Raw genomic sequence first — 72,089 nt, 5'->3', positions numbered from 1 at the left:
AGAGTTCACGGAGTTCCGCTATGTGGAACGCCACAATGTAACCAAAAAACTTGGCTGCGCTACGTGGAGTTCCACAAGCAGTGGAGTGCTTTAAGTCACGGCGTTCATGATAATTTTCAATGCTGGGTGTTTGTCCCACGCTGAAAACTCAGCACGAATGGCACCACATGCAGCGCAAGAGGGGGCTGCTTCTTTTCTGCCACTTGAGTAGATTTTATACGCGAGCAGCAACTTCCTCAATGCGAACCGAAGATTTTTCAATGCAGGTGGTAGCGACCATCCGCGACCACCCGGGTTGAGAAATCTTGCTGGGAGGTCATGATTTTCCTTGCTCCTGCTCACCAATTTAACATTGGCAAGTGGGAATAAGGAAAAAACTCCACTCTGCTCTGCTACGCAGAGTGTAGAGTGGGAAAAACTCTACAAACTCCACCAAGGGAGCAGAGTTCACCGCCCACCTCTACTGGAAACATGATGAGGCAATTACTGCCCTGTGTCTTGGAGCTCTATTGTCAACAAAACACTAACTCAAAGATTTTTGCCACTAAGGATGCCTAAAAATAAGTGCAGAGACAACATCTATGCAGGTGCAGAAAATAACAGCATGAAAATGCCCCTAGTGTTTTTTTCAATACAATCAAAAGCAGAAAGTTAAAAGTTTGGTGTTTATGGTATTTGTTGAGATGTTTTGAAATTGAATATTTCTTGTCAAATATGTAGATATAACGGTAACACTTTGGAATCACTGTTTTTTTGCGCATGTATAGTGATACACATTAATGTTTTTGACATAGGTTTGATATTTTAATACACAACAAATGTGAGGTGGCAGTTTAGAAAGTGTTGAACATGATATTCAGGTCCATGAAACAAGAAACAATGCATGCTATTTTGTAAACAATGAAAAGAAATGCACTTTTAATCCATATCAGTTTATTGATTAATTAGGAGTGCACATACCCACATCCGGATTGTGTGGTACTGATGCCAATGTCAGCCTTGTGCCCTTCTGTGAATCTGACTACAAGAACTCAATAGAAGAAACACTATCTAAAAGACTGTGAAGAACGTAGGAGGATAAGGGAAGGGAGAAAAACTGCAATGTCACAGCAAATGTCTTAGGACTGCTTCCAGTACTCTCTGTAGTTTCCAACCACCTAGGCGGGACACAGTATATTATTGTGTGTGGACATCAATTGAAAAAGTAATATTATTGAAGCATGTTGAATTAGTTGGTGACATTTGTAACAGTAGGCTAAGGGTAAGGCATCACCCGCAGCATTAATAAACACTTCAGCAGTGGGCGGAGATGAGGAGATGATAGCAGCTGGACCCCTAGTGCTGGTTTACAGTGGTAGGTAATTGGAAAGATGCAGTGTAGAGGTTAAGCAGGATATCATCAAAGGGAAACCAAAGGGAGTGACCAAAACACAAATGGAGCACATGAAGGGAAGTCCGGGTGCAAACTGGTATGAGAGTGACAAATACCAACAAAATGAACAGTTGCCAGGAAAGGTGTAAGCATTTGTGATGGGTTAAATACTGTCTCTTTGTTGTTTGAACCGTAACTACTCTACCTTCATAGATTGGGAAGTCTTTGTACTCTCCGATTGAAACAGGTACCCTGATGCAATGGTAAAGACACTAACATTGCCAGCACTTCTAACATTGTATTACAGATATCAACAGTCTCAATGTCAATTGTTCTCGTCCTAGAGGCATGATATTTCCACCAAAATGGTGAGACCTCCTTCCAACCCTTGCAACTCACAACTAGACTGTGGGTTTTAGAGTAACAATTCCCAAACTTGGGAAATAATACAGTACAATCAGAGTAGAAAATACCATTACATTTTTTGGGTGTTAGAAGTTGGGTCTCTAGTTGGCAGAGGTATTCACCCTGTCCAAGTGGAGACCACAATTCTAGTAGGGTAAGTCACAACACAACCTAAATTATCATGTGCTCACCCTCGAGCAGCTTGGCAAAGAGCAGACAGGCTCAACTTAGAAGGCAATGTGTAAAGTATTTGTTTAACAGTAACTGTAATGACATTAAGGGGGTCATTCCAACCCTGGCGGTCGGTGATAAAGCGGCGGCCAACCCGCCAACAGGCAGGCGGTCCAAAAAACGGAATTCTGACCCTGGCGGGACCCGCCAACACAGGCCGCCACTTTAACACTCCGACCGCCACGGCGGGACAGACAAACAGCGCGGCGGTCACCGCCAACAGGCAGGCGGCAGACAATGTACCGCCCACAGTATCACAACTCACCAATCCGCCACCTTTTCCGGGGCGGGAGCCCCGCCGATAAAAACACGGCGGAAACAGACTACGAACGGGAAAACGCTCACCTCTATACACTCCACGAGGACGGAGGACAGCATGGAACCCGAATTAAACATCCTACCAGCTCTTGTCTACCTGCTCATCTACCACGAGTACGAACTCCGGCGCAGAAGACAACGGTGAGTACTGCACCTACGACACAGGGGAGGGGGGAGGACGAAAGGTTACGGGCACACACATACGCCCCCCCCCAACTATCAACATACCAATGCAGAGCAACAACTGAGTGACACCCCGCAAACCCCCCTGAAAAATGCAAAGACACAATAAAATTTCAATTTAAATTTATGTATAAATTAGGTTCATTGAAGTCATGGAAAATTATCGTCATGAAATATCAAAGCAAAAATCATGATCAGTGCGAAAGCTATGTACATAGTCAATAAGTCCTGCTCAGTGTGTCAAATATCCACAGTCCGTGGGCCAATGTCTACCAAACACATGGGCAAAGCCCACATAGGAGACCTGAGTCCGTTGGAGAGAACACTGCTGGGGCATCAGATGACAAAACTACAGGCACCTCAGGGGAAAGGGAAGGGGGGGCACCTCAGCCACAGGAGTCCACGACAACAGAACCACGAAGGGGCCACCATGCCCACTGTGCCATCCTGGGGAGTGCAAAGCCACAGTCCATCAGGTGGATTACAGACTCCACTGGTCATGGAGGAGGCAGGGTGCCCAGAGTGCAGCGTGAAAACTAGCTCGACACAGAACCGGCACTGTCAATGGGCCAGCGGAGCGGTGCTTGAGACGGCGGGGCCCAGTGGAGCGGTGCTTGACAGGAAGGGCCCAGCGGAGCGGTGCTTGACAGGAAGGGCCCAGCGGAGCGGTGCTTGACAGGAAGGGCCCAGCGGAGCGGTGCTTGAGACGGCGGGGCCCAGCGGAGCGGTGCTTGACAGGAAGGGCCCAGCGGAGCGGTGCTTGACAGGAAGGGCCCAGCGGAGCGGTGCTTGAGACGGCGGGGCCCAGCGGAGCGGTGCTTGACAGGAAGGGCCCAGCGGAGCGGTGCTTGACAGGAAGGGCCCAGCAGAGCGGTGCTTGAGACGGCGGGGCCCAGGGAGCGGTGCTTGACAGGAAGGGCCCAGCGGAGCGGTGCTTGACAGGAAGGGCCCAGCAGAGCGGTGCTTGAGACGGCGGGGCCCAGCGGAGAGGTGCTTGACAGGAAGGGCCCAGCGGAGCGGTGCTTGAGATGGCGGGGCCCAGCGGAGCGGTGCTTGAGACGGCGGGGCCCAGCGGAGCGGTGCTTGACAGGAAGGGCCCAGCGGAGCGGTGCTTGAGATGAAAGGCCCAGCGGAGCGGTGCTTGACAGGAAGGGCCCAGCGGAGCGGTGCTTGAGACGGCGGGGCCCAGCGGAGCGGTGCTTGAGACGGCGGGGCCCAGCGGAGCTTGACAGGAAGGGCCCAGCGGAGCGGTGCTTGACAGGAAGGGCCCAGCGGAGCGGTGCTGTAGACGGCGGGGCCCAGCGGAGTGGTGCTTGACAGAAAGGGCCCAGCGGAGCGGTGCTTGACAGGAAGGGCCCTGCGGAGCAGTGCTTGAGATGGCGGGGCCCAGCGGAGCGGTGCTTGACAGGAAGGGCCCAGCGGAGCGGTGCTTGACAGGAAGGGCCCAGCGGAGCGGTGCTTGAGACGGCGGGGCCCAGCGGAGCGGTGCTTGACAGGAAGGGCCCAGCGGAGCGGTGCTTGACAGGAAGGGCCCAGCGGAGCTGTGCTTGAGACGGCGGGGCCCAGCGGAGCGGTGCTTGACAGGAAGGGCCCAGCGGAGCGGTGCTTGACAGGAAGGGCCCAGCGGAGCGGTGCTTGAGACGGCGGAGCCCAGCGGAGCGGTGCTTGACAGGAAGGGCCCAGCAGAGCGGTGCTTGAGACGCCGGGGCCCAGCGGAGCGGTGCTTGAGACGGCGGTGCCCAGCGGAGCGGTGCTTGACAGGAAGGGCCCAGCGGAGCGGTGCTTGACAGGAAGGGCCCAGCGGAGCGCTGCTTGAGACGGCGGGGCCCAGCAGAGAGGTGCTTGAGACAGCGGGGCCCTGTTCAGCGGTGCCTGTCTTCACGGCGGGGCCCTGTTCAGCGGTGCCTGTCTTCACGGCGGGGCCCTGTTCAGCGGTGCCTGTCTTCACGGCGGGGCCCTGTTCAGCGGTGCCTGTCTTCACGACGGGCCCTGTTCAGCGGTGCCTTTCTTCTCAGCGGGGCCCTGTTCAGCGGTGCCTTTCTTCTCGGTCGGGGCCCTGTTCAGCGGTGCCTGTCTTCATGGCGGGGCCCTGTTCAGCGTTGCCTGTCTTCACTGCGGGGCCCTGTTCAGCGGTGCCTTTCTTCACGGCGGGGCCCTGTTCAGCGGTGCCTGTCTTCACGGCGGGGCCCTGTTCAGCGGTGCCTTTCTTCTCGGCGGGGCCCTGTTCAGCGGTGCCTTTCTTCTCGGCGGGGCCCTGTTCAGCGGTGCCTGTCTTCACGGCGGGGCCCTGTTCAGCAGTGCCTTTCTTCTCGGCAGGGCCCTGTTCAGCGGTGCCTTTCTTCTCGGCGGGGCCCTGTTCAGCGGTGCCTGTCTTCACGGCGGGGCCCTGTTCAGCGGTGCCTTTCTTGTCTATCAAGGGAGCCAGACCTGGCCAGGACTCCCTGCTTAGTCGCCCTCCGACCGTGCAGTTGCTGGACCCTCCTGTGACGGAGTCCTGGGCCCGTGGGTGTCCTCCGTCACACCCGGGATGGGGCTTGTGTGGCCCTCCTGGTCCGCGCCCCTGCTGGCTGACTTCTCCGCCCTGCTGCCCTTGCCCTCCTTCGATGAGGCTCTCTGGCCCTTGCCTGCCCTTGATGTTGTGGCAGGTGACGGGCCACGACTTTGCTCCTTGGGGGCAGCCGTGTCAGCCTTCTCACGGCGGGCCTTGGTTTTACGGGTTCTCTTTCCGGGGGGGGGGGCTGGCTGTTCCCTTGCTGCTGGCCGATGTATCTGTGCTGGGAAAGGGTGGACTCCAGAACCCGTGCACAATGGTCAGACTTGATGCAGGGCTGGTGGTGGCTGAGGTGCTCTTCGGACTCTTACCAGATGGAGGGGGTGGGTCAGGTGGTGCAAAGAGGTCAAGTTTGGAGAGGAAAAGTTTTTTAGGAGCAATGGGAAGGGTAGGTGCAGTGGGTATGGGAGTGGAGGGAGAGGATGTGGTTGTAGGAGAGTCAGGTGTGCTGTCTATGGGTGCAGGTGCTTGTGACGTAGGCTGTCGTGTGGTGGTTGGCTGTTGTGTGGGTGGCTACCTGCGTTTGTGTGTTTTGGAAGAGGGGGTGACAGACACAGTGGGAGAGGACACAGGGGACGTGTAAATGGCAGTGGGGGTGGTGACTGCACGTGTGCGGACTGTACTGGAGGGTGTGGAGGTGATGGAAGTACTGGCTGATGGTGGTGTGCATGCAGGTGTGAGTGGAGACGTCACAGGGAGGGGGGAGGGAGACGAGGAGGAGGGGGACACAGAGGTGGTAGTGACTGTTGGCATGTCTGCATGTGGATGTTGCTTGGGTGAATGCTTGTGGGATCTGTAGTGCTTATGTCTGGATGAGCTGCCCTTGGGTGTTGAGGTGTGTGCAGGCTGGTCTGATGGTGTGGATGGGATAGGCTGAGGAACAGGAGACTGGGAGACGGTGGAGGCAGTTAGAATAGGGAGGCTGGAAACAGGGACAATGGCTGCCGTCAGTGCTGAGGCCAGAGCATTGAACGATCGTTGATGGGCAGCCTGACCCGAATGAATGCCCTCCAGGTATGCATTGCTCCGATGCACCTCCCTCTCTACCCCCTGGATGGCATTCAAAAGGGTAGTCTGCCCAGCAATTATGGTCTGTAGGAGGTCAATGACCTCCTCACTGAGGGCAGCAGGGGTAACTGGGGCAGGGCCTGAGGTGCCTGGGGCAAAGGAGATGCCCGCCTTCTTGGGCGAGCGGGCACGGAGCAAAGGCTGAGGGGCTGCTGGGAGGGCGGAGCTGGTGCGCTGGGTGGCGGCTGTACCTGTTGAGGCGGGGGCATGGATGTTGCCGCCACCGCTAGGGAGCTCCCTTCCGAGGACGTGTCAGTGTCGCTGGTGTCACCACGGGTCCCCGTTGTGGAGCTCCCCTCGCCCTCCGTATCACTGGTGACCTCGGTGTCTGTATCATGGCCCACCGGGGCCTTGTGAGTTGCAGCTCCCTCGTGCTCCGATGCCAATTCTCCTCCGCCTGATGATGCTAATGCACACATGCACAAGAAGATAAAGAAAAAGGGTGGGGAGAGAAATAAAGACAGGTTGAGTGCATGCATTGTAAACACCGTTGTCGGAGAGGACAGACACAGGAGCCTCCAGCACTACGCCGCGCAATCGGGGTACACTACTCAGTACTTGTGACTAGGCCTACAGGTCTATGGACAACAAATGCACACATGGGTGATGCTGGACCATGGATTGCTGTACTTGGCACCCTACAAAGGTGGGGGGCGGGGGCACAGGGCCATGCCTAAAGGAGGGGACTACACTACAGAAAGCGCCCTGGCCTAATGTCACCCACAGCCCTCCTCCCCCACCAAGGCACCTCCACTGCGCGTAAAGATAGCAGAATGTGCTGGTACTCACCCCCTTGTGTCTGCTGTGATGTCCTCACGCGCCCATCCAAATCGGGGTAGGCCACCGCCAGGATCCGGGACATCAGGGGGGTCAAGGTACGACTGGCACCCCTCCTACGTTGGGAGGCCATCCCCAGCAGTGACTCGGCGGTCTTCCTGGTCCAGCGGCGGATGTCCTCCCACCTCTTTCGGCAGTGGTGCCCCGTCTGTTGTGGATCCCCAGGTCCCGGACTTCCTTGGCGTTGGCACGCCAAATGTCGAATTTCTGATGGGCGCTGACCTATTTGACATGTACAGGGTAGGAAAGAAAATTTCAACATTTTTCTGCATGTTAGATGTGATTGCCCCCCCTCCCCAACCCTGCCATGTGGCACATGCTCTCATCTGTCGTGCCTTGCACTCCTCATTCGCTCCCCACCATCTTACATCCACCATACGCAACCCAGGCATAGCCCATTCAACGTGCACCCAGTGTACTTACCTGTTGGTCTGGAGGACCGTAGAGTAGCGCATACTGGGGCAGGACCCCATCCACAAGTTTCTCCAACTCTTCTGAAGTGAAGGCAGGGGCCCTTTCCCCAGTCGCAGCAGCCATTGTCTCTTCCAGACCGAGGTCACAGCAGCACTTGCAGTATAGGTCCTCTCCTGTGGATGATCAGGTCTCGAGTGATTAAGCAGATAGAAAATGGCGGTCACGCCCGCGGCGGTGCGTACCGCGACCGCCTGCACACATCGTCATTGGCTCCTGAGACCCATAGGGTTCAATGTTAACCAATGCTGCTTTGCGCCGCGGTCTTCGACCGCCTACCGCCACGGTGTGCCACGCCAGCGCAGTGACCTCACATCCCACTGTCACACTTCACAGGTCAGGCAGCCGCCATTTCAAGGGCCCACATGGCATGATTTCTACTGCGTCACACAGGCCTAGGCCTTGCATTGCCGCTCATACAAGCCGTTCCATGCATAGCGATTCGTGTACTGTGCAAGCTGTGTGAACGAACCTGTGGGTTGCTTGACTCTGTGCTCCATGTTGTCCTTCCTAGGCACCGTCCGCTGGGACTTGCGAGGAGAAGGATGAATCCTCCTGTGTACCGACCGCTGGTGGACCTGTCGACAATGGAAGAACGACATATTATACTTCGATACCGACTTGACCGTGCCACTATACATGATCTGTGTGCCCAGCTGGAGCCAGATCTGATGTCCCCCATCCGCCAACCCACAGGGATTCCCCCTCTGGTGCAGGTTCTGTCAGTACTCCATTTTTTGGCAAGTGGGTCTTTTCAGACAACAGTGGCCATGTCATCAGGGATGTCTCAGCCTATGTTTTCTAAGGTTTTGGCCAGAGTGTTGTCTGCCCTGATGAAATACATGCGGAGATACATTGTTTTCCCTGAGGAGGGTGATTTGGCCACTGTGAAGGGTGATTTCTATGCCCTTGGACATATCCCCAACATCATTGGTGCCATTGATGGGACCCATGTGGCTTTAGTACCCCCATAAGACAATGAGCAGGTGTACAGAAATAGAAAAAATTACCATTCGATGAATGTCCAGGTGGTCTGTTTGGCTGACCAGTACATCTCCCATCTAAATGCCAAGTTCCCTGGGTCAGTGCATGATGCGTATGTCATGCGAAATAGCAGCATCCCTTATGTGATGGAACAGCTACAGAGACATCGTGTGTGGCTAATAGGTGACTCTGGTTACCCCAACCTGCCTTGGCTATTGACCCCAGTGAGGAATCCCCGGACCAGGGCAGAGGAACGGTACAATGAGGCACATGGGGGAACTAGGAGGATTATAGAACGGACCTTCGGGGTTCTGAAGGCCAGGTTTAGGTGCCTGCATATGACAGGTGGATCCCTAATGTACTCACCAAAGAAGGTGTGTCATATCATCGTGGCCTGCTGTATGCTTCACAATCTTGCATTGCGACGCCAGGTGCCTTTCCTGCAGGAGGATGGTCCAGATGGTGGTGTTGTAGCAGCTGTGGAGCCTGTGGAGAGTGAAGAGGAGGAAGACAACGGGGACGACACGGACAACAGGGACACAGTTATACAACAGTATTTTCAGTAGCACACCGGTAAGAATCACCCATGCCATTTTACATTTACTTCTGGCTTCCTGCATCTCTACTTTCTGTGTTTCCCCCCCAGTTCCTTTTAACTGATTTTTGACTTTCCCTTCCCTTTTCAGAGCTGTATGACCCACAGCGTGACTTCTGCTTTGTTTGCCCATGGACTAATGCTTATTGACATTGGTATGTTGTCATCACAATGTAACTGAACATTATTGCACCGTTATGTGTAATACATTTGTAAAGAATACAAGCAGACTCCTGAAATTTGAAGTGCAATTGGTGATTTATTTTAAGTGCTGCATATAGGTCCATGATAGTAAAACGGTGATGGGTGGGGGTGGAGTAATGTCCATGGTAGAGTCCAGTTCTCAGTCGCACAGGTGTATTGTCTATATGCCTGTGGAAGGATGGAGCAGGGGCAGTTCAAGGTTGGACAGGGTGACAATGTGGGACAGTGGGATGACATCAGGGGGTATCTTATGCTGGCGGGGGTCTTGGCATCCTACTCTGTCTTCTTGTGTGATCTCAGGTTCCGCTTGCGGGGTGGTTGATCTTCAGCAGGAGGTGGGGTTCTGGTGGCCTGTCGTTGTGTGGGGGCCTCCTGTCCACTAGCGCCGGCGGAGGTGGTAGGCTGTTCGTCGTCCGGGCTAGTGACAGGGGCACGTTGGGGTGCCACATGGTCCCGCAATGTGGTGACTATCTGGTTGAGGGCCAGGACGATGGTCCCCATTGCGGTACCGATGTTCCTGAGTTCGTCTCTGAACCCCATGTACCATTCCTCCTGCTGTGCCTGGATCTCCTGGAACCTGGCCAGTACCGTCGCCATCGTCTCCTGGGAGTGGTGGTATGCTCCCATGATGGTGGTGAGGGCCTCTTGGAGAGTGGGTTCCCTGGGCCGGTCAACCCCCTCTCGCACAGCAGCCCTCCCAGTTCCCCTGTTTCCCCGGGCCTCTGTCCCATGGACGGTGTGCCCACTACCACTGCCCCCAGGTCCCTGTTGTTGTTGGGGTGGTGGGTCAGCCTGGGTGCCCTGTAGTGGCGGACACACCGCTGATTGACGCGTCCTGGAGACAGAGGCATGGGCCCGCTGGGTGGGAGCTGTGCTGGTATTCCCAGAGGGGGTTGGGTCTGCTGTGGCCTGTGTCTGTGTGTGGGGAACCGACTGTCCAGAGGTCCCCGATGGTCCGGGCTGGTCATCAGGTTCTAGGTCGACAGAGCTGCTGTCATCACTGGGGGCCTGTTCTGGGGGCGGGATGGACAAATCTGGACCCTCCTGGCCGGTGTGTTGGCGTTCGGGCCCTGCAGGGGTAAAAGAGTATGGTTATTGCTTCTGTGTGTGCCATGGCGTGCGAATTGTGGGTGCCCTTGTCCCCCAGTGCTGGCATTCCCTTGTGGGAGGAGTTGTGAGGGTGGTTTGTGGGGGGGGATGGGTATGTGCAGTGGTCATGCTTAGGTGATGGGTGTCCATAGTTTGTGTTGGCATTCAGGGATTGGTGTTGTGTTGGGTGGGTTGTGCTGGTGAGACATTGGCAGGGAGGATGTGTGCTGGGGGGTTGGGGGTGAGGGTGGGTGTGTGGGTTGGCATGCTGGTGGTTGGGGGGGGTGAAGTAGTTGGGATTAGACTTACCAGAGTCCATTCCTCCGCCTACTCCAGCGAGGCCCTCAGGATGCAGGATGTTCAAGACCTCTTGCTCCCATGCTGTGAATTCAGGTGGAGTGGGTGGGGGTCCGCCGCCAGTCTTCTGCACAGCGATATTGTGTCTTGACACCATCGACCACACCTTCCCCCGTAGGTCGTTCCAGCGCTTTCGGATGTCTTCCCGGTTTCTGGGATGCTGTCCCACAGCGTTGACCCTGTCGACGATCCTTTGCCAAAGCTCCGCCTTCCTGGCTATTGTGGTGTGCTGCACCTGTGTGCCGAATAGCTGGGGCTCTACCCTAATTATTTCCTCCACCATGACCCTGAGTTCTTGGTCCGAGAACCTGGGGTGTCTTTGGGGTGCCATGGGGTGGTGTGGGGTGGTGTTTGTGGTGATGAGTGTGGTGTGTGTGTGGTGGTGTGTGGTGTTTTGTGTGTGGATGTAGTGTGGGTGATGATGTTGTGTTCCTCTGTGTGTGTGTTGGGGTTTTCGATAGCTGTGCTCTCTCTCTCTCTCTCTCGCCTTCTCTCCGAATTTCTAGTAGTGGGGGTTTGTGGCTGATGTGGGTGTGTGTTTTATAGTTGATTGGATGTGTGGGAGTGGTGTTTGTATGTGTATCAGGTGTGTGTATTTCTAATTGTCCAATGTGGCTGTGTTTTGGAGCTGGGTGTGTATTTTGACCGCGGCGGTGTGTACCGCCAATGGAATACCGCGGTTAAATGACCGCCGCGTGGATTCGTGGGTCGTAATGGCATGGGCGTGTTTGTGTTGGCGTGACGGTGGAGGTTTGGTCATCTCCAGTTTATCGCTGACCGCTGATGAGGCGGCCTTCCGTGGATGTCGGATTTTTGGCGGTTTGGCAGTTGTGGGTCAGAATGACCGTGGCGGTTTACCGCGGCCGCGACGGTAGAATGGCGGTCTTCTGACCGGCGGTAAGAGCCTTTTACCGCCGAGGTCAGAATGACCCCCTAAGTATGTTTGACCACTGACTTTGTGTTTCACCACTGTGCATATTAGTTGTTCAATGTTCACCAGTAGCACATTACATTTTGCTTTCAGTTTAGCTGCCTATTGGCTTTAACGTGGCATTAGACATTACATTCTGTATTCAGTTTAGCTGCCTATTGGCTTTAACGTGGCATTAGACATTTTGTATTCAGTTTAGCTGCCTATTGGCTGTATCGTGGTGTTAGACATTGCAGTTGAGACATTGCAGATGATCTGTGTTTTTCCACATGGTAAGCCAAGCTGTGTTTTTCATATTTTCTTTCACCGAACACTAGCATGATAAAGAAGCACATATTTTGTGTTTTTCTCTGGTGCAGCCTTGGGAAAAGACAGCCTTGAAATCTTGGCCAACTTTCAGGGCTTGTTTTCTTCCAACTCTGACCTAAAGTAGCCAGCATGTTTTGACCATTAGAGGGAATGGTCTTTTAATCTATAAAAGGTGTATCTGGGCAGCAGCAAGGAGAATTTTCCGAGACTTCAGTCAGGAGCAGACGTCAGCTGCCTGACCTGTCCCGGAAGGGTGGAAAATCTCTTTCTTGCAGTTGAACAGGAGTCATCAACTTGCGGGCATGAGAAAGATGATGAGCAGTAATAGGCCCTACGGTGATGAATTCGGACTTTTATTCTTTGCTTTGACAGTTATTCTATAATATAATCACATATATATGCTGTGTACATTGCGATTGAGAATCACTTTGATATATTTTCCTCTCATTGCTGTGACTATTTTTAAACGTGTGCCTCCAACCTACTAATCTCCTCTCTCAGGAACCTCGTGGTGAAGTAATAATAAATGTCTTCTTTAAACTAAGAAGAGCATTCCAGAGATTGTTTTCAGCTCGGTCATTAGTGAAAGCAACACAGTAACACAGTGAAAACACCACAAAATGTACACCACATCAGTTTAGGAAGATACATAGGGGTCATTTTGACCCTGGTGGTATGTGACCGCCAGGTCTAACATGACAGAAGCACTGCCAACAGGCTGGCGGTGCTTCCTGGTGCATTACGACCACGGCGGAAGCGCTGCGGTCGCACCGCAGGGGGCCGGCGGTTTTCTGCCACAATGGCCCCGGCGGTAGTAATCCGCCAGGGCAGCGCTGCTACGACCGCCAGCCTTTTCCTGGCGGTTTGAACTGCCAGGAAAAGGCTGGTGGTATGGGGAGTCGCGGGCCCCCTGACAGGGCCCCATGCGGCTTTTCACTGTCTGCTATGCATTTGGAGCCGGCTCCTGTGTTGCGGCCCACATCCCCGCTGGGCCGGTGGGCGGAAACTTGGTTTCCGCCCGCCGGCCCAGCTGGGATGTCAAAATGGGCACAGCGGCAGTTACAACTGGTTACAACTTGCCGCCCGCCAAAGTTGTAATAACCCCCATAATATTTATCTGAATAAACTAAGACCAAAACAACATAAATCCAATATGCACAAATCATGGTATCATTTTTGAAAAGTTTAGATAAGTCTCAATCCTTAAGAATCAGTAAGTGTATTATTTGAACACATAGTACCTGGGACACTTAAAAAATAACAACGCAGGGGGCCACAGAGGAGGAGATTCTTTGAAAAGTAAAGTGAGGCATCAGTTTTTCTGACATGGCAAAGGCAATGCATTGTTTCTTTCCACCAGCAAAGTGATGCTCCGATTTCTGAGCATTCAGCTTTGGATCCTTACTGCGATGCAGGGTATTTTGATGCCCAGGGACGAGGCATGTAATATCCAATGCATGTTGTGAAGAGGCAACAGGTGCTGTATTGATGCTGTGATTTTTCAGCTGCGAGACTGATGCTGCATCGATTCTGCAGATGTTTCATTCAATTTTGCAGGTGTTTCATCAGTTTTTCCATTGCTTTGGATTTTCTCCAGATTAAGGGCCGTATTTATACTTTTTGGCGCACAACTGCGCAAACGCAGTTGTGCGTCAAAAAATTTAACGCCGGCTAACGCCATTCCAAAGCGCCATGCGGGCGCCTTATTTACGGAATGACGTTTGCCGGCGGAGCTGACTTGTGTGCGTCAAAAAAAATGACCCACACCAGGCAGCGCCGGCGTAGGGGAAAATGGAGCTTGGGCGTCAAAGAATGGGGCAAGTCGGTCTGAGGCAAAAAATCTGCCTCAACCCGAATTGCGCCATTTTTCTTTGCTCCCACCCTCCATTGACATGACTCCTGTCTTACCAAAGACAGGAGTCATGCCCCCTTGCCCAATGGCCATGGCCAGGGGACTTCTGTCCCCTGGGCATGGTCATTGGGCATAGTGGCATGTAGGAGGGCACAAATCAGGCCCCCCTATGCCACAAAAATAAAAAATAAAAAATACTTACCTGAACTTACCTTAAGTTCCCTGGGATGGGTCCATCCATCCTTGGTCGTCCTCCTGGGGTGGGCAAGGCTGGCAGGGGGTGTCCCTGGGGGCAGGGGAGGGCACCTCTGGGCTCCTTCCGAGCCCACAGGTCCCTTAACGCCTGCCCTGACCAGGCGTTAAGAAATGACGCAAAAGCAGCTGGACGTCATTTTTTTTGACCCGCCCACTCCCGGGCGTCATTTTTGCCCGGGAGTATAAATACAGCGCACATGCCTCGGAGTCATTTTTTAGAAGGGAAAGCCTACCTTGCATATCATTAACGCAAGGAAGGTGTCCACGCTAAAAAATGACGCAAACTCCAAGATCTTTGGCGCTAGACGGGTCTAACGCCAAAGTATAAATATGGAGTTCGTTTTGCGTCGGATTTGCGTAAAAAAAAACAACGCAAATCCGGCGCAAACAGAGTATAAATATGCCCCTAAGTCTTTGGTGGTGCTGAGACTTCAGAACAGCCCCGGGAGAACACTTGTGGGGGAGGGCAGAGTCCTTCCAGCAGAGTCAGGGCCAGCAGGGCAAAAAGCAGGAGAGCAGTCCTTCCAGAAAAGCAGTCCAGATGAGTCCTTTGGGCAGCACAGCAGTCCCTCTGACATAGTCCAGTTGGAGGTCCAGAAATGTCTCAGTTTAGGGGGTCACACACCCTGAATATATTCCCAAATGTGCCTCAAAGTGTGGTTTTGAAATGCACTAGTTCCCCTTTCAACCCAGTCATGTATGACAGAAGATCTGTGGGGGTTTATCAGTCCTTTTTGGTTCAGGTTAGGCCACTAGCCTTTGAAGTGTGAGAGCCCTCCCACCCTTCATTCCCAGGAAGACCCATCAGTATGCAGAAGAATGCAAATGCAGTTGAGTGTCCTGTGTTAATGGCTGTCTGGGTAGAATGCACAAATGGAGCTGTCAACCAGCACACATGGATTGGAGACAGGCTGTAAGGCACGGAGGGCAGTAAGTGCAGAGAAATGTATACTTTCTAAAAGAGGCATTTCTAAAACAGTAATGCTAAATTCAACATAACCAGTAAGCAGGATTTCTCACTGTCATTCTAACCTTACCTAGCATTACAATGCCACTCCTCTCAGATCAGAAATTACCACTTAAAGGCATATAAGGGTATTCCCAATGCTGGCCTATGAGAGGAACAGGCTTCACAGAAGTGAAAATTAACTTTGGGTGTTTTTCACTACCAGGACATATAAAACTTACAAGTATGTTGTATTAAGCTTGTGTTGAGAATGGAATGTAGAAGGTTGGGGGTGGAATCAGGGGCTTTGAAACTATGACAGTTGCCGCTCTGTGTCCACCCTGTTGGTTATGCGATACTGACGATTAAAGAATTCATAGTGAAAATACAATTTATGTGAAGTACCTTCTTTCTTCAAAGTACATGCCCTGTCTTTTACTTACATGGCACTCTGCCCTATGAGTTACTTAGGGCCAACCTTAGGGGTGTCTTGTATGAAATAAAAAGATAATTTAAGGCTTGGCAAGTAAGCTTTGTATTGCCAAGTCAAAATGGCAATGAAACAGCACACATAAGCATTGAAATGGCAGGCCTGAGACATGGTTAAGAGGCTACTAATGTGGGTGGCACAATCAGTGCTGAAGGCCCAATAGTAGCATTTAAGTTACAGGCCCTGGGCACATGTAGTGCACTTTACTAGGGACTTAGAATTGAATTAAATATGCCAATTGGGTATAATCCAATGTTACCATGTTTCACTGAGAGAACACATGCACTTTAGGACTGGTTAGCAATGGTAAAGTGCTTAGAGTCCTAAAGCCAACAAAAATGTGGTCAGAAAAAGAGGAGGAAGGTAAAAAGTTTGGGTGTCTCTTCAGAGAGGACCATGTTCCAATACTGGGTTTCATTATCAATAAACAATTGGCCTTAAAAGGGCACAAACAACGCCTTATCCACACATGTATTCACACGGTATTTCAGTGTTTTTTTACAGTCTCTCCCTTACCTGAAAAGTAGATTCTTCCAGCTAGGAAGTGTCGATTCAGCCTGTCTGTATCCAAGGAGATTCTGAATAGAGCAGCTGCTGCCTCCTCCCTTCCCACGGGGGCTGGGCTTCAGTTGAATTGGCCCTTATATACGTTTCTAATGGTTGTTGCATATGGTGTTGTGATAGGTTGTTGGGGGCTGTTTTTTTGATTGGTTTAGGGATTAGGGTACGTTTGTGATTGGTAGTAGGGTTGAGATTCTGATTGGTTTCTGGTCACTAGGGTTGGGTTTGTGATTGGTAGTAGGGTTGAGATTCTGATTGGTTCCTAGTTACTAGGGTTGGGTTTGTGATTGGTAGTAGGGCTGGGATTCTGACTGGTTCCTGGTGACTAGGGTTGGGTTTGTGATTAGTAGAAGGGTTGAGATTCTGATTGGTTCCTGGTTACTAGGTTTGGGTGTGTGATTGTAGTAGGGTTGAAATTATGATTGGTTCCTGGTTAGTAGGGTTGGGTTTGTGATTGGTCATCAGGATTAGGGGTATGAATGGTGATTAGGGTTGGGTCTCCCATTGGTTGTGTGATTTAGGGTTACAAATCTGATTGGTTAGGGTTAGGACCAGGTGTCTATTGGCCAGTGGGGCTATTTAAGACTAGGACTCAAGGCGTCTCAGCCCGGACGTTGAGGCTAAGGGCGGAGAGGACAAGGGCAGCTGCCTGTTTGGGCCTGTTCGGGACTGGTATGGCCTAGGCCCAGAAATGCTGCTCAATTTCCTATTTATCAGAAAAGGACCTTACTCTCTACACATCCATCAACATGCAAACATATTATCTGCAAAGCCATCCAACTCCTGCATCACAAACTGACCACATACAGATTGCAATGTCTCATCATCCATCACAATACCCCATATACAACACCTATACACATATCCACCACAACTACAACAGTAAAAGACATACATTCTCACAGCAAACACTACTCTGTTCACTCCCACTAACACAACCTGTCAACACCCACACAACACAAAACCACATTATACATTACTTTCAGCCATCCAGATACATACTCACTGTTCATACAGACCAACTGCACTATCCTCTATTTGTTCAACACAGACCCCCTTTCATCATTACAATACCTAAACCCAGCCGTCAAACACACCATCTACAAACGCCCATCCCTGTTTTCACCAATTCATACAACCATACAATCCTCACACTCCACTCCACCACACATATTACCTCTTCCAGTCATCACAACTAACACAAACTCCCCTGACACATATCCATCCCCTATTACAAATCTCATACACTCATCTCCAAAACACATTAACACCCCCTGTAATACTCCAATTACACTCACCAGCACTAACACACATACAAATCCCTCACAGAAAACCACTACACCAATATTCCCTCTCAGTATTCCACAAAAACAATACAGACCACACACATCAGCACATCAAATCAACACAAGCGTTCATTATACTTATCGTAACACCCACCCCCACCCTCATAACTACACAAAGAATACAAATCGTGACCAATCTTTAGCCCTAAATTCTCACTCCACACAAACATCTACCACGAGCACCCCAACACAGCAGCATTCATTCACCAGCCTCTCATCCGTTGCACAATTTAATAAAATGTTGGCGGTGTTTTCTCTCTGAGCAAGGTAGCTTCAATAGCTGGGTCCTCAATTCAAACTAGGAGGCAACTACGTTTGAAGAACTGGAAAGCAGATTCCAATCGAAAATCTTTCTTATGAAAATTGACAAAATTGCTTTTTCAGAAGCTAAATTTTGTGGTGTTCCACATAGGGGAATTATTACTGAAGACAGAGAGCGTATAATGCCAATGAAGGATCAAGGAATAGATTCTGGGGAAATAAAAGAGCTTTCTGGGTCATTGTTTGACTGACGGTAAGACAAATCTGCTCTTTTGAGGAAGGTGCCAGTGGTGGTGCTGGAGGGAGAAGGTATCTTCCTCCAAAAAATCACAATCTCAGCAACCAGATGTGGGGTTCCAAACACAGTCAAAGTTCTGCCTATATTTACAAAAGCAAGGACATTACAGTGGGAAATCATATGTCTTCTTGACGAAAAGCCTAGAATGCCTCAATTTCAGACCCATGTGTCTTGGACGTTATAGAAAAGGGTTACAGGATTACCTTTGATTCTTTCCCACCAGAGTGTTTTCTGTACACTCCTCTGCTGGTTAGGCTAATGAAGAGGAATGCTCCCAAAAGGGGTCAAGGAGTATATTCCATACTATTTCTGGTAAAAAAAGGCCTCAAAGGACTTCAGACTAGTCCGGGTGTAAAATATGTCAATTCATATATACCTCATGTCAGATTGAAGATGGTGTCACTTCAGGACCTGCATATTTGAACCAAGCCAATGTTCTGGCATCACTGGATCTAATGTATGTATATCTTCATGTACCAATACATCTGAATTCTCAGTGTTTTCCCAGGTTCTGCGTTGACAATCATCATTATCAGTTCCAGGTATTGCCATGTGGGCTTTCTTCTTCACCAAGAGTTTTCAGTAAGGTGATAGCATCTTTACTTGGAGCCATTCAAGAGAAGGAATTTCATATCTTTCTTTACCTACATTGATGCCCGTTCTCTCTCCTTGGCCCCCCCACACTGTCCACCAGGTCTCCGGGTAGCCTAGCATGCAGTTGCTTTTCATGGAAGTTGTCTCTCTGGCCAAAATGATGCCATAGTCCTCTGTGGGCTCCTCGGAACACACAATAGACCTGATCCTAAAGGAAATCACAGTGGGGGGCATAAATTGAAGGTCAGAGAGGAGAAGATGACAGACCTCATAGCAGAGAAGAAGTCCACCCAGGCGAACATCACCGGCTTCAATGGCAAGATGGAGAGACTGGATCTACACCTGTTCACACTGAAAACAAGAATCGGTTGCATCCCAGACAGGGACCACGGACTCCGGGTCTTGTGTGACAAGTTTGTCGACTCAAACACAGAAGCTAAAGGGTCAACATCCTCTTCTATGTGATTCTGGAAAAGGCAGAGGGGGCTGACATCCGTGGCATCCTTCTAGTCCTGGTCCCCATCCTCCTGGAGCTAATCATCCTGCACCTGCTGGAAATGCAGGTGTCCCACAGTATGCTGTTGAGCCAGCAACTGGGATTAACAGGATTGATGCTCATTATAGCTTGTTTCCTCTGCCACAAACAGTCCCAGCAGATAATTGCAGCAGCATAGACACATGGGCCCTATGACTATAGATGCCACAAGATCCAAATCTTGGCTGACAATTTCAGGGAGATGAATGGGAAGCAGAGGGCTTTCCTGTCCCTTAGGCCCCAACTGAGCAAGTGAGACATACAGTTTGGCCTCTTTGTGCCGATGTGCATGTGGATCATGATGGAAGTCAAATCCAGGGACTTCTATGATCTAAAGGAACTGCAGTTTTTCTTAGACAGTCTGCATAACAGGGCCTTGGACACAGCTCTGGCTGCACCCAACCCCTCCATCCCTGTCCTGGCATGGCCACTGGTGGGGATGAGGACAAAGAGCCTCACTGATCCTGACATCAGGACAGGTCACACCAATTGCAGAGTGGCAGGGAGAAGATGATTAGGGTAGTGACGTAGCTGACTCAGGACAGGGGCCATGACAAGTCTCACTCACCACTAAAGTTCAACCCACCCAACGTCTGACTTACCCAGCATCTGCAATTGTTGTATCCTTGAGTCTTTATATCTTTGAGATTGACAGCTGAGGGTGGCATGTCTGTTTCTTGTCAATTACTTGTTCATGGAATACTTCATGCTTGCTTGATACTGTTTGCATGGTTTCTTCTCCCAGCCTTGCCCCTGCTGCCTGCCAAGTCCATTGTACTGCATGTGGTCCCTTTTAAGTGGTGTGCATGGCTGGCCTAGGAGTCATGACGACCTGGAGAGAGTGAGGCTTTTCCCCCAACTAACCTTCTCCCTTCCTCTTCCCCCGCTCCCAAACTACAGTCCAGCTGATTGGTGCCCCGCAACCCAGGCTTGTGGCCTTTAACCCTCTCAATGTCACCCCCACCCAAAAAGGTCAGTGTTGCATACCAGTGATCATAGGGCTTCTACTTCCCCTCTCCTCTCTTTGATCCCTTCTGAGTCACCATGGTCTGATGCTTTCTGCCTTTTGGCTTGTCTCTCTGTGCTCCCATCTGCCCATGTGGCCCTGGGGCCCGGCCTGCATTGCCCACCCCTCTTTGGCCATCTGCAGTCTTGCCTAATTCTCTACTTCCCTTTTTTTGTATGCCACGTAACTCACTCTGGGAGCGGTTCTCTCTCCACTTCACTGCCTTAGTTGCCGTCATTCATCTGTTCCATTATTCATCCCCTCTTTCACGCAGCACGTTTCAGTGTGAATCTCAGGCTCCCAGCTGGTTGCTCCCCTCCCTTGTCAGTGGGTCTTCCCTGGATTGGCAGATCTATAGGATTGGACCAACATATTAGAGTTTTAGTGTGTTTGCCTTGAACTTTAACAACTGTTGTCAGTTTTACTTGTTTTTTTCCTCACTGTTTCACTTTTCACACTCATCCCCTGTTCTGCCCTTGTCTGTCTCTACCTCACTCACCCTCCCTTCTTTTAACCCCCTCGCTTTATATCTACAGATGGGTGGCTGGGTATGGCTCCATCCCTTTTCCCCTTCCTGGCACCCCTGAGGTCCGCACACATGTGTGAGCAGGTGTACTCATTTTGTCCCGTCCCTGTTTCCCCTTCCCCTCCTTCTTCCCCCTTCTTCTCTCCTCATTGCACTGCTTTGTCTGCTAACGGTGCCTGGGGAGGGCGTGAGTTATAGATACCTTAGGGCACAAGTTATAGTTGCTTGAAAGAACTCTAACTATAACTGCCAAATTTCTATGGTTTTGTACGTGTAAATTCCGAACCTAGTTATGACGTCCCTGTAACCTTTGGTTTTTTTCAGTGAATTTTGAAGGTTATTTTATTTCTATTTCTCAACTATAACATCCCTGTAACCTTTGTTTTTTTCAGTGAATTTCTATGGCATTTTTAACGTAAAGTAGTTTTCATTACTATACATTAATCCACCCACCACCGTGCATGGCCTTTGGCTATGCGCATCAGCTGTTGACTGCAGAGCCTGGACAGTAGCAAGGCTCTGTGGCAAACCCCTATAGCCACCCAACCCTGCATTTAACATGGCCATCTGCTATGCGCAGCGGACATTATCCACTGGGTCTGGCCTGCAGCCAGTCCTGAAGTCAACCCCTATAACAATCTATCCCTGCATGGCCCTCACTCCCCAGGCTGATCTCGGCCCCAGGGGCTCCTTCCCCCATGACCCAGCCTAAATATTTACATTTTTTTCGGGAGGTGGGGTCACATGGCCCCCCCTGCCCAGTCTCCACCCTGGGGACCCTAACCCCTGGGGACTAGCCTAAACATTTAGTTTTTGGGGGGGGAAGAGGGAGACACAGCCTCCTTCCTCAGGCTGATTTCAGCCCCTGGGACCTCATCCCCTGGAACCACCCTAAATATCTATTTTTGTTCTGGGGGGCAACCAGCCCCCATCCCCAGGCCAATCTCAGCCCCAGGGACAACATCCCCCAAGGCCTACACATTTATTTTTTGTGGGGTGAGTGGGGGCCGCATGGCCCCCCTCCCCAGGCTAATTTTGGCCCTGGGGCCCCCACCCCTCAGGGTTTAGCCTAATGTTTTTTTGTTGTTGATAGATGGGCAGAGGTCCCTCTCCTCAGGGCTGATCTCGACCCCGGGGACCCCATTCCCCAGGGCCCACCCATGTGACCTGGGTGCCCTACAGGGCACCCAGTGACAATGTTGGGGACCATGGTGGGAGCCTGAACCCCCACGGTCCCTGCTGGCTCCACACCTGCTATGGGAGCCAGTATTGCTGAGAGCAATCATTTCCTCTGTCTCCTTGCCTGCATTTTTGTGGGCAGGGAGATGGAGGAAACCTCTGCTACGATGAAGGAAGAGCTGTTTGACAGCTCTCCCTTCATCGGACCAGAGTGTTTGATGTGGCTTAGCGGCAGCTGTCAAAGCTGCAGTCAAGCCACAGCAAACATCTATGTCCCAGGGGTGGGCACCCTGGGACATAGCAAGAGCTAGGCCATGACCTGATCCCCAGGCCATCAGTGGCTCCTCCTGGGGGGCTGCGTGGTGTTCCCCTCCAACATGCATAGCCACAGGGAAGTGGAGGTCCCCTGGGCAGTAGGGGGTACAATATGGACCCCCTTTCTATTTTTTACACTTTGCCCTGGGGAGATGGTTGTCCCCATGGCTGCGGGGTGCCAATCCGCCCCCTACTCATCATTAAATGAACGCCCTGGGCAGTGTTCAAGTTTGCCCCAGAGAGGTGATGGTCCCCGGCCTGCGGGGGAAGCCACACAGCCCCCCCACAAAGATCTAAATGATAGTTCCGGGGAGGTGATGGTCCCTAGAACTGCAGGGGGGCAGTACAGCCTCTGCATAAATTTAAATTATAGCCTCGGGAAGGTGGTGTTCCCTGGGGCTGCGGGGCGGTCACGCAGACCCCGCATAGATTTAAATCAAAGCCTCAGGGAAGTGGTGGTCCCTGGGGCTGCGGGGGGTTCCTGTGGCCATACATAAATTTAAATTATAGCCCTGGGAAGGTGGTGGTACCTGGTGCTGAGATGGGCCACGAGGCCGCCCATTTAAAAATAAATGCCCCCCTGACCTGGCCTACTTGGGGGCTTATTAAAAAACAATTGCTGAAGTCCATGATTGTTTTTCTCTTTTAATTTCTCCTGCAAATTTGCGACGATGTAGCAAATTTGTGGGGAACATTAAAAAATAACTTATTTTTTGCTCTGGTGTGGTCCCTCTGGGACCCCAGCACCAGAGCTAGGAGGTCAGTGTGTCTCTAACCTGGCCCCTTGTCTTTTTTCTTTCACACTTTTTCAGTTCGACTCTGCTCAAAACAAGTCCCAAGATGACTGCCAACACTTCCTGATATGAAGTGTTGGTAGCCAACCAGAGCTGTGCATTTGCTGTGCACGAGCTCTTAATCTTGCGCGAAGTCGTTGCGACCTCAGAAATACAAATTTGTTTTCCCTGTAATGTTAAAAAAAAACTACTTAATGGATGTGCACCAAATAAGCAAAAGCACAATCTGCCTACCAAAAGCTAGCTTTCTGCCAAATTTGATGTAATTCCATCCAGGGGTTCGGGCTGTAGCCTTGTTCAAAGGTACTATGGTAAGTAACATGGGAAACACAACTTTTTTACCCCCCTTTTTCTCGACCTCTACTCAGTGGATCATCCTGAAACTTTCCGTGCACAACAAAAATTACCAGGGGACTTTTTAGGAACATTTCATGAAGATTTGTCAAACAGTGTCATAGATATAGGCAAGTCAAAAAACACTTTTTTCTGTGAAAGTATGGTCCTAACTATAACTACCTAGTGGCCACTAGGTAACATATATATATGTATGTATACATATATATATATATATATATATATATATATATATATATATATATATATATGTATGTATATATATATATTCACTGAAAAAAAAAAAGATTACGTGGACGTTATAGTTACATTTTAAGCGTGCAATACCATAGAAATTCACTTGGTATAGTTATAGTTATTTCAAGTAACTAAAACTCGTGTCCTAAGATAACTATAACTTGCACCCCCATCATGCCCACCACCATGCACAGTTTTTTCTGAATAATTTTGCAGAAAATGTTACAGTGATATTATCAATGATGTTATGAAAGATGTTGTGAGTGCAGTAATATGTGGGGTAAGTAGCAGAGCATGGCAAGGGTGTGCATTTTAGTTACCTTAGGGCACGAGTTATAGTTACTTGAATTATGTCTAAATATAACAGGTGAATTTCTATGGTCCTATGGTTTTGTGAGTGCAAAATGTGAGCCTAACTATAACATCCCCGTAACCTTTGTTTTTCCTTATTGAATTACTGTTTTATCAATTCTATTTCCTAACTATAATGTCCCTGTAACCTTTATTTTTTTAAGTGAATTTCTATTTTTTAGCATAATTTTGAGAACTATATGATAATCTAACCCCGCACCACACATGTCCTTTGGCTGTGATTGCCAAAGGTAGGGAGCAGGGCCTGGCTCTGCAGCCAACCCCCTATAACTCTGCGCCACACATAGCCTTTGGCGGGGCATGTTGGGGGTGCAGCCAGGACCTTCAGCCATCCCCCATAGCCACCCAACCCTATGCCATGCATGGACTTTGGCCATGCATGGCGGGGGTTGGTCACACCCCCATACCTCTTATAGCCATCTAACCACATGCCATGCAACCACCCAACACCTCCATCAAGCCATGTTGCCATTATATTCACTGCAATGGCACAGAAAGGTGTATGTGCTTATTTTTAGCATTTTTACCACACACATTAAATCTTCAAGTTAATGCATGTTTTGCTGACAGCAGAGCTGGAAACTAGGCCTGGGCAGAGTTCACGGAGTTCCGCTATGTGGAACGCCACAATGTGACCAAAAAACTTGGCTGCGCTACGTGGAGTTCCACAAGCAGGGGAGTGCTTTAAGTCACGGCGTTCATGATAATTTTCAATGCTGGGTGTTTGTCCCACGCTGAAAATTCAGCACGAATGGCACCACATGCAGCGCAAGAGGGGGCTGCTTCTTTTCTGCCACTTGAGTAGATTTTATATGGGAGCAGCAACTTCCTCAATGCGAACCGAAGATTTTTCAATGCAGGTGGTAGCGACCATCCGCGACCACCCGGGTTGAGAAATCTTGCTGGGAGGTCATGATTTTCCTTGCTCCTGCTCACCAATTTAACATTGGAAAGTGGGAATAAGGAAAAAACTCCACTCTGCTCTGCTACGCAGAGTGTAGAGTGGGAAAAACTCTACAAACTCCACCAAGGGAGCAGAGTTCACCGCCCACCCCTACTGGAAACACGATGAGGCAATTACTGCCCTGTGTCTTGGAGCTCTATTGTCAACAAAACACTAACTCAAAGATTTTTGCCACTGAGGATGCCTAAAAATAAGTGCAGAGACAACATCTATGCCGGTGCAGAAAATAACAGCATGAAAATGCCCCTAGTGTTTTTTTCAATACAATCAAAAGCAGAAAGTTAAAAGTTTGGTGTTTATGGTATTTGTTGAGATGTTTTGAAATTGAATATTTCTTGTCAAATATGTAGATATAACGGTAACACTGTGGAATCACTGTTTTTTTGCGCATGTATAGTTATACACATTAATGTTTTTGACATAGGTTTGATATTTTAATACACAACAAATGTGAGGTGGCAGTTTAGAAAGTGTTGAACATGATATTCAGGTCCATGAAACAAGAAACAATGCATGCTATTTTGTAAACAATGAAAAGAAATGCACTTTTAATCCATATCAGTTTATTGATAAATTAGGAGTGCACATACCCACATCCGGATTGTGTGGTACTGATGCCAATGCCAGCCTTGTGCCTTTCTGTGAATCTGACTACAAGAACTCAATAGAAGAAACACTATCTAAAAGACTGTGAAGAACGTAGGAGGATAAGGGAAGGGAGAAAAACTGCAATGTCACAGCAAATGTCTTAGGACTGCTTCCAGTACTCTCTGTAGGTTCCAACCACCTAGGCGGACACAGTATATTATTGTGTGTGGACATCAATTGAAAAATTAATATTATTGAAGCATGTTGAATTAGTTGGTGACATTTGTAACAGTAGGCTAAGGGTAAGGCATCACCCGCAGCATTACTAAACACTTCAGCAGTGGGCGGAGATGAGGAGATGATAGCAGCTGGACCCCTAGTGATGGTTTACAGTGGTAGGTAATTGGAAAGATGCAGTGTAGAGGTTAAGCAGGATATCATCAAAGGGAAACCAAAGGGAGTGACCAAAACACAAAAGGAGCACATGAAGGGAAGTCCGGGTGCAAACTGGTATGAGAGTGACAAATACCAACAAAATGAACAGTTGCCAGGAAAGGTGTAAGCATTTGTGCTGGGTTAAATACTGTCTCTTTGTTGTTTGAACTGTAACTACTCTACCTTCATAGTTTGGGAAGTCTTTGTACTCTCCGATTGAAACAGGTACCCTGATGCAATGGTAAAGACACTAACATTGCCAGCACTTCTAACGTTGTATTACAGATATCAACAGTCTCAATGTCAATTTTTCTCGTCCTAGGGGCATGATATTTCCACCAAAATGGTGAGACCTCCTTCCAACCCTTGCAACTCACAACTAGACTGTGGGTTTTAGAGTAACAATTCCCAAACTTGGGAAGTAATACAGTACAATCAGAGTAGAAAATACCATTAAATTTTTTGGGTGTTAGAAGTTGGGTCTCTAGTTGGCAGAGGTATTCACCCTGTCCAAGTAGAGACCACAATTCTAGTAGGGTAAGTCACAACACCACCTAAATTATCATGTGCTCACCCTCGAGCAGCTTGGCAAAGAGCAGACAGGCTCAACTTGGAAGGCAATGTGTAAAGTATTTGTGTAACAGTAACTGTAATGACATTAAGTATGTTTGACCACTGACTTTGTGTTTCACCACTGGGCATATTAGTTGTTCAATGTTCACTAGTAGCACATTACATTTTGCTTTCAGTTTAGCTGCCTATTGGCTTTAACGTGGCATTAGACATTACATTCTGTATTCAGTTTAGCTGCCTATTGGCTTTAACGTGGCATTAGACAATTTTGTATTCAGTTTAGCTGCCTATTGGCTGTATCGTGGTGTTAGACATTGCAGTTGAGACATTGCAGATGATCTGTATTTTTCCACATGGTAAACCAAGCTGTGTTTTTCATATTTTCTCTCACCGATAACTAGCATGATAAAGAAGCGCATATTTTGTGTTTTTCTCTGGTGTAGCCTTGGGAAAAGACAGCCTTGAAAACTTGGCCAACTTTCAGGGCTTGTTTTCTTCCAACTCTGAACTACAGTAGCCAGCATGTTTTGACCATTAGAGGGAAGGGTCTTTTAATCTATAAAAGGTGTATCTGGGCAGCAGCAAGGGGAATTTTCTGAGACTTCAGTCAGGAGCAGACGTCAGCTGCCTGACCTGTCCCGGAAGGGTGGAAATTCTCTTTCTTGCGGTTGAACAGGAGTCATCAACTTGCGGGCATGAGAAAGATGATGAGCAGTAATAGGCCCTACGGTGATGAATTCTGACTTTTATTCTTTGCTTTGACAGTTATTCTATAATATAATCACATATATATGCTGTGTACATTGCGATTGAGAATCACTTTGATATATTTTCCTCTCATTGCTGTGACTATTTTTAAACGTGTGCCTCCAACCTACTAATCTCCTCTCTCAGGAACCTCGTGGTGAAGTAATAATAAATGTCTTCTTTAAACTAAGAAGTGCATTCCAGAGATTGTTTTCAGCTCGGTCATTAGTGAAAGCAAAACAGTAACACAGTGAAAACACCACAAAATGTACACCACATCAGTTTAGGAAGATACATAGGAGTCATTTTGACCCTGGCGGTACGTGACCGTCAGGTCTAAAATCACAGAAGCACCGCCAACAGGCTGGCGGTGCTTCCTGGTGCATTACGACCACGGTGGAAGCGCTGCAGTCGCACCGCCGGGGCCGGCGGTTTTCTGCCACAATGGCCCCGGCGGTAGTAATCCGCTGCCCAGGGGATTACGAGTCCCCGACCGCCAGCCTTTTCCTGGCGGTTTGAACCGCCAGGAATAGGCTGATTGGTATGGGGAGTCGCAGGGCCCCCTGACAGGGCCCCATGTGGCTTTTCACTGTCTGCTATGCAGACAGTGAAAAGCGCGACAGGTGCAACTGCACCCTTTGCACGGCCGCAACACCGCCGGCTCCATTTGGAGCCGGCTCCTGTGTTGCGGCCCAGCGGGGATGTCAAAATGGGCACCTCGTTAGTGCGGCCGCATTGGCGTCCGCACACCGGTTATTTATCTGAATAAACTAAGACCAAAACAACATAAATCCAATATGCACAAATCATGGTATCATTTTTGAAAAGTTAGATAAGTCTCAATCCTTAAGAATCAGTAAGTGTATTATTTTAACACATAGTGCCTGGGACACATAAAAAATAACAACGCAGGGGGCCACAGAGGAGGAGATGCTTTGAAAAGTAAAGTGAGGCATCAGTTTTTTTCACATGGCAAAGGCAATGCATTGTTTCTTTCCACCAGCAAAGTGATGCTCCGATTTCTGAGCATTCAGCTTTGGATCCTTACTGCGATGCAGGGTATTTTGATGCCCAGGGACGAGGCATGTAATATCCAATGCATGTTGTAAAGAGGCAACAGGTGCTGTGTTGATGCTGCGATTTTTCAGCTGCGAGACTGATGCTGCATCGATTCTGCAGGTATTCCATTGAATTTTGCAGGTGTTTCATCAGTTTTTCCATTGCTTTGGATTTTCTCCAGATTAAGGGGGTCATTCCGACCCCAGCGGTCAAGGACCGCCGGGGATGCGGGAGCACCGCCAACAGGCTGGCGGTGCTCCTCAAGACATTCTGCCCGCGGCGGTTCAGCTGCGGTCAGAACAGGAAAACCGGCGGTCTCCCGCCGGTTTTCCGCTGTCCTGCAGAATCCTCCATGGCGGCGCAGCTTGCTGCGCCGCCATGGGGATTCTAACACCCCATACCGCCATCCTGTTCCTGGCGGGTCGCCCGCCAGGAACAGGATGGCGGTATGGGGTGTTGTGGGGCCCCTGGGGGCCCCTGCAGTGCCCATGCCAATGGCATGGGCACTGCAGGGGCCCCCGTAAGAGGGCCCCACTTTGTATTTCAGTGTCTGCTTTGCAGACACTGAAACACGCGACGGGTGCCACTGCACCCATCGCACATACCCACTCCGCCGGCTCCATTCGGAGCCGGCTTCCTCGTGGGGAGGGGTTTCCCGCTGGGCTGGCGGGCGGCCTTCTGGAGGTCGCCCGCCAGCCCAGCGGGAAAGCCAGAATGGCCTCCGCGGTCTTTCGACCGCGGAGCGGCCATATGGCGGCTCCCTCCAGGCGGGCGGCTCCTGCCGCCCGCGGGGGTCAGAATGACCCCCTAAGTCTTTGGTGGTGCTGAGACTTCAGAACAGCCCCGGGAGAACACATGTGGGGGAGGGCAGAGTCCTTCCAGCAGAGTCAGGGCCACCAGGGCAAAAAGCAGGAGAGCAGTCCTTCCAGAAAAGCAGTCCAGATGAGTCCTTTGGGCAGCACAGCAGTCCCTCTGACAGAGTTCAGTTGTAGGTCCAGAAATGTCTTAGTTTAGGGGGGTCACACACCCAGAATATATTCCCAAATGTGCCTCAAAGTGTCGTTTTGAAATGCACTAGTTCCCCTTTCAACCCAGTCATGTCTGCCAGAAGATCTGTGGGGGGTTATCAGTCCTTTTTGGTTCAGGGTAGGCCAATAGCCTTTGAAGTGTGAGAGCCCTCCCACCCTTCATTCCCAGGAAGACCCATCAGTATGCAGAAGAATGCAAATGCAGTTTAGTGTCCTGTGTTAATGGCTGTCTGGGTAGAATGCACAAATGGAGCTGTCAACCAGCACACATGGATTGGAGACAGGCTGTAAGGCACGGAGGGCAGTAAGTGCAGAGAAATGTATACTTCCAAAAGAGGCATTTCTAAAATAGTAATGCTAAATTCAACATAACCAGTAAGCAGGATTTCTCACTGTCATTCTAACCTTACCTAGCATGACAATGCCACTCCTCTCAGATCAGAAATTACCACTTAAAGGCATATAAGGGTATTCCCAATGCTGGCCTATGAGAGGAACAGGCTTCACAGAAGTGAAAATTAACTTTGGGTGTTTTTCACTACCAGGACATATAAAACTTACAAGTATGTTGTATTAAGCTTGTGTTGAGAATGGAATGTAGAAGTTTGGGGGTGGAATCAGGGGCTTTGAAACTGTGACAGTTGCCGCTCTGTGTCCACCCTGTTGGTTATGCGATACTGAGGATTAAAGAATTCATAGTGAAAATACAATTTATGTGAAGTACCTTCTTTCTTCAAAGTACATGCCCTGTCTTTTACTTACATGGCACTCTGCCCTATGAGTTACTTAGGGCCAACCTTAGGGGTGTCTTGTATGAAATAAAAAGATAATTTAAGGCTTGGCAAGTAGTTTGTATTGCCAAGTCAAAATGGCAATGAAACAGCACACATAAGCATTGAAATGGCAGGCCTGAGACATGGTTAAGAGGCTACTGATGTGGGTGGCACAATCAGTGCTGAAGGCCCAATAGTAGCATTTAAGTTACAGGCCCTGGGCACATGTAGTGCACTTTACTAGGGACTTACAAGTGAATTAAATATGCCAATTGGGTATAATCCAATGTTACCATGTTTCACTGAGAGAATACATGCACTTTAGGACTGGTTAGCAGTGGTAAAGTGCTTAGAGTCCTAAAGTCAACAAAAATGTGGTCAGAAAAAGAGGAGGAAGGTAAAAAGTTTGGGTGTCCCTTCAGAGAGGACCATCTTCCAATACTGGGTTTCATTATCAATAAACAATTGGCCTTAAAAGGTCACAAACAACGCCTTATCCACACATGTATTCACACGGTATTTTAGTGTTTTTTTACAGTCTCTCCCTTACCTGAAAAGTAGATTCTTCCAGCTAGGAAGTGTCGATTCAGCCTGTCTGTATCCAAGGAGATTCTGAATAGAGCAGCTGCTGCCTCCTCCCTTCCCACGGGGGCTGGGCTTCAGTTGAATTGGCCCTTATATACGTTTCTATTGGTTGTTGCATATGGTGTTGTGATAGGTTGTTGGGGGCTGTTTTTTCGATTGGTTTAAGGATTAGGGTACGTTTGTGATTGGTAGTAGGGTTGAGATTCTGATTGGTTTCTGGTTACTAGGGTTGGGTTTGTGATTGGTAGTAGGGTTGAGATTCTGATTGGTTCCTAGTTACTAGGGTTGGGTTTGTGATTGGTGGTAGGGTTGGGATTCTGATTGGTTCCTGGTGACTAGGGTTGGGTTTGTGATTAGTAGTAGGGTTGAGATTCTGATTGGTTCCTGGTTACTAGGTTTGGGTTTGTGATTGTAGTAGGGTTGAGATTATGATTGGTTCCTGGTTAGTAGGGTTGGGTTTGTGATTGGTCATCAGGATTAGGGGTATGAATGGTGATTAGGGTTGGGTCTCCCATTGGTTGTGTGATTTAGGGTCACAAATCTGATTGGTTAGGGTTAGGACCAGGTGTCTATTGGCCAGTGGGGCTACTTAAGACTAGGACTCAAGGCGTCTCAGCCCGGGCGTTGAGGCTAAGGGCGGAGAGGACAAGGGCAGCTGCCTGTTTGGGCCTGTTCGGGACTGGTATGGCCTAGGTCCAGAAATGCTGCCCAATTTCCTATTTATCAGAAAGGACCTTACTCTCTACACATCCATCAACATGCAAACATATTATCTGCAAAGACATCCAACTCCTGCATCACAAACTGACCACATACAGATTGCAATGTCTCATCATCCAACACAATACCCCATATACAACACCTATACACATATCCACCACAACTACAACAGTAAAAGACATACATTCTCACAGCAAACACTACTCTGTTCACTCCCACTAACACAACCTGCCAACACCCACACAACACAAAACCACATTATACATTACTTTCAGCCATCCAGATACATACTCACTGTTCATACAGACCAACTGCACTATCCTCTATTTGTTCAACACAGACCCCCTTTCATCATTACAATACCTAAACCCAGCCTTCAAACACACCATCTACAAACGCCCATCCCTGTTTTCACCAATTCATACAACCATACAATCCTCACACTCCACTCCACCACACATATTACCTCTTCCAGTCATCACAACTAACACAAACTCCCATGACACATATCCATCCCCTCTTACACATCTCATACACTCATCTCCAAAACACATTAACACCCCTGTAATACTCTAATTACACTCACCAGCACTAACTCACATACAAATCCCTCACAGAAAACCACTACACCAATATTCCCTCTCAGTATTCCACAAAAACAATACAGACCACACACATCAGCACATCAAATCAACACAAGTGTTCATTATACTTATCGTCACACCCACCCCCACCCTCATAACTACACAAAGAATACAAATCGTGACCAATCTTTAGCCTTAAATTCTCACTCCACACAAACATCTACCACGAGCACCCCAACACAGCAGCATTCATTCACCAGCCTCTCTTCCGTTGCACAATTTAGATCCTTACATAATGATCCACATGCTCCTCCACCAACCCTAGCCCATACTTCTTCCACACTAAACAGACGCAAACAAAATAAACAACATGCCACTCGTAACAACTTCACATCCCGTTGTCTATTACATAATAAGGCTACCCTAGAAAAAAAAATACACTCTTCATGTCTCTTTCAGCAACCAAGTCCACCATCCACACACACTGACCTGCAATGCCTCCTAAGCCTGCTGGAAGAAGAACACTATCTTGAAAAACAAGAGTATTGTGACCCTCACACAGTTATAACAACTAACAGCACACCTGCTACAAGCTCAAAATATACTGCTCACCCTTCTCCTAAACAAAACAACATCACCACTAACACACTTTTTCTAAACTGACAGCTCGTAAATGCTCGGTCACTCTAAAAAAACAAGCACCACATCTACAACCTGCTCACAGACATACAACCTGACTTACTATTCATAACAGATTAATGGTTGGGAGATGACATGGCCCCAGTGTTGCATGAAACCCCTCCTTCAGACTATCAAACCGTCACACAAAACCGTATAGGCAAGAGAGGAGGTGTACTAGCTATTATATTCAAACAAGCTATAAATCTCAGTAAAACAGACAACATTTCTAAACAGGGTTGTGAATCCCTCCTCACCAGATGCCACCCTTTTCCAACTTCCTCCTGTAACTTTCTACTCCTTTACAGACCTCCGCCTCACAACTCAACATTTCCAGACGCTTTTCTAGATACAGTCTCAAACCTTATTACATTATACTCAAACCTATGCATTCTTGGGGACCTAAACATTTGGTTTGACGAACCCAACATGCCCCATCCAAATCTATAACCAATGGCCTAGTCACATTGAACCTACATCAGATTGTACACAATCCCACACACATCGCTGGACACATCCTAGATGTCATTTTTGCTAAGCCTGAACTAATTACCATTCATAGCATCATGCCAATCACATGGTCAGCCCACCATTTGTTAACTATCCGACATAAAACTCCACAAATCAACACACCCCACAACTACTTTCATACATGCACCTATCGACCTTGGAGCATACTCAATTTTGATGACTTAGAAACACAACTAACAGCCAACACAGATCTAGACACAATTAATTCTGTTCCAAAACTGTCTGAGTGGCTACAGGAAGCTTTTGATATCCTAATACCACTTGGAAAAACTAAACAGGACAAAAGAAAACCAACACCTTGGAGAAACACAGAACTTAAAAAGATAAAGCAGCAAATCAGAAAGTTGCAGCAGACCTGGCTCAAATCAAACAACAGTCAAGACAAACTGCAGCTACACAAACTTAACAGAATATACAAATCATCAATCAAAAATGCTAAAATAGGTACTACTAAAATTCAAAATGCTAAATCTGCAACCAAAGAATTTTATAAAATTCTCAATGAATTTCGAAAACCTAAATGCATGGAAGGAAGTCATCCCACTGCTCAAGATTTCACAAACAAACTGGCAACTCATTACACAACCAAGGCAGACACATTGGAGTCCTATTCAAAACAGAAGAAAACCATCAGCACCAACCCCTTTCCTAAAATACCCTCTAAGAATAAACCAACCCAGCCTCTAAAAGTCCTTCAAACAAATATCACAAGGTGAATTTATGGATTTGGTCAAAGCAAGCAGACCTTCCGGTTGCCCTTTTTACCCTTGCCCACCACACATCTTCAAGAACATTCTTTTATCTACTTCTGCTGCCACACCTGTTAGAAAAATCATCAACAACTCTTAAACTACAGGAACCTTCCTGTAGACCTGAAAAAAGCATACATACGACAGTTAGTAAAGAAAACAACCCTAGACCCGCAGGACCCCAACAACTACAGACCAATCACAAATTGATCTTTCCTAGCCAAACTGATAGAAAGAGTAGCATTCGCCCAGATGTCACAATTCATTGAAGACATTTCCATACTATCAGACTACCAAACTGGATTCCACCCAGGAAGAGGCACGGAATCGGCCCTCATAGCAATCTGGGATGATCTTAAAAACACAGTCGACCACAATGTAGTTGCTGCACTACTTCTCTTGGACCTCTTGGCTGCCTTTGATATGGTTCACCACTCTAATTCAAAGACTCCACGAAGCCGGCATAGAAGGGACTGCTCGCGACTGGATTACATCCTACCTTAAAAAATGAACTAATATCATCTATTCTCTCCCTTTCTCATCTAAACCCTACCTCACAAAAGCAGGGTCCCCCAAAGATCAATCATCTCACCTTTGCTTTTCAACATCTACATGATATCACTACCAGAACTGATCAATGATTTTCAACTCACATGCTACAACTATGCAGATGACTCACAAATACTACTTAAATTAGAATGCCCCAAAAACATTGAAAACTCACAAATCTTCAGTTGCCTCAGAGCCGTTGATCAGTGGATGACTCAGAGCCATCTCAAACTAAATGCCTCCAAAACAGAAATACTCATATGTGGTGACTGGAAAAATGATGACCCACTGTGCGCCTGGCCTGACGAGCTCGGGCCACCGCCTCAATTATTTGAGGAAGTTAAAAGCCTTGGAATTACCATGGATTCCAAGTTAATAATGAATGCCCACATGGACAAATTAGCACGAACAAGCTTCATCACCTTGAAGACTCTACAACACATCTTCCCTCACCTCAGATTTTCACACAAGGTGCAGGCTACTATCTTGCTTGTACTATCCAAACTGGATTATGCCAATGGCCTCTACCATGGATCATCTCTATCTAATATGAAAAAACTACAATGTATTCATAACTCCGCTACCAGGCTACTATTACATGTAAAGCCACAAGCCCACATCTCACCTGCCTTGAGAGCACTTCCCTAGTTACCTGCTGCCAGAAGATGCACCTTCAAGCAGCTTTGTATCACCCACAAAGCTATACATGGAACAGGACCAATCTTTATCAGAAACAAAATAATGAAATACATTCAACAAAGAAACCTCCGCTCAAGATTGGCACCCCGCCTTAGAACACCACTGTACAAGAAAAACACCATAGGTGGTACATCCTTCTCTGCTCAAGCAGCCAAACTATGGAATTCATTATCCCCAAATATAAGATACTCAGATAACTATCTTGTCTTCAGAAGACTAATCAAGAGTTGGCTCTGGACTGTTGATAAATATGTTTAATCTGATTATGTGTATATTTTCTAGATATATAGGGGGTCATTCCAACCCTGGCGGTCAGTGTTAAAGTGGCGGCCAACCCGCCAACAGGCAGGCGGTAAAAAAAATGGAATTCTGACCCTGGCGGAAACCGCCAACAGAGACCGCCACTTTAACACTCCGACCGCCACGGCGGGACAAACAAACAGCGCAGCGGTGACCGCCAACAGACAGGCGGGAGACAATGTACTGCCCACCCTATCACAACCCACCAATCCGCTACCTTTTCCGGGGCGGTAGCCCCGCCGATAAAAACACGGCGGAAACAGACATTACGAACGGATAACGCTCACCTCTACACACTCCACGAGGAATCTGGACAGCATGGAACCCTAACTACACATCCTACCAGCTATTGTCTTCCTGCTCCTCTACCAGGAGCACGAATGCCGGTGCAGAAGACAACAGTGAGTACTGCACCTACGACACAGGGGAGGGGGAGGCAAAAAATTACGGGGACACACATACGCGACACACCCACCCTCACCCACAACTACATACACATCAATGCAGAGCAACAACTCAGAGTGACACCCCCAAACCCCCCAGAAGAATGCAAAGACAAAACAAAATGACCATGAAATTTGAAGTATATTGTACGGCTAAATATATCAAACATCTATAACTACAGTATATATACATATGTAAATTGTCCTGTCCAAATTGGGTATCAGCCATTGTTCGTGGGCCAATGGGCCTAAACACATGGGCAAAGCCCACACAGGATACCCGACTCCAATGGAGAGAACACTGCAGGGGCATCAGATAGGAAAACTACAGGCACTTCAGGGGGAAGGGAAGGGGGGGCACCTCAGCCAGATGAGTCCACGACACCAGATCCACGAGGGGCCTCCATGGCCACTGTTCAATTCTGGGGAGTGCAAAGCCACAGTCTCACAAGTCTCTACAGTGGATGGATTGCCCACTGTGCCATCCTGGGGAGTGCAAAACCACAGTCTCACAAGTCTCTACAGTGGGTGGAAGGCCCACTGTGCCATCCTGGGAAGTGCAAAGCCACAGTCTCACAAGTCTCTACAGTGGGTGGATTGCCCACTGTGCAATCCTGGGGAGTGCAAAGCCACAGTCTCACGAGTCTCTACAGTGGGTGGATTGCCCACTGTGCCATCCTGGGGAGTGCAAAGCCACAGTCTTACAAGTGGATTACAGACTCCACTGGTTCTGGAGGAGGCATGGTGCCCAGAGTGCTTCGTGCAGCCCTGCCCGACACCGATGCGGGCCTGCCCCTTCTGCCAATGGGCCAGCGGTGCTTGAGACGGCGGTGCCCAGCGGAGCGGTGCTTGAGTTGAAGGGCCCAGTGGAGCGGTGCAGAGACGGCGGTGCCCAGCGCAGCGGTGCTTGAGATGAAGGGCCCAGCGGAGCGGTGCAGAGACGGCGGTGCCCAGTGGAGCGGTGCTTGAGTTGAAGGGCCCAGCGGAGCGGTGCAGAGACGGCGGTGCCCAGCGGAGCGGTGCTTGAGTTGAAGGGCCCAGCGGAGCGGTGCAGAGACGGCGGTGCCCAGCGGAGCGGTGCTTGAGCTGAAGGGCCCAGCGGAGCGGTGCAGAGACGGCGGTGCCCAGCGGAGCGGTGCTTGAGATGAAGGGCCCAGCGGAGTGGTGCAGAGACGGCGGTGCCCAGCGGAGCGGTGCTTGAGTTGAAGGGCCCACCGGAGCGGTGCAGAGACGGCGGTGCCCAGCGGAGAGGTGCTTGAGTTGAAGGGCCCAGCGGAGGGGTGCTTGAGATGAAGGGCCCAGCGGAGCGGTGCAGAGACGGTGGTGCCCAGCGGAGCGGTGCTTGAGATGAAGGGCCCTGTTCAGCGGTCCTTGAGACGGCGGTGCCCTGTTCAGCTGTTCTTGACTTGAAGGGGCCTGTTCAGCGGTTCTTGGCTTGAAGGGCCCTGTTCAGCGGTGCTTGGCTTGAAGGGCCCTGTTCAGCGGTTCTTGAGACGGCGGTGCCCTGTTCAGCGGTTTTTGACTTGAAGGGCACTGTTCAGCGGTTCTTGAGATGGCAGTGCCCTGTTCAGCGGTTCTTGACTTGAAGGGCCCTGTTCAGCGGTTCTTGACTTGAAGGGCCCTGTTCAGCGGTGCTTGGCTTGAAGGGCCCTGTTCAGCGGTTCTTGAGACGGCGGTGCCCTATTCAGCGGTTATTGACTTAAAGGGCCCTGTTCAGCGGTTCTTGACTTGAAGGGCCCTGTTCAGCGGCTCTTGAGACGGCGGTGCCCTGTTCAGCAGTTATTGACTTGAAGGGCACTGTTCAGCGGTTCTTGACTTGAAGGGCCCTGTTCAGCGGTGCTTGGCTTGAAGGGCCCTGTTCAGCGGTTCTTGAGACGGCGGTGCCCTGTTCAGCGGTTATTGACTTGAAGGGCACTGTTCAGCGGTTCTTGACTTGAAGGGCCCTGTTCAGCGGTTCTTGAGACGGCGGTGCCCTGTTCAGCGGTTCTTGACTTGAAGGGCCCTGTTCAGCGGTGCTTGGCTTGAAGGGCCCTGTTCAGCGGTTCTTGAGACGGCGGTACCCTGTTCAGCGGTTATTGACTTGAAGGGCCCTGTTCAGCGGTTCTTGACTTGAAGGGCCCTGTTCAGCGGTGCTTGGCTTGAAGGGCCCTGTTCAGCGGTTCTTGAGACGGCGGTGCCCTGTTCAGCGGTTCTTGACTTGAAGGGCCCTGTTCAGCGGTTCTTGACTTGAAGGGCCCTGTTCAGCGGTGCTTGGCTTGAAGGGCCCTGTTCAGCGGTGCTTGGCTTGAAGGGCCCTGTTCAGCGTTTCTTGAGACGGCGGTGCCCTGTTCAGCTTTCCTCCCTTTGGCAGTGTGCCAGGTGGCATCCCACTCCCTGACGGTGCCAGGGTAGTGCTTTTGGAGCCTGCTGTCTTTGGCCTCTCGCGCCGGGCACTGGCTTTCTTGCCTTTTTTTTCAGGGGGTGGGCTGGCCGTCTCTTTACTCCTAGCCGAAGTAGCTGGCCTTGAAGGTGGTGGACTCCAAAATCCTTGGACTATTGTCTTTGTAGGGCCAGGTTTTGTGGTGGCTGAGGTGCTGATTGGAGTCTTATGAGATGGAGGGGGTGGGTCAGTTGTTGGAAAGAGGTCAAGGTTGGAAAGGAAAATCAATTTAGAAAGACAGGGACGGGTAGTTGTAGTGGGTATGGGAGTGGAGGAAGAGGATGAGGTTGTAGGAGAGTGAAGTCTGGTGTCTTTGGGTGCAGGTGCTTGTGCTGGAGGCTGTCGTGAGGTGGATGGCTGTTGGGTGGGTGACTGCTTGCGTTTGTGTGGTTTGGAAGAGGGGGTGACAGACACACTGGGAGAGGACACAGGGGACGTGTAAATGGTAGTGGGGGTGGTGACTGCACGTGTGCGGAGTGTTCTGGTGGGTGTGCTGGTGATGGACGTAGTGGCTGAAGATGTTGTGCATGCAAGTGAGTGGAGACGTCACAGGGAGGGAGGAGGGAGACGAGGAGGAGGGGGACACAGAGGAGGCAGTGGCTGTTGGCATGTCTGCATGTGGATGTTGCTTGGGTGAATGCTTGTGTGATGTGTGGTGCTTATGTCTGGATGAGCTTCCCTTGGGTGTTGAGGTGTGTGCAGGCTGGTCTGTAGGTGTGTCTGGGATAGGCAGAGGTACAGGGGAGTGGGACTGGGTTGAGGAAGTTGGAGGAGGGAGGCAGGAGACAGGGACAATGGCTGCCGTCAGTGCTGAGGCCAGAGCATTGAACGATCGCTGATGGACAGCCTGACCCGAATGAATGCCCTCCAGGTATGCATTACTCCGGTGCACCTCCCTTTCTACATCCTGGATGGCATTCAAAAGGGTAGACTGCCCAACAATGAGCGTCCTCAGGAGGTCAATGACCTCCTCACTGAGGGCAGCAGGGGTAACTGGGGCAGGGCCTGAGGTGCCTGGGGCGAAGGAGATGCCCACCTTCCTGGGTGAGCGGGCACGGAGCGAAGGCTGAGGGGCTGCTGGGAGGGCGGAGCTGGTGCGCTGGGTGGCGGCTGTACCTGTTGTTGCTGTGGGCACGGATGTTGCCGCCACCACAAGGGAGCTCCCTTCCGAGGACGTGTCTGTGTCGCTGGTGTCACCACGTATCCCCGCTGTGGAGCTCCCCTCGCCCTCCGTCTCACTGGTGAAATCCGAGTCAGTTGTATGGCCCTCCATGGCCATGTGAGATGCAGCTCCCTCGTGCTCCGATGCCACTTCTCCTCCGCCTGGTGATGCTAATGCACACATGAACAGGAAGACCACCAAAAAAGGGGGGGGGGTGGAGAAACAAAGACATGTTGAGTGCATGCATTGGCGACACCGTTGGCGGAGAGAACAGACACAGAAGCCCCCTGCACTACGCCGCGCACTTGGGGTATACTACTCAATCTGTGGGACATGGCCTACAAGCCTATGGACGACATCTCCACACATAGGTGACACAGGGCCATGAATAGCTGTACTAGGCAACCTACAGAGGTGGGGGGCGGGGGCACAGGGCCATGCCTAACGGAGGGGCCTAGCCCACAGAAATTGCCCTGGCCTAGGGATACCCGCAGCCCTCCTCCCCCACCCAGACACCTCCAATGTGCGCAAAATCAGCAGAATGTGCTTGTACTCACCCCCTTGTGTCTGCTGTGATGTCCTCACGCGCCGATCCAAATCGGGGTAGGCCACCGCCAGGATCCGGGACATCAGGGGGGTCAAGGTACGACTGGCACCCCTCCTACATTGGGAGGCCATCCCCAGCAGAGCCTCCGCGGTCTTCCTGCTCCTGCGGCGGATGTCCTCCCACCTCTTCCAGCAGTGGGAGCCCCGTCTGTTGTGGACCCCCAGGGTCCGGACGTCCTTGGCAATGGCACGCCAAATGTCGATCTTCTGATGGGCGCTGACCTATGTGACATGTACAGGGGGAGAAAATAAAAAATCATCACCTTCTGCATGCTCGATGTGAGTGGCCCCCCATCCCCACCCTTGCCATGTGGCACATGCTCTCATCTGTCGTTTGATGCATGCCTCATTCGCTCCCCTCCCCACCATCTTTCATTCACCCCACTCAACCCAGGCATTGGCCACAAAGCATGGTCCCAGTGTACTTACCTGTTGGTCTGGAGGACCGTAGAGTAGCGCAAACTGGGGGAGGGCCCCATCCACGAGTTTCTCCAATTCTTCAGAAGTGAAGGCAGGGGCCCTTACCCCAGTCGCAGCAGCCATTGTCTCTTCCAGACCGAGGTCACAGCAGCACTTGCAGTATAGGTCCTCTCCTGTGGATGATCAGGTATCGAGTGATTAAGCAGATAGAAAATGGCGGTCACGCCCGCGGCGGTGCGTACCGCGGCGGGGCGTACCGCGACCGCCGGCGCACATCGTCATTGGCTCCTGAAACCCATAGGGTTCAATGTTAACCAATGCGGCTTTGCGCCGCGGTCTTCGTTCACCTACCGCCACGGTGTGCCACGCCAGCGCGTTGACTTCACATCCCACTGTCGCACTTCACAGGTCAGGCAGCCGCCATTTCAAGGGCCCCCATATCTTAATTTCTACTGCGTCACACATGCCTAGGCCTTGCATCAACACTCATACAAGCCATTCAATGCATTGAGAATTGTGTACTGTGCAAGCTGTGGGAACGTACCTGTGGGTTGATTGACTCTGTGCTCCATGTTGTCCTTCCTAGGCACCGTCCGCTGGGACTTGCGAGGAGATGGAGGAATCTTCCTGTGTACAGACCGCTGGTGGACCTGTCGACAATGGAAGAAAGACATGTCATACTGACATACAGGCTTGACAGAGCCACTATACAGGAAGTTTGTGCCCAGCTGGAGCCAGACCTGATGTCACCCATCCGCCAACCCACAGGGATCCCCCCTCTAGTGCAGGTTCTGTCAGTACTCCATTTTTTGACAAGTGGGTCATTTCAAACAACAGTGGCCATTTCATCAGGGATGTCTCAGCCTATGTTTTCCAAGGTGTTGTCCAGAGTGTTGTCTGCCCTGCTGAAATACATGCAGAGCTACATTGTTTTCCCTGAGGTGGGCGATTTGGCTACAGTGAAAGGTGATTTTTATGCGCTTGGACATATTGCCAACATCATTGGTGCAATTGATGGGACACATGTTGCTTTGGTCCCCCCCAGCACGAGTGAACAGGTGTACAGGAACAGAAAAAGTTATCATTCCATGAATGTCCAGGTGGTCTGTTTGGCTGACCAGTACATCTCCCATGTAAATGCCAAGTTCCCTGGGTCAGTGCATGACGCGTACATCATGCGAAATAGCAGCATTCCTTACATGATGGAACTACTTCAGAGACACCGTGTGTGGCTAATTGGTAACTCTGGTTACCCCAACCTGTCATGGCTACTGACCCCAGTGAGGAATCCCAGGACAAGGGCAGAGGAACGGTACAATGAGGCCCATGGGCGGACTAGGAGGGTGATCGAGCGGACCTTCGGCCTCCTGAAGGCCAGGTTTAGGTGCCTCCATATGACATGTGGATCCCTAATGTACTCACCAAAGAAGGCGTGCCATATCATCGTGGCTTGCTGTATGCTTCACAACCTGGCTTTGCGACGCCAGGTGCCTTTCCTGCAGGAGGATGGTCCAGATGGTGGTGTTGTGGCAGCTGTGGAGCCTGCGGAGAGTGAAGAGGAGGAAGACGAAGAGGACGACACAGACAACAGAGACACAGTAATACAGCAGTATTTTCAATGACATACAGGTAGGAATCCACACCGGCATTTTACATTTACTTAAAGTCTCCTGCCTCTCTACTGTCTGAGTTTCCCCCCAGTGTATGTTAACTGAGTTGTGAATTTCCCTTCCAATTTCAGAGATGTGGGCCCCACTCCGTGATCTCTGCTTTGTTTACCCATGGACTACAGCTGTGTGACAGTGGTATGTTGTCATCACAATGTAACTGGACATTTTGGCACGGTTCTGTGTAATACATTTGTTCAGAAATACAGGCAGACTCCAGATTATTTTTGTGCAATAAGTGTGTTTATTAAAGTGCTCAATTTTGGGTAATGGTTGCAATTCGGTGTGGGTGATGGTGGAGGAATGTCCATGGCAGAGTCCAGATTTTCAGTCTCACAGGTGCATTGTCCATATGCCTGTGGAAGGTGGAGCAGGGGCAGTTTAAGGTTGGAGAGGGTGACAATGTGGGACAGTGGGACGACAATCAGGGGGTATCCTTTCCTGTCAAGGGTCTTGGCATCCTACTCTGTCTTCTTCCTAGATCTCAGGCCCCGCTTGCGGGGTGGTTCTCCTTCTGCAGGGGGTGGGGTTCTGGGGGCCTGTTGTTCTTGTGTCGGGGCCTCCTGTCCACTAGCGCCGGCGGAGGTGGTAGCCTGTTCTTGGTCCATGCTAGTGACAGGGGCCCTTTGTGGTGCCACATGGTCCCGCAATGTGCTGACAATCTGATTGAGAGCCACAACGATGGTGCCCATTGCGGAACTGATGTTTCTGAGTTCTTCCCTGAACCCCATAAACTGTTCCTCCTGCAGTACCTGGATCTCCTGGAACCTGGCCAGGACCGTCGCCATCGTCTCCTGTGAGTGGTGGTATGCTCCCATGATGGAGGATAGGGCCTTGTGGAGAGATGGGTTCCCTGGGCCTGTCCCCCCCCTGTCGCACAGTAGCCCTCCCAGTTCCCCTGTTTCCCTGGGCCTCTGTCCCCTGGACCGTGTGCCCACTACCACTGCCCCCAGGTCCCTGTTGTTGTTGGGGTGGTGGGTTAACCTGGGTGCCCTGTAGTGGTGGACACACCGCTGATTGACCTGTCCTGGGTAGGGAGGTTTGGGCCCGCTGGGTGGGTGCTGTGCTGGTGTTACCAGAGGGTGGAAGGTCGGTGTTGGGCTGTGCCTGTGCAAGGGGAACCGACTGTCCCGAGGCCCACGATGGTCCGGGCTGGTCATCAGGATCCAGTAGGGCAGAGCTGCTATCGTCACTGTGGGCCTCTTCTGGGGGTGGAGTGGTGTTGTCTGGACCCTCTGGTGTGGTGACGGTCCTTCGGGTTCCTGCAGGGGCATAAGAGCATGATTATTGCATGTGTGTGTGTAATGGTGTGCAATGGGTGGGTGAGCGTGTACCCCAGTGCAAGCATTCCTGTGTGTGGGTTTGTGTGATGATGGTTAGGGGGTTGTTATGGGTATGTGCAGTGAGCATGCTTTGGTGAGGGGTGACCATGCTTAGTTGTGTCATGCAGGGCTTGGTGTTGGGATGTGTGTGTTATGAGTACATTAGTGAGGAGTTTGAGTGATAGGGGGGGGTGATTGGGGGGGTGTTTGATAGCATGCAGGTAGGGTGGGGGATATGATAGTTAAGATTTGACTTACCAGTGTCCCATCCTCCACCGACTCCTCCGAGGCCCTCTGGATGCATGATGGTCAAGACTTGCTCCTCCCATGTTGTTAGTTGTGGGGGAGGAGGTGGGGGTCCGGCGCCAGTCCGCTGAAACGCGAAGTTGTGCCTGGAGACCGTTGAACGCACCTTCCCCCGTAGGTCGTTCCACCTCTTCCTGATGTCCTCCCTATTTCTTGGGTGCTGTCCCACGGCGTTAACCCTGTTGACTATTCTTCGCCATAGCTCCATCTTCCTGGCTATTGATGTGTGCTATACCTGTGAGCCAAATAGCTGTGGCTCTACCCGGATGATTTCTTCCACCATGACCCTGAGCTCCTCCACGGAGAAGCGGGGGTGTCTTTGGCGTGACATGGGGTGGTGTGTGTGATGTGTGGGGCGGTGTGAGTGTTGATGTGTGTGGTGATGTGTAGTGGTGTGTGGTGTTTTGTGCGTGGGTGTGGGTTGGGTGATGGTGTTGTGTGCCTCTGTTGTCTTGGCTGTGCAGTCTCTCTGGCCTTCTCTCGGTAATTGTGGTCGTAGGGGTTTGTGGGTGATGTGGGTGTGTGTTTTATATTGTGTTGGGTGTGTGGGAGTGGTGTTTGTATGTGTGTCAGGTGTGTGTAATTTGAATTGTCCAATGTGGCGGTGTTTTGGAGATGTGTGTGTATTTTGAGCGCGGCGGTGTGTACCGCCAATGGAATACTGCGGTTGAAAGACCGCCGCGTGGATTCGTGGGTCATAATAGCATGGGCGTGTTTCTGTTGGCGTGACGGTGGAGGATTTGTTATCGCCAGTTTATCACTGACCTTTGGTGTGGCGGACTTGTGTGGGTGTCTGAATTTCGGCGGATTCCGAGATGTGGGTCATAATAGCTGTGGCGGTATTTCGCGCCCGAGGCGGTGTATTGGCGGTCTTCTGCACAGCGGTAAGCGCCTTTTACCGCCAATGTTGTAATGACCCCCTTTATATAACTTTTCAGTGATATCTCTACATTTACTTATTGCATCTTTGATCGTTTTTGGCCTGCATTTATCCAGATAAATATTATATATTTTTCTAAACACTGTGTGGTGTATTTCTGAGGTGTTATATTGTGGTATTTTATGATTTATTGCACAAATACTTTGCACATTGCCTTCTAAATTAAGCCTGACTGCTCAGTGCCAAGCTCCCAGAGGGTGGGCACAGTGTAATTTGGATTGTGTGTGATTTACCCTGACTAGAGTGAGGGTCCTTGCTTGGACAGGGGGTAATCTGACTGCCAATCAAAGACCCCATTTCTAACAATATTGCATTAGTTCCTTATGAATTTGAGTTTGGGAGGACATGCCGCAAGACTTTGTCAGCCGCAGTATGTGTGAGTGTGACGTCATTGGAGCAGCGCTGGGATAGGTTAGTTAGTGAGAAGGGTCGCACATGGATTGGCAGCCGTCCATGAAGCGCAATTGGTTGAGAAGATGGGTGAAGAGAATTCTGGGATTAAAAATCACTTCCTGATTTGATTTAGAATAACATAAAGGTAGCAAAAATGAAACATTTCAAAGCTTTAAAGACTGCTTTAAGTGGAGATACATACATTACATCGAGCATAGGGGAAATTGCACTGCCAGAAGGTACACCAGCTTACATTGTAATCGAAGAGCAGGGCGTCGCACCATGTCTTTGGTTGAAACAATGGTGGAAAGTGACAGAAAGATGGGCGTTTAGCGGTTCATGCCCATGGAACATTTAATTTGAGAAGCTTAGAGAATCTGAGGAGGGTGTTGTACGACGTGAAACCCCCTTTGAGACCAGAACAGTTTGAGGCATTAGTAATCTGGGAATTAGTAGCCAGACAACAACAGCAACAGAAATGTGAAAGGAGGATGAGAAAGGCAGAAAAGACACTAGTGAATTCTAGATGGGACAGTGCTCAGAAATTGTGGAGAACCGAGACTCTACAGGGGATTAAATTGTTTGCTATGATTAAACAGGACAGTGGGAGAGAAGGAAGGAAAGCTACCCCAAAGACAAACAGAAGCCCTCTGAGAGTAGGGAACGGAGATCAAAGGAGTCTAGAGGATGTTTTACATTTGAGGAAGAGTCAGACGATGATGAATTTATTTTACAGTTATTGAGAAATCGTCCCCAACCATCTGCAGCACAAGAGAGTGGTCCAAGTACCAGTGTAAATCCTTCAGCTCCGACACAGCTTAACATGACTACGAATCCAGTGCAGATTAATCCTAGTGTGACACAGAGCCCAATGCAGAGCAGTCTCAATGCACCCACTACTCCAGTAGCACAAAATCAGGTGCCACACTAGAATATCCAGAGGATTTACCCTGACGTGCCCATTGTGGAAACTGCCACAAACCTAATAGTGCCTACATGACAGGTTTTCCAAAAAACGATATTGGTTCAAACAGAGACAACTCCACTTTTACTGCCTCAAGTGCAGTTACAAGGAATGCCAAAGCACACTCCAATAACAGGGACCTAGACAGAGATGTCTGTATTGATGAGTCAGAATATGGGCACTATGCACCCACAGAACTTGAGTATCAGACCAAGGCCAGATGCTGTATCTGTACCCTTCACCATTAGCCCAGTTGTACCTTTGTTCGCACAAGAGAATAACAGTACAACTGAACAGAGAGTCCTGAGTCATAATTCAATGAGGGGAGGACTTAATGAGAGTATCCAAGTAATCTTTCGTATGGGACAGACCTTTGACAGATCAAGATCATTGCTAGACCCTAGTCGATTCGGAGTTCCTCCGGATACTGTCATAGGATCGAATGTTAGTCGAAGTCTGAAATTACTGACGCTGCAGGCCCCGAATACAGTGGTACAACAGGTGCAACATGCCCAGGCCAACAACATTTTGCTGCAAGGTTTGACTGCCCAACAATTGACTGAATGGTTAGACAAGCTGAATACCCCACAAAGTGCTCCTAGGGGAGAGGAGTACTTGAACTATACAAGACTAGGAATGGAAGAAGGTGAGCTCATTGAATGGACTATGGGTGTGAACAGATTAGAGTCCTACACAGAAGTAGAGTGAGGTATCTGTGCCCGAAAATTACGAGGGAAGTGAGCAATGTACATCAAAGGCTAGCAGACCTGGCAGAGAAGTACGGCATAGAAATAGAGGAGATACAGCATTTGAAAAGGAGTTACAGGCTAGATTTTGACACAAAAGACTTTGAGCACATGAGCTCTGCAGGGATGAAGGCACACCTTAGGGAGTTACTCCAAAGTGTCCAGACATGGGGAGCATTAGAAACATGGGAAGGAAGATGAGCAAAGAAAAGAGATAAAAGAAAAATGTATTCTGCAGAACTGACTGCAAATGTGCAGCAGGGTAATGATCCAGTGAAACTTTTACCAATGAGAGAGATTTGGGGAGGGAATTTTGTTCATGTCTCTTTGAGCAGTAGTGATGTTCGGTCTTTTACAAATGGCTATCGAAGTTTGAGAGAGAAACCAGTAGAATGGTACCAGCAGACAGACAGGTTTGTGAAACTTGCAAAATGCCTGTGGAAAGACTTGAACACTCTATTAGAGATAGTAGTTCCAGCTGATCTGTGGATGGAGTGTAAGAGGAGTATAGATTGGTTGACAAAAGAACCAGCGAGAGACACTACTACAGGTGCACTGTCTCCTGAAGTAATGAAATATTACTAAAAGATGACTGAATTTTCGAAAACGAGAATTTTCCCCCAAAACATTGGACAGCTCAGGAAACAAAAGAGTCAATACATGCGTATTATGAGAGATTGTTGCAGGCATTTAAGCATTACAGTGGTACAGAAACGATTGAGCCGAAAGGCATGATTCATTTTGTGTTCAGATTTGTGGAGTGGCTGAGACCTGAAATTAGCCAGATAATTAAGAGTCATTTGACTTGCTGGCAAGCAAAACCGATTGATGAGGTGTTACAGTATACAAAGGACTGTAGTGATGAGATTGAGTTGAAGCAGAGAAAGTTGAAGGCAAAGGCAGTGGTGATGCAGATTATAGCGGCACAAACAGGTATGCAAGGAAGTTTTCCACAGCAACAGCAGCAGCAGGTAAATGTATTGTTTCACAGTCAGATGTGAGGTAGAGGTCGCAGAGGAATTGGTAATGGAAACCGTGGCCCCGATTTGAGTACTGCAGTGGTCCAGAATGATATGCAGGGAATGAAGAGATTGTTGCCTTGTCACGCTTGCAGAGCGGTCGGACATTGGAGGCGGGAGTGTCCGATGATCATACAAGAAGGTCTCATTCAGCAAACAAGTGACATCAACTCGTTCCAAAACATGAGAGGACGGAGAATGAGAGATCATAAACCGAATTTTCCAAAAAATGCAAATCAAATACAAGGTTTTCAACCAATGCAGCAGATGCGAATGCCATGTGTACAAATGACTCAGTTGCAGCCGATGCAACAGCAGGTTCCCATGGTACCTAGACAGAAAATTCTAATACCTCAAGCCCCAGTGGAACAGCAGCAGGTGATGCTTCCTCAACAGGTCACAGGTCAGAGGCTTAACCAAAGTAATAACACAGTTCACCAATTCCCGTTACACAGTGAGATTTTTCCTGTGTGTGGGTTTGTGTGATGATGGTTAGGGGGTTGTTATGGGTATGTGCAGTGAGCATGCTTTGGTGAGGGGTGACCGTTCTTAGTTGTGTCATGCAGGGCTTGGTGTTGGGATGTGTGGTTTGTGTTATGAGTACATTAGTGAGGAGTTTGAGTGATAGGGGACGGGATGAGGGGGAGGGGTGTGTGATAGCATGCAGGTAGGGTGGGGGATATGGTAGTTAAGATTTGACTTACCAGTGTCCCATCCTCCACCGACTCCTCCGAGGCCCTCTGGATGCATGATGGTCAAGACTTGCTCCTCCCATGTTGTTAGTTGTGGGGGAGGAGGTGGGGTCCGGTGCCAGTCCGCTGAACCGCGAAGTTGTGCCTGGAGACCGTTGAACGCACCTTCCCCCGTAGGTCGTTCCACCTCTTCCTGATGTCCTCCCTATTTCTTGGGTGCTGTCCCACGGCGTTGACCCTGTCGACTATTCTTCGCCATAGCTCCATCTTCCTGGCTATTGATGTGTGCTGTACCTGTGAGCCAAATAGCTGCGGCTCTACCCGGATGATTTCTTCCACCATGACCCTGAGCTCCTACACGGAGAAGCGGGGGTGTCTTTGGCGTGACATGGGGTGGTGTGTGTGATGTGTGGGGCGGTGTGAGTGTTGATGTGTGTGGTGATGTGTAGTGGTGTGTGGTGTTTTGTGCGTGGGTGTGGGTTGGGTAATGGTGTTGTGTGCCTCTGTATGGTGGTGTTGTCTTGGCTGTGCAGTCTCTCTGGCCTTCTCTCGGTAATTGTGGTCGTAGGGGTTTGTGGGTGATGTGGGTGTGTGTTTTATATAGTGTTGGGTGTGTGGGAGTGGTGTTTGTATGTGTGTCAGTTGTGTGTATTTTGAATTGTCCAATGTGGCGGTGTTTTGGAGATGTGTGTGTATTTTGAGCGCGGCGGTGTGTACCGCCAATGGAATACTGCGGTTGAAAGACCGCCGCGTGGATTCGTGGGTCGTAATAGCATGGGTGTGTTTCTGTTGGCGTGACGGTGGAGGATTTGTTATCGCCAGTTTATCACTGACCTTTGGTGTGGCGGACTTGTGTGGGTGTCTGAATTTCGGCGGATTCCAAGATGTGTGTCATAATAGCTGTGGCGGTATTCCGCGGCCGCAGCGGTGTATTGGCGGTCTTCTGCACGGCGGTAAGCGCCTTTTACCGCCAATGTTGTAATGACCCCCTTTATATAACTTTTCAGTGATATCTCTACATTTACTTATTGCATCTTTGATTGTTTTTGGCCTGCATTTATCCAGATAAATATTATACATTTTTCTAAACACTGTGTGGTGTATTTCTGAGGTATTATATTGTGGTATTGTATGATTTATTGCACAAATACTTTGCACATTGCCTTCTAAATTAAGCCTGACTGCTCAGTGCCAAGCTCCCAGAGGGTGGGCACAGTGTAATTTGGATTGTGTGTGACTTACCCTGACTAGTGTGAGGGTCCTTGCTTGGACAGGGGGTAACCTGACTGCCAATCAAAGACCCCATTTCTAACATTATTGCATTAGTTCCTTGTGAATTTGAGTTTGGGAGAACATGCCGCAAGACTTTGTCAGCCGCAGTATGTGTGAGTGTGACGTCATTGGAGCAGCGCTGGGATAGGTTGGTTAGTGAGAAGGGTCGCACATGGATTGGCAGCCGTCCATGAAGCGCAATTGGTTGAGAAGGTGGGTGAAGAGAATTCTGGGATTAAAAATCACTTCCTGATTTGATTTAGAATAACATAAAGGTCGCAAAAATGAAACATTTCAAAGCTTTAAAGACTGCTTTAAGTGGAGATACATACATTACATCGAGCATAGGGGAAATTGCACTGCCAGAAGGTACACCAGCTTACATTGTAATCAAAGAACAGGGCGTCGCACCATGTCTTTGGTTGAAACAATGGTGGAAAGTGACAGAGAAAGATGGGCGTTTAGCGGTTCATGCCCATGGAACATTTAATTTGAGAAGCTTAGAGAATCTGAGGAGGGCGTTGTACGACGTGAAACCCCCTTTGAGACCAGCACAGTTTGAGGCATTAGTAATCTGGGAATTAGTAGCCAGACAACAACAGCAACAGAAATTTGAAAGGAGGATGAGAAAGGCAGAAAAGACACTAGTGAATGCTAGATGGGACAGTGCTCAGAAATTGTGGAGAACCGAGACTCTACAGGGGATTAAATTGTTTGCTATGATTACACAAGACAGTGGGAGAGAAGGAAGGAAAGCTACCCCAAAGACAAACAGAAGCCCTCTGAGAGTAGGGAACGGAGATCAAAGGAGTCTAGAGGATGTTTTACATTTGAGGAAGAGTCAGACGATGATGAATTTATTTTACATTTATTGAGAAATCGTCCCCAACCATCTGCAGCACAAGAGAGTGGTCCAAGTACCAGTGTAAATCCTTCAGCTCCGACACAGCTTAACATGACTACGATTCCAGTGCAGATTAATCCTAGTGTGACACAGAGCCCAATGCAGAGCAGTCTCAATGCACCCACTACTCCAGTAGCACAAAATCAGGTGCCACACTAGAATATCCAGAGGATTTACCCTGACGTGCCCATTGTGGAAACTGCCACAAACCTAATAGTGCCTACAGGACAGGTTTTCCAAAAAACGATATTGGTTCAAACAGAGACAACTCCACTTTTACTGCCTCAAGGGCAGTTACAAGGAATGCCAAAGCACACTCCAATAACAGGGACCTAGACAGAGATGTCTGTATTGATGAGTCAGAATATGGGCACTATGCACCCACAGAACTTGAGTATCAGACCAAGGTCAGATGCTGTATCTGTACCCTTCACCATTAGCCCAGTTGTACCTTTGTTCGCACAAGAGAATAACAGTACAACTGAACAGAGAGTCCTGAGTCATAATTCAATGAGGGGAGGACTTAATGAGAGTATCCAAGTAATCTTTCCTATGGGACAGACCTTTGACAGATCAAGATCATTGCTAGACCCTAGTCGATTTGGAGTTCCTCCGGATACTGTCATAGGATCGAATGTTAGTCGAAGTCTGAAATTAGTGACGCTGCAGGCCCCGAATACAGTGGTACAATAGGTGCCACATGCTCAGGCCAACAACATTTTGCTGCAAGGTTTGACTGCCCAACAATTGACTGAATGGTTAGACAAGCTGAATACCCCACAAAGTGCTCCTAGGGGAGAGGAGTACTTGAACTATACAAGACTAGGAATGGAAGCAGGTGAGCTCATTGAGTGGACTATGGGTGTGAACAGATTAGAGTCCTACACAGAAGTAGAGTGAGGTATCTGTGCCCGAAAATTACGAGGGAAGTGAGCAATGTACATCAAAGGCTAGCAGACCTGGCAGAGAAGTACGGCATAGAAATAGAGGAGATAAAGCATTTGAAAAGGAGTCACAGGCTAGATTTTGACACAAAAGACTTTGAGCACATGAGCTCTGCAGGGATGAAGGCACACCTTAGGGAGTTACTCCAAAGTGTCCAGACATGGGGAGCATTAGAAACATGGGAAGGAAGATGAGCAAAGAAAAGAGATAAAAGAAAAATGGATTCTGCAGAACTGACTGCAAATGTGCAGCAGGGTAATGATCCAGTGAAACTTTTACCAATGAGAGAGATTTGGGGAGGGAATTTTGTTCATGTCTCTTTGAGCAGAAGTGATGTTCGGTCTTTTACAAATGGCTATCGAAGTTTGAGAGAGAAACCAGTAGAATAGTACCAGCAGATAGACAGGTTTGTGAAACTTGCAAAATGCCCGTGGAAAGACTTGAACACTCTATTAGAGATAGTAGTTCCAGCTGATCTGTGGATGGAGTGTAAGAGGAGTATAGATTGGTTGACAAAAGAACCAGCGAGAGACACTACTACAGGTGCACTGTCTCCTGAAGTAATGAAATATTACTAAAAGATGACTGAATTTTCGAAAACGAGAATTTTCCCCCAAAACATTGGACAGCTCAGGACACAAAAGAGTCAATACATGCGTATTATGAGAGATTCTTGCAGGCATTTAAGCATTACAGTGGTACAGAAACGATTGAGCCGAAAGGCATGATTCATTTTGTGTTCAGATTTGTGGAGTGGTTGAGACCTGAAATTAGCCCGATAATTAAGAGTCATTTGACTTGCTGGCAAGCAAAACCGATTTATGAGGTGTTGCAGTATACAAAGGACTGTAGTGATGAGATTGAGTTGAAGCAGAGAAAGTTGAAGGCAAAGGCAGTGGTGATGCAGATTAAAGCGGCACAAACAGGTATGCAAGGAAGTTTTCCACAGCAACAGCAGCAGCAGGTAAATGTATTGTTTCACATTCATATGGGAGGTAGAGGTCGCGGAGGAATTGGTAATGGAAACCGTGGCCCCGATTTGAGTACTGCAGTGGTCCAGAATGATATGCAGGGAATGAAGAGATTGTTGCCTTGTCACGCTTGCAGAGCGGTCGGACATTGGAGGCGGGAGTGTCCGATGATCATACAAGAAGGTGCCATTCTGCAAACAAGTGACATCAACTCGTTCCAAAACATGAGAGGACGGAGAATGAGAGATCATAACCCGAATTTTCCAAAAAATGCAAATCAAATACTAGGTTTTCAACCAATGCAGCAGATGCAAATGCCATGTGTACAAATGACTCAGTTGCAGCCGATGCAACAGCAGGTTCCCATGGTACCTAGACAGAAAATTCTAATACCTCAAGCCCCAATGGAACAGCAGCAGGTGATGCTTCCTCAACTGGTCACAGGTCAGAGGCTTAACCAAAGTAATAACACAGTTCACCAATTCCCGTTACACAGTGAGATTGGAATAAACGATGACTTGGTGAGTGAAAGTTCGGATGAGGAGGAATGTATGCTTGCAGGTTCCTTAGAAGTAGATCAAAAAGGCCCCTATGTGAAGGGAAGAGACATGAGTCACAGAGTTTCATTCTTGGTGGACACAGGAGCTACATGCTCTACAGTGAGAACTGCAGAAGTTCCAGACTTGCCCCTTTCAGGAAAGACAGTCCAGATTGTAGGAGTAGCAAATCAGTATTTGACCAACCCAATTACAGAACCAGTTCAGGTTAAAATTGGCAACTTTAAGGGATTGCACAAATTGGTAGTCTGTGATTCAAGCCGATAACCCTACTGGGAAGAGACTTTCTGTGTAAAACCAGGTGCTCAATAACTTGTTCAAACAATGGAATCGAGATCCAGATGAATAGTGATGATGAGGATGACCAAGCTCGAGAGACAGAGTGTGAGACCATAAATGAGGAGTACCCCTTGATTAATATCTTTTCGCTATTCACTGTGAAGGAGATTCCTCTGATTTACAGGGAACGGTTAAAGAAAAGGTGTGGAATTTGACAGGGAAAGAGATCAGCCTGATAAAGGGAGATGAGCCAGTTAAAGTTCCTGTAAAGCCGAACGCAATTTTTCCTCAGATTCCCCAGTATCACATGCCACAGGATATCCTAATGACAGTCGCTCACATAATTGCAGACTTTGTGAAACAAGGGGTCTTGAAAGAGGTGTTGAGCAGCCCACATAATTGACTGATAATGGGATTGAAAAAGCCCTGTGGGAAAGTTCAAATTGTCCAGGATCTGAGAAAAATTAATGACATTGTGATCAAATGTTATCCTGTGTTGCCAAATCCAGCTGTGATTGTTTCAGGTTCCATGTGATGCTGAATGGTTCACCGTCATAGACTTGTCACAAGCCTTCTTTTCTGTGCCTCTTCACGAGGATAGCCAATTTCTCTTTTGTTTGAGTTTACTTTGGGTGTTGAATTCCTCAAGGGTTTTCAGAGTCACCTTCCATATTCAATCAGATCTTGAAAAAGAATTTGGAGTCGTTGGAATTGCCTTTCCAATCGAAATTGGTACAGTACGTTGGTGATCTGTTGATTGCATCCAAAACAAACAAAGACTGCAAGTATGACACAATTGCCTTACTGAACCCTTTGGGAAAGAATGGTCATGAAGTGCCTCCACCTAAATTAAAATAATGTCAGAAAGAAGTGAAATACTTGAGTCACCAGATTAAGAAAGGAATAAGGAAAATATCCAGAGAAACGGTCCCAGCCATACTGTAGATGAGTCCCCAAGCCACACAGAGAGATGTCAGGATGTTTCTAGGGATGGTACGCTACTGCCACCAATGGATCCCCAATTTTTCAGTCATTTCCAAACCATTGCAGAAGCTGATTCATAACGAACTCACCGACCCCCTTGTGTTAGACCAGGCTTGCATGAAAGCGTTTTCTGAATTGAGAGAGAGTTTGTGCAAAGCTCTGGCTTTGGATATGCCTGGCTACACTAAGTCCTTCACGTTGTTTTGTCATGAGTGGATGCTTGTTCTTAGTCTGTCTTGATGCAGGTCCATGGAGGTGTAAACCGCCCAGTAGCATATTTTTCAGCTACTTTGGACCCAATTGCAGCAGCTTTACAAGGCTGTTTGCGTGCAGTTGCAGTGGTTGGACAGAGCCTCCCACAGTACAAAGGCATTGTGATGGGACACCCTTTAACCATAATGGTCCCTCACTCAGTTGAAGTTTTACTTACCTGAACCAAAATCCAGTACCTGATAGGTGCAAGATTGTCTCGTTATGAGACAAGTGTTTTAGGGTAACCTAATGTGTCATTGAAAAGATCTACAGTGCTTAACTCAGCAACCTTGCTTACGGATACAAATATTGAAATTGAAAAGTTGGAAGACATTGAGCATGATTGTCTAGAGGTAACTGACCTGTGCACAAAACCGAGACCTGATATTAGAGACACCCGATTGGAAGAAAATGACCAAATTTTCTCTGTTGATGGTTCCTGTCTAAGAGACAATTCAGGAGTACTGAGAGCAGGATATGCCCTGTGCACAATTACTGGTATACTGGAAGTGTCTCGGGTTTGAAGAGTATATTCTGCACAAGTAGCGGAACTGGTAGCCCTTACTGGAGCTTGCCAGGTTTCTTCTCAGCTTGAAGTTACCATCTATATGGATAGCGAGTATAGATTTGTAATAGTCCATGACTTTGGCCAGATATGGTCACAGAGGGGTTTTATTACCTCTTCTGGTTGACCAGTGTGAAATGGTGAGAGAATTTAAGATTTGTTGCAAGCTATCCAAATGCCTGAAAAGATTGCCATGGTGAAATGCAGTGCACAAGGTTTTGTGTCAAAGGGAAATGGATATGCAGATCAAGTTGCAAGGTTTTGCGCACTGGACTTTATATCAATCAAGGATAAGTAGGTATTGTTACCTGAAGAAGATAAAACATGTCCAAGTTATGCATTGCATGTAATAGATACATTAGAATAATTGAGGACACTGCAGAATAATGTTAACAGGGAGGAAAAACGATCATGGAGCAAAATGAATTGTGTACGATGAGAGGATGAATTGAGGGTTTCAGAAGAGGGTCAATTGGTTTTGCCGAAACGTTTGTTGTGTCAAATGGCTAGGTGTTATCATGGTCAAGGACATGTTGGAAGGGATGCCATGATTCACATTTTTAAGCAGAACTGGTTAAATCCCAAAATTAGACAAGTTGCTGAAGCAGTTTGCCATCATTGCATCATTTGTCAGCAAATGAGTGTGGGAAAAGGGACAGTGGTAAATTTGATCCGGAGGTCCATTCAGCAGAATGCAAATGGATTTTATTGAAATGCCTCTGTGTGGAGGTTTGAGATATGGGTTGGTGATTGTTTTCATCTTTAGTAATTGGATTGAAGCATACCCTACACGAAGAAATGACAGCCTCACAGCAGTGAAACTACTGCTTAGGGAACTGATACCACGTTTTGGGTTTCTGATCTCTTTAGAATCAGATAGAGGAAGTCACTTCAACAATAAAGTAATTAAATTACTGTGTGCAGCCTTAAACATTGAGCAGAAGTTGCATTGTAGTTACCGCCCTGAAGCATCAGGACTAGTGGAACAGATTTATGGTGCCTTGAAATCAAGAATGGCGAAAATGTGTGTGTCCAAGAATCTGAAATGGCCAGAAGCACTGCCATTAGTTCTGATGACAATGAGAAACACACCTGACAGTAAGACAGGATTGTATCCGCACGAGATCCTCATGGGCAGAGCAATGAGGTTGCCAGCGGTTCCTGCACATGCTTTTTTGAACATAACAGATGATGTGGTGTTGGACTACTGCAAAGGTCTGGCTGATGTGATTCGCTCTTTCTCTCAGCAAGTGGAAGCCACCACACTGCAACCATCACAAGATCAAGGACACAACCTGAGAGCTGGTGACTGGTTGTGGTTTGAAAACATGTGAGTAAGACGTGTTTGGAACCTCAGTGAAAAAAAAGGCCCTTTCCAGGAAGTTCTGATCACTACCACAGCTGTGAAGTGTGCTGGAATTCTGAACTAGATACACACCAGCCACACAAGAAAAGTTGCATGTCCTTTGGACAATGAAGAAGAGTTGTTGAGAGTAACAACAATGACCAGACAAGGCTCAGAACTGGAAAGAGACGAAAGAGGAGCTGAGACTGGAACTGAGCAAGTTGAGAATGGTTCAGTCACGCCTGTGAGAGATAAAGGAGAAGACATCCAGGAGAGTGACAGTGAACCAATATCGATTGAGGCAACAGGAGAGCCTAGTCAGAGGAGGGCTTTCCCAGAAGTAGATGATTTTGAGAGACAAACAGAGCAAACGCCAGACCCCTAGGGGGAAGGAGTGAAGGTGGATCAAAGCCAGTGTGGTCTGACTCCTCCTGAACCAGTTGCAGGTCCGTCAAGAGAAAATCCTACAGAACAGGACGACGTTTCAAGACCAACACTGAAAAGAACATTGACCAAGGGTCCAGTGAAAGGAGATAAGTGGCCGTAGTTACAAGCAAAGAGAAAGGAAGGAGTTGGTCTGACAACAATAGCGGAAGAAGTAGCTACGACAAGAAAGTAAGACCTAGTGAAGGAGAATTGAGTGGAGATCGAAAGTTGAAAAGAAAGAGGATAGCAAGTTGAAGGAACACAGGACCTGAATGGGTGTATGCAACAAGAAGTGAATGGCAAAGAGAATTTTGCCTTTTTGTTTTGATCAAGACATTCCAGGTCAATGTTTTGGCACTTGAAGGAAGCTAATGAAATGAACTATTGAGACAAATTGAGAAAAGTACAAAGAAAAGAGACTGTTGAAAATAACAGAAAACGACTTTGATAACCTGATTTAACAAAATAACTTGATTTGACAAACTTATCGATTTTGACAAAGGATCCTGAAAGTGAGGCTAAAAGCTGTAAATAACTGCTGAAATAAGACTTTTCTTTTTGATTTTTGCTGTATAGCTTCTACATTTTCTCTTCTACTTTCTGAGTCTTTACAGATCATGAGTAAGGTTAGTCAGCAGGGTAGGGAGAACAGGTGCTGTAAAGTAGTAGTGGTTTGCCAATTGTATGTGTGATATTGAGCGTTAAATTGATTGTGGGTATGACTGTTCTTGACAAGAGTAAAGCCAACCACACTTCAGCTTTGGAGGCAACTATTACACTAAAGGCGATAGAGAAGTTTAGGTTGATTGAGAAGTGTCTGCGTGTAGACAATGCACAAGGGGAACTTTCTTCTAATGTTTTCTATTGCTTATTGAGTCAGTATGTTGGGACGATGGATGCGAGAAATTGTTTTGTGTGTACGCAGATTCCTTTATCAGTTGAAGGAGTTACCTATCATAGTTTGCCACTTGCTTATGGGATGATTTGTATTCTTTTACTAACAGGATTCTATAACCAAAAGTACATCCAATATTTTTATTCGAACCATGATGTAGTGTTTTCGTTTGTCCCCATAATTAGGTATTTGAGTAGTGTAGCTAAGGACAATGACATAGTATTAGTAAGGGGTTTCTTTGAAACCACACTAACGTTTGGGACAGCATACGCGCACAAGAATAATCTGACATGCTTGCTTACACCATTAGAAAAGAGCTTCTTAGATCAGACAGATGACAGGAGAAAGGCATTAAAGGAGAAGTTAGAAAAGGGTTTAGAGAAAAGGACTCTTAAAAATGATTATGCTTTTAGTGAAATAAAAACACAAAAGAAGTTAGCTTTAGATGCGCAACACATAAGGAAGATATGTGTGTGTAGACCAAAATCTCGCACACACATATCTTCCTTAGTTTGTGGGAACGGGTGAATGTAGACATGTTTTTGTTTCAGAGTAAATGGACATTTATGTTGAATGGACAGGATCCAGCGATTCTGGGTATATATCACATTTGTGAACCTAATGCTTATTCCTGTCTTCCATGAGGATGGTGTGGCACATGCTACTTGGTGATAGTTTTCCAAAAGATATTCCAACTTGATGACTTGAAAAGAACACTGAAATTGACTGAATTACATCACAGTAGAGAAAGGAGAGAGTCTCCTTCTGGTATAGTGGGAGATATATTTGGAGCAATGATTCCTTCAGTAGGAGTTGAACTGAATTCTATAAAGAATCAAAAGTTGTCTACTATTGTGGATAACATGCTGACCAATTTTTCAGGAGCTGTGATCCTAATGGATACAGAAGTGTCTGCGGTAAGATCTATGACTCTTCAGAACTGCCTTGTGTTAGACATTCTTTTATCAAAGGATTGCAAAGTTTGCAAAATGCTTAATTTGAGGTATTGCTGCTCGTATATTTCTGATAATAGTAACAAAATTAGAAGCTCACTTACTATTCTAACTAATGAAAGTGCTGATTTGAAAGAGTTGAAAGAACCACGTGTTTGGGAAAGAGGGATATTGATTATTGTGATTTGCCTAATTGGAGCATTGGGAATACGTAAATTTTAAAGGATGATTAAATTGAAGAAAATGAAAAATGATCAGAGGAGGGGAGAAATGAAAAGGGGACACTTGTTTAGGGAAAACTCAAAAAGGAAATGAAGATTTAAGGAGATAGAGATCACAAAATTTTAAGCTGAAGCTAAAGAAAAATTTGTGTGGGAAGATTTTTAGTGATGACACATTTAGTCAACAGAGGAGGGATTGTTAACGCTGAGTTTTATTAATGAATATTCATGTAGTCTGAGTGTTGGATTTGCGTAGAAAATGTATTAACTTAGAGAAAAATAATGCATGCATTTGATGTTGCGCCCACCTGAGTGGTCGTCAATGTTCACAAAGTGTACATATTAATGGCTTATTGATATAAAATATTGAGCTTATGTTTGATTAGTGTAGTAATATGTCATATTAAGGGTTATGTATTATGTACAGTATTAGCTTTATTAATCGTAGGCCTTAGCTTAGCGAGGTCTTGGCCTATTTGCACGGCCTCATGTCAAGCTGCATTTCTTAGGCGACTGATAAAATGGTTGCTGGGAGGATTAAATTGTGATTTTCCACTGCACTGACCATGTGCTCGTAGCTGAAGTTCGTTCTCATGAGAAACTGCTTACTAGAAGATGCTGTACTAGCTAGCGAAACATTGTATATCGTAGTATGTGTAAAAGCGACCTTCCCAGGAGACGACAATGGATGCACAGACTGGAGTATAAGTTGCAACAATATTTATACCTGACAAGCCAAACGACGGGAACAGGAAAAGAAGGGCCAATCATCGACAAGTGAACCATGTAGTAGTAGAACTTCAGATATGGGGTTTTATTTTCATTGGACTAAAAGTAAACATGTGATTCTTTGATCAATAAGGACGTGGGAAGTAGTTTTGGGAAATCTAACTCAGCCAAACTGCACCAAGAGAAGAGAGGCCATTAGATCTATTCTTTCGAACTTTCCAGAGAGCCCACTTTTCGATTATTCTTCCCTCAACTGCATGATGAGACTTTGCTTTTTCTGAACTCTGATGCTGAATCCTGATGTTTTGTTGACTGAACTGATGTCCTATTGACGAAGACTACCACAGCTTCCTGAACCATTTTGAGGACAGGCATGAGATGAGGTTACTGATTGTTATGTCTATTTGCTTTTGTTTCTAGGTACCAACCTCTATTTCGATAGAGCCATAGTTAGATGTTTTTCCAAATTTGTGAGACTACATTGTTTTGCATGAAGTCCAAACATGCTATTCTAATCTGATGTTAGTTAGGGTCCTCACTGATTAAGTTTGCTATATGTAATAACTGTTAATGACTTTTCTTTGCTGAATCTAAATGTACGCTCTTTCGTTTGCGCAGCTATTCATACTATAAATTTGTACTGTGATCTTAGAATGTGTGGTAGCTCAAGCTTTGGTTAGATTCCGATGCTTTTACCGCTTTGGTCAGCCAGTATTGTTCCTGTATGTTTATCATTTGATTTTGAGATTAAGGTGGTCATTACAACCTCAGCAGTCTTTTTGCAAGACCGCCGAGGGACCGCTGTGCTGAAGACCGCCAGTGCAGGCGGTTTTCCGCTCAGTGAATTATGACTGCTGGCAGCCCTCTGTCCTTTTCCAGATGGAGAGCCGCCAGCAGCCATACTGGCGGTCGGTGGGGAAGTGGAGGTTGCTCTACCTCCACCGCCCCGTTAACAGAACACCGCCCACCGAATCACGTTCCGTGATTCGCCCTGGCGATGTTCTGTTGACGGGGTGCTGGCGGCAGTGCAGCCCCCATGGATCCCGTCCCCTCCCGGAGGATCAAGGGACCAGGTAAGTTAGGGGAGAGGGGGTGGGGGGTGTTGTGTGTTGTGTGCGTGAATGGAGGTGTGTGTGTGAGTATGTAGAGGGGGTGTGTTGTGTGCGTGAATGGAGGTGTGTGTGTGAGTATGTAGAGGGGGTGTGTGAGTGCGTGTATGCATGCGGGGTGTGTTGTGTTTGGAAATGTGTGCGTGTCTGTCTGTATGTCTGAATGGATGTGTGCGTGTATATCTGTATGTGGGTGTGCGTGTATGACTGTGTGTGTGGCTGTTGGCATGTTTGGTGATATGTGTGCAGGTATATGTGTTGGTGGTGTATGCATGCGTGTACGGTGTGTGTCTGGGTTGTGATGTTGGGGATAGGGGTGGGGAGGGGGGTCCTGCCACCTTTGGGGGGTGGCAGGGGAGTGGGGGGAGGAAGCGGGGGGAGGGGATGGGGGAGACCCCTATCAGTGCCAGGGAAGGAATTCACTGGCACTGATAGTGCTTACCGCCATGGATTTCATGGCGGTTCCCAAACCCATGAAATCCATGGCAGTCAGCTGGGTCGTGATACCGCCGGCGGTCTTGTGACAGCTGCCGGGCTAGAGACCCAAGTCTCCAGCCCAGCGGTCGCCTCCGCCCTGGCAGTCGGATCGGAGAAGTGGCGGGTGACCATGGCGGTAACCGCCATGGTCATAATTCCAATTTTTTTACCGCCAGCATGTTGGTAGTAAGACCGCCACTTCTCCGCCAACCGCCAGGGTCGTAATGAGGGCCTAAGTTCCATGACTTTAGCATTGTTAATATAGGGACATAAACATTCTAAGGTTTACATAAAGTTGTGGTTATTCATGGCCAAGGAATCATGGTGTGTAGAAATTACTAATTTCTATTGATTATTTATGTCATTGATTGTTATTGCTTTTGATTCGTATTGGTAGGGGTTATATGGTGGGAAGAAATCGAAGCTCAGTCAAAAGGTCCATCAGCCTATACGCGTCTCCCTTGTAAGTTTACTTAATACGGTCTGACGCAATAACACCTCTCCAGTAGCCTTCTCCTTACTGCATTGAAATTTTAATCCCCATCCTCCTTCCCTTGTCCCGTCTACCATCTTGCCCTCAGTCGTGCTCTGCACCCATATACACTCTCTTCTTTACCATGCGTACCCCTTCTCTGCTCCAATTCTTCTCCTGCTTATTCACCTGCACTCTTGTAAAATTCTCTCTTGGAAAGGGCTCCTTTGCTTTGTAGTTCATTTTATGCTTTGTAAATCACATAACGTTGATACATGTTACAGTCCCTTTTATGCCCTCTACTCAACCTCTTTAACAATACTGTATTAGGCAGATACCACGATCAGTCTTACAAAAGCCAAGCAATGAGCAAATGTTCATGTAAAAAACTAAAACGAAAAGCAAAATCTTGTGACTGTACACATAAATCCAGCCCGCTTGTTTTCATTGCAGTAAGCTGGGAAAGTAGAAAACATATACAACATAATTAGGTCATAGATGAATTTGAGGATCAGTCAACTTTCGAAAAGCAGCATCAAGTAACTACTCAGCTTGAGGATTCAAAGCTACATCTGACAGCAGCTTAGAGAGTTGAGAACATAAATAGCAGCTGATAGTATTAAAGGGAAACCATGTAAATGGAGGTTAATTCTGAATTACTCAGATGGGAGTTATCATTGTTACACAGAATTAGCAGCCCCGGCAAACTGTCATACAGGGTCTAAACATTTGATAAAAATCCGAAGTCTGTAAATTGAAGTACTGACATAATGAGCTCCAGAAGGAGTCTTATTTTATTCCTTGAGTGCTTAAGTTCATAGTTTCCAGACACATCCTAGAAATGTAAAAACACTTTCCTTCACCCTGTACGATATCAACAATAATTCCCCTAGTGTATTTCGTCATCGATACATATGGCCATGGGGTTATTTGTTGAACCTACACGATGTAATTTATTTGTGTAGACAGCATAATAAGCATATGTGCTTTGTATATATCTGATGAACTCGGGGTTTCTGTAAATTCTGTTGATTAGGCTGTTTACCCATGACAATTAACAAAGATGTAGTATTCTACTTACTCCCCCCCATCTGTTTAAACAGCCATGGGTTTTTGTCTGCTACGATTTTGTTTTTTAACTCCATTGTGGTTAGAGATTACTTTGGCCTGTGTCTTTTTCAAAGAGCATCTGCCTAGCGTCTCCTTCTATGAGGCGGGCAGGACAGTGCAGCTTAGAAACGAAAAAGGTAAGACTTGCACGAAGTTTCTTATCAGTACTAACGAAAATAAAGCCCTAACTCAGAGTACTATCAGGTTATTTGAATTCACTTTACATCCTGCAGGTGCATAAAGCAGGCACCCTGTGCTATGTTCATTACAGCCCTTCATGATACGGAATCAGATGTGAAAAAATAAAGGGTGAGGCATTTGGTACTCTTCCAGTGCAGTCTGAATTATAATTGGTGGAGCAATGGCTCATGAAAGAAACGACCAGTTGTTGGATACCTCACAGCTGAGAAGGCCCTTATCCCCAGACTTAGTAAGGGTTTTGTCTTCATTTACCCTTCTAATAGCTCCTTGCCCCTTTTTCTCCTCTGCTATTGCACTTATTGCTATGCACCCTGGCGTTGGATTCATGCCGTCGGTGTTAGGCAGTTGATAATGCAGCTGACCCTGTGAGGAGAGATTGGAGGTATTCACATATTTTAGAATGCTTCTTTCCTCTTCTCATGTGAGACTTGGGCCCATATTTATACTTTTTTTGCGCCGCATTTGCGTCGTTTTTTGACGCAAAAACGGCGCAAACTTGCAAAATACCATTGGGGCATATTTATACTCTGTTTGCGCCGGAATTGCGTCGTTTTTTTTTACGCAATTTCGACGCAAAACTAACTCCATATTTATACTTTGGCGTTAGACGCGTCTAGCGCCAAAGTCCATGGAGTTAGCGTCATTTTTTAGCGTGGACACCTACTTTGCGTTAATTATATGCAAGGTAGGCGTTCCCGTCTAAAAAATCGACTCCGAGGCATGTGGGTCGGATTTATACTCCCGGGCAAAAATCACACCCAGGAGTGGGCGGGTCAAAAAAAATGACGTACGGCCGCTTTTGTGCCGTTTTTTAGCGCCTGCAAAAGGCAGGCGTTAAGGGACCTGTGGGCTCTGAAGGAGCCCAGAGGTGCCCTCCCATGCCCCCAGGGACACCCCCTGTCACCCTTGCCCACCCCAGGAGGACACCCAAGGCTGGAGGGACCCATCCCAGGGACATTAAGGTAAGTTCAGGTAAGTATTTTTTATTTATTTATTTGTGGCATAGGGGGGCCTGATTTGTGCCCCCCTAAATGCCACTATGCCCAATGACCATGCCCAGGGGACAGAAGTCCCCTGGGCATGGCCATTGGGCAAGGGGGCATGACTCCTGTCTTTGCTAAGACAGGAGTCATTTCTATGGGGGTTGGGAGTCGTAAAAAATGGCGCAAATCAGGTTGAGGCGAAAAAATTGCCTCAACCTGACTTGCCCCATTTCTTGACGCCCAAGCTCCATTTTCCCCTACGCCGGCGCTGCCTGGTGTACGTCGTTTTTTTTAACGCACACCAGACGGCGCCCGCGGCTAACGCCGGCTAACGTCATTCAATAAATACGGCGCCCGCATGGCGCTTCAGAATGGCGTTAGCCGGCGCTCATTTTTTTGACGCAACACTGCGTTAGCGCAGTTTTGCGTCAAAAAGTATAAATATGGGCCCATTGTATTTTGTAGGTTTGCGCCGTTTTGCGTCAACAAGCGGCGCAAATGCGGCGCTAAAAAAAGTATAAATATGGGCCTTGATTTCTTCACTGGCGATGAGGAACTTGTGGAAAACATGCGTGGGTGCGGGAGGATAGATGTCTCCACCCCTGTTTATACCCTCTCACGTCAAGGTGTATTCTTCAAATAGGTGTGAGGTGAGCTACGCTTGAAAGGAATTGACTTAATGAAACACCTTTCAGAATAAAATGCATTTTATCTCTTTTCAGTATCAGTATTTTTCAAGGCCCCTGAATCTGTTTGTTCTCGTGGAAAAGCACCATGGAGATGATATCGAACAACTGTGCTGCGCTTGCTCTAATATCTTTAATGTGTAGTTCAAGCTATTGCATAAACTAGGGCCCATATTTATACTTTTTGACGCTAAACTGCGCTAACGCAGTTTAGCGTCAAAAAATTTTGCGCCGTCTAACGCCATTCTGAAGCGCCATGCGGGCGCCGTATTTATGGAATGGCGTTAGCCGGCGCAAGCGGACCGGCGCTGCCTGGTGTGCGTGGAAAAAAACCACGTACACCAGACAGCGCCGGCGTAGGGGGAAAATGGCGTATGGGCGTCTTAAAATGGGGCAAGTCAGGTTACGTCGAAAAAATCGTCGTAACCCGACTTGCGCCATTTTTTTTCGACGCCCATCCCCCATCAACATGACTCCTATCATTGTAAAGATAGGAGTCATGCCCCCTTGCCCAATGGCCATGCCCAAGGGACTTATGTCCCCTGGGCATGGTCATTGGGCATAGTGGCATGTAGGGGGGCACAAATCAGGCCCCCCTATGCCACCCAAAAAATAAAACAAAAATATAAAAAATAATACTTACCTGAACTTACCGGAATGTCCCTGGGGTGGGTCCCTCCATCCTTGGGTGTCCTCCTGGGGTGGGCAGGGGTGGCAGGGGGGGTCCCTGGGGGCAGGGAAGGGCACTGTGGGCTCATTTTGAGCCCACTTGTCCCTTAACGCCATCCCTGACCCAGGCGTTAAAAAGCGGCGCAAATGCGCCGTTTTTGGCCACGCCCACTCCCGGGCGTCATTTTTGCCCGGGAGTATAAATACCACGTAAAGGCCTGGGAGTCATTTTTTAAGACGGGAACGCCTCCCTTGCATCTCATTAACGCAAGGAAGGGGTTCACGCTAAAAAATGACGCACACTCCGGGCACTTTGGCGCCCGAAGCGTCTAACGCCATAGTATAAATATGGCGTTAGTTGGCGTTGGTTTTGCGTCGAATTTGCGTCGAAAAAAACAACGCAAATTCGGCGTAAACGGAGTATAAATACGGGCCTAGGTTTCTGGCCTAGCTCTGCAAGATTTGGCTTTCCCATCCGTAGGTGCGTTTGCGATCTAAAAAATGCATTTTGGGATGTATCAAGTCCAATTTGCGATTCAGTAACTTGTTACCGAATCGCAACTTAGATTTGATTCGGTATTAGGAAGGGGTGTGTCAAGGACGGACCCTCCTAATACTGAATCGCAGAGGTATGTATTATTGTTTTGTGACCATGAATGCGGTTGCAAAACAATCACAGTTAACACCAATTTCAAATTGGTGCTAACCCATTCCAAAGGGGAAAGGGTGCCTAAGGGACCCCTTCCCCTTTGTGAATGCATGCGAAAACATTTTTTAAGAGGAAGCAGTGGTCCCATGGACCACTGCATACTCTTAACAAATGAAAAGTAAAATTTTGATTTTTCTTTTTTAAACGCATCCCGTTTCCCTTTAAGGAAAACAGGCTGCATTTAAAAAAACAAGAAGATTGCTTTATTTAAAAGCACTCACAGATATGGTGGTCTGCTGAACCTAGCACGCCACCATCCTTGTGATTGTAGCCATTCTCAATGGGTCGCAAATTGCGATCTACTGAATATTAATGAGGTAGGTCTATTTGCGAGCCCTTGCGAATCACTATATGAAACTCCTAGTGTTTCATACATTCCAATAGCGATTACTTAATTGCGATTCGCAAAAAATCGCAATTTGGTAATCGCTATTGGACTTAATGATACATCTGGCCCTTAGTTCACTGCACCAACACTTGAACATGAAAATACAGAATATTGTAGCATCACACAACCCCGCTTGACATAGCTGCCGGAGCAGTGCTTTCTGGGTTACTAACAGTCCTGGAAAGAGGTCCGTGACACAGCGATAAATTAAATATTCCACTAACAAAAGCCACCGTACATGTTTAAAAAGGGTTTATTTTAGCAGTTGCATCCTAGTTCATAAGTACATAAATAATAACCACACAGAATATAATCAGAAGAATAGTAAGGCACGTCGCTAGCATCAAGAATACTATGAACATTTCTAAGATAGTTGTGGTGTTCTTAGCAGCCTTACACCCCAAAGACTACTTCTAGGTACTTCACTATGAGAGCATGGAGTCACTAGCTGCTTAAAGAGTTTCTTAGGATTCAGCACACTGGTTACCTGTTCACAGCAGAGAAGCTGTGATTACCAGACTACAGCAGGGAGGATAGTCTTACCTCAAAGGAAAACACATATCAGCTGGGTTCAGCACCTTTCTCTATCAGCTCTCAGCATAGAAATGAATGCTACAGCAGTCTGGCAGGACCTCTTGCGATAGCTTAGGGCAAAGACCTCTCAGGTTTAGTGGTCAATTCATGAGATATATATAGGGTAGACCACTGGCTTTTACCCCACATTGAGGGACTTTTCATAAATTCGAGAACACCGAAATGAGCCACCATGATGAAAATACGTCAAGTCGGATTGCATGTCCATTATCACATTCACTAAAATCTTTTGCCAGGCCTAAAACGTCCTTTATAAAACTTCTAAGTCACTTCTTAGGGAGGGCAAAGTGTTTAAGTTTTTCATGTCCTGCCAGTGGTGAGACTGGTGTGTTGGGCTTGGCCTCTGCAGGATATTGCCACTCTTTTTATGTTTTATAATTGCTGACAGTGTCTGTGTGTTTTTGACTTTTTACTGGGGCATTGAATCAGTGTATGTACTTAATTGCAGGGCCTGTTAGAGCCCGTGACATTCCATTTGGCGGTCATTTTGTGGGTTCACCATGCCATTCAGAGGGAAGCACTCTAATGTTTGGAGCTCCCTCGTTACTGAATGTGCTTCATGCTGGAATACAAACATGCCGATGCGCAGACTTGGGGTTGGTGAGATGGCTGTGTTGGTGTTGGCCTCTGCAAACTAAAGCCACTCTTTTTGTCTTTTATAATTGCTGACAGTGTGTATGTGTTTTTTACTTTGGTGTGACTTTTTATTGGGGCACTGAATCAGTGTATGGTACTTAATTGCAGGGCCTATTGATGCCTAGGATTTTCCCTTTGACAGCCATTTTGTGGTGCCACCGTGCCATTCAGAGGGAAGCAATGTAGTGTTTGGCGCTCCCTCAAAACTGGATGTGCTTAACGTCGGGATATAATGATGAAGCAGAAAAAGAAAGGCTAACAAACATTTATATATCATGTAACAAAATCGTATAAGGCAATGTGATTTTAGCAAAGAAAAATAATGTGTGTAGAAAATGTGCCCAAGAAGTAATTCGCCATTAGTATAAACGAGCTTGATTAATCATGAAGAATCGACAATGTAGTAATCCGTCAATATTTTATGATTTTCTCGTTAAAACTGTTATATGCTTAGCTTAAATTTAGCAGAGGCTTTGGCCTAGTTTTCACTTGTATTAACAAAGATGCTTCAAACTTTAAAAGCTGTATTTTTCCAGTAGAATGAATAATACACTTATCTCAAAAGTTGCATGCTAGGCAAGTTTCATCCCCTTTGAAGCAAGGTCAGTTTCTGCAGGTGCAGACAATAAAGACACTGATACAGAAATAATTGGCAAACTTTGTTGCTACTTGTGTTCCAAAACTCAAAGGACACCTTATGCGTAGGTGAACATTAAGAGAAGGACACTATTCATTGGTTAAAGAGAAACCACCCCATGGACCCTCCAATGGAAGACCCTGAAGGATTTGGAACGTTTTGTTACTTAAACCCACCGGACAAAGAGAAGCAAGCCATTTTTCTTTTATGCCATTTTGAAGCCAGATTCAAGACGCCATTTTGATGACACTTTGATGCTTTTTCTCTATCCTAGAGAGAGACTTTAAAGAATTCTCACCCTAAAGACTTTAACTTTAACTTTACCCCGTCTTGCCCATACAATAACTTTTGCCCCATTTTCCTTGCTGCTGCAAGGAAAACTTGACTTAAACTTTGCCCCTTTGAAATCTGCCCCATGCTGATCGAACCGGTACCTGAAGGACGAAGACTTATCTTGAATGCTGATTGTATTTGGTAATTATGAAAGGATAAATGTATTATTCATTGTATTTTCCTTCTTAGGTACCAACTGCTTATTTTGACAGAGCCTAAGCTAGAAGTTTTCTAAATTTATGTTGATTAAATTCATTTTCGCATGAAGCCCCACATGCCAATGCTAATCAGAGGTCAGTTGAGGCATTCACTTGATGCACCATGCAGAATTGAAATCTTGTTATGCTGACCAATGTATGCAATTAGTCAAATTCAGTTACTTTTATTAGTAATTTGCATTGTTATAACCGAGTGCATTATAATCCAGATATTGCATAGATTGTGTTTCTTCCGTCGTTATGGACAGCTAGTAATGTTCGTATACGTATATCATTTGATTTTGAGACTTACTTACATTGTTTTAGCTTTGTTAATATAGGGAAATAAACTCATTAACCTTTAATAAAATATGTGGTTATTCATGACTGAAAGGTCATGGTGTGTCTAATTACTGATTTTCTGTTTAATTAATTTGTTGTTTGATTACTAATTGAGTATTGGATATTGAATATAAATGGTTATTGATTATTGATTTGAGGGATCCGACAATTCTTTGGATGAGGAGAGCTCAACTCGGTCAAAAGGTTCACCGACCTCCGTCGTGTCCAAGTATAAGTAATTTATAAGGACTGGACACGCTATCAGTAGATGGTAGCAGAGTTTGATGGTTTGGCCCTATGGGACCCCATCCGAACGATAAACGGATTCAAGTAAGAATTTTCTTTGATAAAAAAAGTTGGAGAGATGATGATGCCCTAAATCCCCAATGACTTTCCTGGAATCTCGGAGCTTGCGAATGGAGGAAATGGAGGTGTGAGAATGTTTTCGGCGTTTCTAGTGATGGTATGAGTGAAGTTAGGGTTTTGCGCTTGCACAGCTTATGCCGCAGATGAATTATGAAGTTTGTGAGGATTTTTAGGGGGTTACGAACTCCTATCAAAATTTTAGAGGAGTGATACTCCAAAGTGTGAGAGTAGGGAAGTCGTCCAACTTCATATGAGTGTAGCGCTTTGTGCAGAAAAAATTGTCCACGTAGTTGTTGATGTTGAGACGGGCCCTGCGAGGTCAAGAGACTCCGGAGTATGTTGAAAAGTGTATGAGACACTTGATTGATGTTGTAATTTGTTTGGTTTAATAGGTTGATTGGGCATGGTCAACAAGTCGGTATGAATGTTGAGGAATAAAAGAACATTTTCGACTTTGAGATTTGACGAATTCTAAGGTGCACTAGAATAGTTCATTGATCAGTTGAGAGTAAAGTTTGCAGGTCAAATTTTTCTTGCGAAAGTGGGAAGCCGAGAAAGATGGAATAACTGCTGAGGCTAGTGAAAAATCCCTAAGGTTTCCAAAGCGATTGTATTACCTTCCTGTAGTAAACCGACAGATTTGTTTTCTTCTTTTTGGTTAGTGCTCGCAATATATTGCAGAAATTAGTTCTGAGTGAAGCTGAATGAAGGAGGACAAGCCGCAAGACTTTGTCAGCCGAAGTGTGTGAGTGTGACGTCACTAGGAGCCGCGCTGGGATAGGTTGGTTGGTGAGAAGGGTCGCGCACGGATTGGACGCAGTCCGTGAAGCGCAATTGGTGGGGAAAGGCAATTGAAGAGTATTCCGGGAATTAAAGTCACTTATTGATTACATTTTGAGAAAACAAAAGACAGAAAGATTAAATTTTTCAAAGCACTTAAGAGTGCCTTGAGGGGAGATGTATATATTAAAGCAAATGTAGGAGAAGAAACACCACCTGAGGGTACACCAGCTTACATTTTTATTGAAGAATAGGGTGTCGCAATATGTGTTTGGTTAAAGCAATGGTGTAAATTAACAGAAAAGCATGGAAGTGTAGCGTTTCCTATCCATGGGACGTTTAATTTAAGAATCTTGGAGAATTTGAGATTTGCGCTATATGACATGAAAATACCTCCAAGACCAGCACAGTTTGAAGCATTAGCAATTTGGGAACAAATGGCTAGAAGGCAACTACAAAAGAAATTTGAGACAAGAGTGAGAAAAGTAGAAAAGACACTAGCGGATGCTAGATGGGATAGTACTCAAAAGGTTTAGAGATCAGACATATTGCATGGAATTAAATTGTTTCCAGCAAATACTGACGAAGCAGAGATGGAAGGAAGGAAAGCTACCCATAAAACAAACAGGAGTCAGTCCAGATATAGAGAAAACAAGAGAAACTCGAAAAGGTCAGACGAATCAGACGATGAGGAGTTCATTCTGCAATTGCTAAATGACCGTCCACCACCATATATGGAAAACGAAAATGGCCCAAGCACTAGTACTGCCCCTCCAGAACCAATATAGGGTACTGTAGCCCCGAATTTGAGAATATTGCAGAGGCAAAGTAGTCCCGATATGCCTTTTACACCAGAAATACCATAAGTTCAGAGAATATATCCTGACATGACTAAACTGAAACCTGTCAATGATTATCAGCCACAGGTTCAAAGACGCTATTATGATGAGCATAATTTGGAAATGACTTCTAATTTAATGGTGCAGGGAGGACCGAATTACCAAAGACCGACATTGATTCAAACCGAATCAACACAAATTTTGATGCCTCAAAAGCAGATGCAAGAAATGCCAAAGTACATTCAAACAACAGAAACACAGTTAGGCATGCCAGCAATGATGCACCATAATGTGGGAATTAATATGCCACAGAATTTGGGTAACAGACAGAATCCGGACGCAATATATTTGCCTATCACTGTAGGTCCGCCAGTACCATTATATACACAGGCAAAGCCAAGTGTATGCGATCAAGGTGTAATGACGCAGAATGAGACAGGAAAAAGATACATTGAAAATACCCAAGAAACGACTCCCGTAGGAACACTGTCAAACAGATCTGGGTCTTTGTTGGAATTTAGTCCAATTCCAATTTGCGTTCCGTCAACTGTGGTAAGGTCAAGTCCACCACTGATAGTACCGCTAACTTCAAAAACAGAAATATTACAGAAACCATCGGTAGCAGTCGACGTAGACGCTACATTAATGGGACTAAAAGCACAACAGTTAACACAATGGTTGAACAGTCTGAATTCCCCACAGAACACACCCAAGGGGAAAGGAGAAGAATATCTGAATCAAATAAGATTGGACATGGAATCAGGTGAATTTCGTAG

The sequence above is a fragment of the Pleurodeles waltl genome, chromosome 5 (assembly GCF_031143425.1).
Source record: "Pleurodeles waltl isolate 20211129_DDA chromosome 5, aPleWal1.hap1.20221129, whole genome shotgun sequence".
In the NCBI taxonomy this organism is placed as follows: Eukaryota; Metazoa; Chordata; class Amphibia; order Caudata; family Salamandridae; genus Pleurodeles; species Pleurodeles waltl.
Note: the sequence above shows the minus strand (reverse complement) of the source record.